Source organism: Onychostoma macrolepis, chromosome 12, assembly GCF_012432095.1.
Source record: "Onychostoma macrolepis isolate SWU-2019 chromosome 12, ASM1243209v1, whole genome shotgun sequence".
Classification (NCBI taxonomy): domain Eukaryota; kingdom Metazoa; phylum Chordata; class Actinopteri; order Cypriniformes; family Cyprinidae; genus Onychostoma; species Onychostoma macrolepis.
In genome coordinates, this window is record NC_081166.1 from 27,551,893 (window position 1) to 27,622,589 (window position 70,697).

Here is a 70,697-nt window from a genome sequence, read left to right on the forward strand (position 1 = left end):
ACTAAATTTGCCAAACCTGGTGCAAATAAGTTTATGGCATGGGAGCAAACACTATTAAGCTGTTAGTACAGTAGGTAATTATCATTTTGTGTTGTAGCCTACATCAGAGAAAAACACAATTACAATTTTTGATTATTTTGTCCACAGCGCCATCTGGTGGTAATATTGGTTCTCATTAGTTCTAGTGCGCCTAATAAACTACGAAAAAAATAAAAATTAAAAAGCGATCATATTTTATAAAATTATACAAAATGCATAACATATATACAGTGTGGTTCAAAAGTGTGATAGCATATTGAGAATACAGGGTTAAACCGATCAATATTGAAATTCTGGTTCTTAACAACTGTTAAGGAAATAACCTGACATGACTCTCTGCGAGCCCCGCAAACTAATGTGACTTCACCAGGAATGGTTTAAAATGTAGCAGTATGGCTGACTAAATTGTATCAAACAGCTGCGTTTCTTCAGGCCGGTGGTTTTATTAGTGTCGTCGTCTGCGATGTGCGTCTGCAGATCTGCGTGTGACGCAGGCGACCAGCAGCCAATGGCGTGACACACAAACGCAGCAGAGTTGCGCAGTTACATTGTGCGGAGCGCAGCCATTACACTTGATCTTAAATCTTTAGAAATCGTCGTTCGGATTGCACTGGCCAATCAATTCTCCCTACAAATTCCGTGATAGTATTCTGAAATTAGCACTGAAATCGGTGCGGGATTTCAGTGATCTCTGCTCAGGAAAGTTGTGAAACTTTATAAACCGTGTTACTTCTCAAGGTGTAGCGCGTCTGCTAGTGTCAGTGTTTCTCAGCTCGCATCTCACGCGCGCTTTGATGCAGCGCAATGATGGGCACACCTCTGAAAAACGAGCCGTCTGCAGCTGGTTGCATGCCGTTATGTGGTGACCTCACGTCTACCGGCGACTCGACTGCACGAGCATCATCACAGCAGGGCGAGCAGATCGAGGCCCCGACTCCTGTTTTACTCTGTGAGTGTTATTATTCACGAGTCTTAATAAATGTTGACTGTTTTTCAGCTGACTGCGTTTCCGCCTCTTTCAGTAAAGTTGGCTACTGTTTGGTCACCAATTGAGTCTCTGTGCTGCCTAGAACTAATTCATTTCTTCACAGAAAAAAATAATTGTTGTGCATAACATAAACCTTTCAAGACAGACCTACCAGTAATCTCTGAGATTGTTAAGGGACAGTATTTCTGCACAAGTCAGCTTCATTAAAAAACCTTTAGAGCACCAATGTTTCACGTTCTGCATTGTATTTGTGCTCACAGATCCAATCAGCGTTAACAGTGCTTTATCATCTTCACCAATTTTTAACAACAGAGACAACAAAGTCGCACATGGTGAGTAGTTATGGAACCTTTTCCTAACTTGTAAAAGACTAAATGAAGTATTGTCCAGTTGTAACATCAGCTGTTTTCAGTGTTGGGGAGTAACTGGTTACATGTAACAGAATTACGTAATTTAATTACAAAATAAATGTAACTGTAATGTGTTACTGTTACTGAGAAAAAAAAAAAAGTGCAATTAAATTAGTTACTTATGAAAATGTTAAGGATTACAAAAGGGGTTACAACTGAATATTATCACACACTTACATATTTAATTGGTTGCTTTTCCAAATTGCATTGACTGCTCTAAAATATGAGATACCAATGTTTCAGGAGTTTAGGCCACAGAATAGGACACATGCTTATTCGATAACTGTCCCCCCACCCCACCCCAAGGCATTGTTAGCATGTTTCCTGTCTATGCAACGATTTGATTTCCAAAACAGTATCATAGCTATTAAACTATTTCTTGATATGCTTTTAAATCTGTATTTAACCTCAGAGTGATCTCAAAGTAAAAATAGGTGCTAAAGTCTAATTTTGTGGTGCCTGTGCTTTAATATATATATATATATATATATATATATATATATTATAATCTTAATTCAAGTGATGAAGGATTTTGAAAGTCTGACAGTAATCAGTGTTGAGTACTACTGAAAGATTAACCCTGCCTGCTTTAAATATTTCAAAGTGATTAACAGTTGAAAACATTTGTTATAAATGTTATAAAGAAAAGTAATCAAGTGTAATCAGTTACACTACTTTAATGAAGTAATTGAAATAGTTACACTACTTACTACATTTTAAATAGGGTAACTTGTAATAACATTTCCAAAGTAACCTTCCCAACACTGGCTGTTTTTCAAAATAACATGCTGATTGTTTGGGGTTTACGTAAAAAAGGAAATGTTTTGAGTTGATTTGATAATGTGTTGCAGCGTCTAAACAATGTCTGCAAAATTGGCAGGTGGTCGAGGGATTGAAGCGGTTTCCACATCTTCTGAGTTCACCCACGGTGCCATCGTGCACCTCATCGAAGCGATGCAGAGGTGCTGGGATGTTTACAGCTCACGCGAGCGCTCGCTTCTCTTCCAGAGCGTTCAGAAAGAACTGGAAAGCCACGGTCACTCCTTACCTGTAGAGAAGATTCGCCGCAAATGGAATAACCTCATTGTTACATACAAGAGAGTTAAAGATCGCAGCTCATTGTGTGGAGGCCAAACAAAGACCTCATGGGAGTACTTCGAAGTAAGAGCTTGTGGGCATATTGTTAATGATGCATGTTTCTTTCTTTCTCATTAAATATGCCTATTCATTTCTTAAAATTTCCAGCATGTTTTTATCATATTGTTTGCTACTCCAGAAAGTTTGAAGAAGCCATATTATAAAAGGACTATTTTTTCACCCAAAAATGAAAATTACCCCTTTTTTTTTTTTTTACCCCAAATTTTCTAGTGTATGTGCGGACAACAGTTAAATAATTTTTACATAATTTTTTTCTGACACAAACGCATTGACTCGCTTCAGAAGGCCCCCTAGAGCCGTGTGGAGCATGTTTATGATGGATAGATGCACTTTTATTGGACTTCAAAATCTTAAACCCCATTCAATGCCATTATAAAGCGTGGAAGAGGCAGGACATTTTTTTAATATAACTCTGATCTTATTTGTCTGAAGAAAAAAAAAAAAAAGCCATACATCTGTGATGGCTTGAGGGTGAGTACATCATGGGGGAATTTTAATTTTTGAGTGAACTATCCCTTTAACACATAGGTATACCCCCTTATAGAAATACTGAAAGGTATTACCTTAAATACTTGAATAACCTTAAATACATGAAAACTAAAATTTAAAAAGTTAAATGCATATAAATACTGATATCAGGAATCTCATGGACATAAAAAAATGGTAGGATGGTGGAATTGCATTGGTGAATGATTGAATAATCGTCCCTGTTCTGTTTTCTTTCTTTTTTTTTCATTACAGATGATGGATAATATATTAGGAAAGACTAAATTTGCTCAGAGAGGCCCTGCTTCAGCCACTCTTGTTGGATTTGCAACCACAGCCAAAGCAGGTGTAAGATCAGAGGATCATGCATCTAACAGCATGCCGGTGGCTGCAATGGCCGCCTCGTGTCTCCTTCCAACTGGAATCATCACAGCCTCTTCCCAGATCCCTACACTGGTGACGTCTCCAGTGCTGTGCAAAGTTACCCCAAAATTAAAGCCCAGCCCCTCTTGTAGCACAGACATGCCTCTGACCTCCCTTTCACCAAAGCCAGTGCCGCTGGTGAACCGTCAGCCGCTGAAGCGGAGGTTACGCCATCTTCGGCTCAACTCCATGGCCTCTCGTGTAGCTCAGCAGCAGGGGCAAGCTGAGGAACGCACCGCACTTCTTCGCAGTTTCCTCACCGCTCAAGAAGAGCGCAACCGTTTAGATGAGCAACACCAGCGCAAGGTAGATGTGCGCGAGAGACGCAAGGAAAAATCAGCACGGGCCATGGCTGATGCGATGGGGAGGATGGCGACAGCACTGGAGTTGATCTCATCCAAGCAGGACACCATTATCGCTCTACTTCAGAGACTGGCTGATAAGCACTAATATTGCTTTTGTAACAAAATTGAATTTTATTAGAAGTATATAAAGTGTGTCCTGTTGTTCATGGTTTAAGTAATTGATTTGGGAACCTGCTTCCAGTAGAAAAAGCTTAAAAGTAAAAAAACAAACAACAACAACAACAAAAAAAAAAAACACATGGACTCTTTAACTTATTAACAATATATACAAAAAGCCTATAAAAACTATTCTCTCCTTGTAAGTTTCTATGTTTCGCAAAGGAAATGTATTGTTTTATGTCAAAAGATTAGTCTGTACAAAACTTACTGCAGTTATGATTAATTAAAAAAACTCTTCTTTTTGAGGATGTGCAGTTTTAAAAGTAAAAATAAGAATACATTTGTTTAAATCACTGTTGCCCTGCCTCAAGTGAACACTCTTATTCAGCAATATCTTATCAGGCCCCAGAACTCATACTCAGTTTTTAATACTGTTTTGGCTATAAACCAGCTTTACTTGCAGTGAGTCGTTCACAAGCTGCACATGTAATAAAGAGTTGCTTCGTCTTTGACAAAATAATGACAGAAGACACTCGTAAGTTATGTTTTCTACTGTGGTTGTTGGTAATATCACCTCATCCAGCGCTCTTTTTGTTTTATACAATACCCTTACTATGCAGACTCATCAACTTGTTCTCGAGGCTAGTGCTGCTTCGTATGGATGTGCAGCTACCAAACAAGGTTTTAGCCGAGTTTATAGAACTCAGAACATGTGAATAAACAGTACGAAAGTGACGTCACCGTAGATACTAATGTAAAAACTGGTAGTGGGAACGACACGTTTACGTCGACCGCGTGGCCTAATGGATAAGGCGTCTGACTTCGGATCAGAAGATTGAGGGTTCGAGTCCCTTCGTGGTCGCATTTTTTAAATTTTCCTGTCACACAAAAACACACCAATGAGAATTAAATTTGAAAACAGCGAATTTGTATTTTAGAACGTCATATAAGTTTATGGATGCAGTAACTCTTGAATGTCAAGCTGTTGAGTCCGCTTAACAGCATTGCTATTAGCAGATCTGGCTAGGAAGTTGAAGTAACAGCAGAGTGGCGCAGCGGAAGCGTGCTGGGCCCATAACCCAGAGGTCGATGGATCGAAACCATCCTCTGCTATCCTTTTTTTTTTTTTATACTATCCCCACCCCTAAACTACTGATCCTTTCCGGCAATGTTCATTTTTTGTGTGTCAAATAATAGTTAGACATATTTTAATCCCTAATAAATTTTCACATTTATGAATGGCAGTTTGGATGAGCAAATTCTAGTGTCAAACACATAGATTAATTATAATTAAATGCACTACAATAGTAATTAATTAATTAATGACTTAATTTCTATGTTGATTAAAGTAATCTGGAAGGTACTTCAGTATATGCTATACACTACATTCAGCAAAAGAACACACCACATTCACAGTGTCATTTTGCAATGTTTATATCACTATTTAATACAGAACTCATGTTTTGGGTTCAGTCAAAGTCAACTCGTCTTGCTTGCTTTGTTGCCGCATGTAATTTCTTCTGTTTGAGTCTTTCCAAATTTCCTTTCTCTAATCTGCACACACACACACAAAACAGATTTTTGTTAAACATTTGTTAAAATTTTTGTTAAATGTTGCATTTGTAAAGCTTTTTAATGACACAGTTTTGCTTCATGCATTCTAACCTATGAGCTCTCAGGGCGATATCCTCGTCAGAAGGCTCTGGTTTCTGCTGACTGGCTTCAGTAATAATTTCTGTGATCTTCTGAAGACAGTCTTCAAGATTTCTCTGTTGGCTTCTGCTAATCTCTGAGGTCACAATTAACTCTCCAGCTTTGTTGACACGCGTTTTATTCTGTTGACAGAAGAATTCATGCCTTGAGCAGTGCATGTTACACACGTGTTTGTTATTATTGGACTCAAGGCCATTGCACACTGCCTCCAAAACGTTTGTCCATCATAAAAAAAAAAATCGGACCGGGTTCGATTTTCTGCGTTTTTGCATCCGTAGCAAGTATTTTGATAGGAAAGGATGACGAATATGAAAAAAAAATGTAAACGCATACGAAAATTTTGGACTAAGTGTGCAAGGACCTTTACTGAAGAGGTTACGCTTACTTTTAAGAGAATCTCTCGCCTCACTTCTTCTGGAATCCACTCTGCTGTTTGCACATGGAAACGGACCTCTGCTTTCGTGCTGACTACAAATGAATATTACAAAACGAAAGTGACAAAACAAAATACTGACTTCATTTAAAATACCTTATTTGATGCTTAATGCTTGCATTGTATAGAATTAATGGATGTATTCAGTTATATTTAGAACTGTTAAACCTTAATAGTTCCAAACCATTGTTATTTGACAAACCCGTTCCCATAATATTCTGAACCACTTTTTCATTACATTACACGCCCTAACCTTACACACAATCAGTTTAGCATGTATAACATTCATAATTTTAACATATTTCATAAAATGTGTGCAGGTTTCATTGTTACTCCAGCAGGTGGGGATGTGTGGCAACTTGGCATGACCGTGCAAAACTTGTGTTGCTGCTGACTGCATTATCCATAGCAGCCATATCAGGATGTCTTTGGTCTAAAAAGTTACTTGTAGGCTAACTAAAAAAAAAAAAGTACTAGTTCTATTTTTTTCTTAAAAGTATAATTAAATAGTAGACACTACTGGAATAAGAACTAGTATCCAGGAGCACCCACACACTATAACGGCGCCCCTGCGAGTATCTAATAAATAAGAACTATCTAATGAATAAGTACTAGTAACTTTACAAAAGACACTAGTACCTAAGGAATAAGCTCTAGTAGCTAATGAATAAGTACTAGATATTAGTATCTAAAAAAAATAAAAAATAAGTAGTAGCATGAAAATAGATACTCCGGCTTAAAGATTAAATATGAAAACCGCTCCATATAGCAGCTGCTGCAGAAAACCTTAAACAACGAAGACGAGATTGTTACAACCGGTCTATAACGCAGTTTACCCTTATTGACATGTTGACCACCGGGTCCGCTGCTCCGACTGTATGTTATCTTCAGTTTATCTAGAACAGACGAGAGTTTCATGAGCTGCGGATTTGAGTCGGTTTATGCTGAATCTGAATCCTGAACTTCTTACCGACTGGGATGCGCGAGAGCCGATCGTCCTGAGATAAAAATAATAATAATAATAATAACAATGTGTTTAAGCAGTGCTATGTTGCACATCAAGGAGAATCATGGAACAAATACACAAATTATGTTTTTGTATTATGGAGAAAAATAAAACATGATCACCTGTGTAAAATGCGATGCCTGTTTCATGTGGGAATAACTATTGCCTGTTAAGCGTTTCGGTCGCGTTTTGTCACTACCGAATAGGCCTACAGTTACTAAATTACGGCATATATTCCTCGAGCATGACCGTTTATGCAGCTGAAAGAAACATAAACTTCTAACCACGGTCGCCGCCATGTTGAAAATTACGAACATGCACGTGTAACGAAAACATCCGGGTGAGATCCACTTTGATTTCAGATGCACGCTTACTTAATATGAAGATTTAACGGTGTGTGTAAAGTGCTTATTAAGGAACAATGGAGTTATTGCATTGTAAATTATTTTCTTTATGCAAAAGGGTAGGTTCCACCGAGATTTGAACTCGGATCGCTGGATTCAGAGTCCAGAGTGCTAACCATTACACCATGGAACCACCTATATTTGAGTCTGAAAATATCTCATATAACATCAGTAGTGTCTCCTTCACACACTCATTGCGATCAGTTGATCTGAATACATACAGCTTTGTAACGTCATACTCCAGAATTATATTCTATATAAAAAAGAGAAAAGCAGTCACCCCAGATGGGACTCGAACCCACAATCCCTGGCTTAGGAGGCCAGTGCCTTATCCATTAGGCCACTGGGGCAGCGACTACATAGCTGTGAAAGAGTTTCATACTTAACCGGTGATCCGTGTGAGACGTTTCAAATGTACATATTTAGGTAGAATTTTTAATGTCGCTTGCAATACCGTTTACGCCCCTGTTTTAATAAACCTTTAGCAAAACCGCGTTTTTATTGCAGCACAGAAAATGCGTATTTAAAAACATCGATAGCGGTTGGTAAATGTCCATGTTAATCATGTACGTTATAGACCGCAGTAAGTTCTATGTTTTTTGCAAAATCTGATTTATATAAATAAACACACCACATAACGTGTGAGCACTGGGATTCCTGCAGCGAGATTACTTTACGATCCGCGGTCGCAGCCTGCGCTTAAACCGGAGAAAGGAGGAACAACAGGCGCTCTGCCAACTTTATTTCCTGGCTGGAGAGAGACAGTCATGATATTAAACCCCATGTACCTAGCATTAGCCTGCCAGCTCTAGCCTTCTTAGAGGAATGCCGTCCTTTAGTTAGGCTTACAGTCTTTTCATTTAGATTAGCCAAATAACGCCAAGCACTATGAATTTATTACCATCGAATCCCCACGGTAATGGATTACTTTATGCTGGATTTAACCAGGATCACGGTAAGATGTTTACTATTAGCTAAAGCAAGCTAACATCACTCTTACCTTTACCTTTAAGAATTACAGAGGCCAGGGAACAGTTATTTATGTTAGACATCAAAAACACATCAGTTTTTGATTAAGATGTTGTAAGTCCAAACGTCTAGTTGAAGTAGCGCACTTCATAAACAAGATTACCGTTTTGCCTAGCAAGCTAACGAACTTGAACAGCTGGTTAGCCATAAAGATGAAGTCACATGAGTATCTTCCTTTTAGGGCTGCTGTCAGCGTTTTTGTAACTTACTGTTTGTATTTTAATTGACCGACAACTGTATATATATTAACATAAACTGTAATGTTCTTAAAAGGGACCACATATCATCAAATAAACATTGACGGCTGGTGTAGGCAGGCTAATGCCAGCGCTAGCTCTACAACTGCTATAGTGTGACTCTCAGGGGATGAATCTGGGCATTTGGATTTCAATGAACTTGATTAACACTGTATTACAATGTAATTTAAGTTTATTTAAATCCGATTCCGCGTGATAACGCGCTGACTTAGAAACTATGCCACAATGTGGGCTCACCTAACTGTATTTTAAAAGCAGCATTTACGGTCGCATAGCCCATGACAATCAAGAAGGTAACGGGTTTCAACTAAGGATTAATGCAGGTTACTTTCTGGCACAGAGTCATTTACACCGAGTCATAGCCGGGTGTCATGAAACCCATCAATAATAAGTGAATAACACTGCTGCTCTTTTGTCATCACAACAGAGTGCTGACATGCTCTCTCGATCTCGCTCTCTCTCAGTACAGCTTTGGAAATTTTAACAGACCACTGCAAAGTTATCAGTTTCTCTGGTTTTACAGTTTATAGGTATGCATTTGAGTAAAATGAACATTTTGTTGTTGTTGCTTTATTCTGTTAAGTACTGCCAAAATTTCCAGGAAATGACAACTGGTCAAAATAACAAAAAAGATTGGTTTTCACACCTCATAATGCAAAGAAAACAAGTTCATATTCATTTTTAAACTGCACAATACTAATGTTTTAACTTAGGAAGAGTTCAGAAATCAATATGTGGTAGAATGACCCTGATTTTCAGTCACAGCTTTCATGTGTCTTGGCATGCTCTCCACCAGTCTGTCACATTACTGTTGGTTGACTTTATGCCACTCCTGACACAACAATTCAAGAAGCTCTGCTTTATGATGGCTTGACCATCCATTTTCCTCTTGATTACATTCCAGAGGTTTTCAATGGAGTTCAGGTCTGGAGGTCGGGCTGGCCATGACAAGGTCTTGATCGGGTGTTCCTCCATCCACACCTCGATTGACCTGGTTGTATGGCCTGGAGCTTTGTCCTGCTGGAAAAAATACAAATAAAAAATCCTCTGAGTTGGGGAACATTGTCTGAGCAGAAGGAAGCAAGTTTTCTTCCAGGACATCCTTGCACTCATGTACCCTTCACAAAAATCAGCCTTGCTGAAGCACCCCCAGATCATCACCGATCCTCCAACAAATTTCACAGTGGATGGCTTGTAGGCATCTCCAGATTTCTGTCTAACCATTAGACAACCAGGTGTTGGGCAAAGCTTAAAATTGGACTCATCAGAGAAGATGACCTTACTCCAGTCCTCTACGGTCCAGTCCTTATGGTCTTTTGCAAACCTTGGACTGGCTCTTCTTTGCTTCTCATTGATGAAGGGCTTTTTTCTAGCTTTGCACGACTTCAGCCCTGCCACTAGGTGACTGTTTTAAACCATCTTCACTGTGTACTTCACTCCAGCTGCCATTCCTTTTGTAGGCTACTTGATGTCATCCTACGGTTGTTGAGTGACATTCAACAACCGTTTTTGAAATTTTAAAGATGGAAGCAACCTGAAGCCTGGCATGGTCCGTGGTTATTATTTGATTTCAATTACTTTTGAGGCACTACTAGCACTGTTTTGCCATCCAGCTGGCCCTGTTTCAAAAGGATAGTGATGGCCACATCAGTGTTTTTAATATTTTTCCTCATTAATTAAGATTTGGTTTAGGTGATCACCTGATCAGTACTTCATTAAGCAGAATTAGGTGTACCTGTGTTGGAATTCAACAGACACTGGAATGGAACGGCTGCCATACATGTAGAGATGCTGATTTAAGAAAAAAAAATTGGAGTGGTCTCTTATTTTATCTATTTATTTTTTCCCCAGAGCTGTATATGTGCCTGAATACATTTTCTGTACATCCTTGGGAGCAAATCACTAGTTGCTTTCCAAGCAGATGCTCACAAATTGTTGTCATAAGCACATGTAGACATACAGGATTGTGGTTCTGATACTGACACCTTCATGTGGATGTTTTGTCCATCTCTAGGATGATCCTCTTAAAGGTGAAACTGTAGAGCAGCAGGAAATCCCAGTATTTCCCTTAAAATGTATTTTTTCCCCACCAGGATGTTTTGCGTGTGGAATGGAAAATGGATTCAGGGTGTATAACACAGATCCTCTCAAAGAAAAGGAAAAACAAGGTGAGTCTGCTGTTTTTTTTTTATGACATGCTTGACATATTAAATGCTGCAGATATTCAATAAACACACACTCACAGATGTTTGGATAAGACATTTATAGCAGGGGTTAACGAATATTAAAACAATACGTGAAAGTTAATAACTTCAGATTTTTGCTTGTGATTTTAAAACTTGCCTTATTACTGCAAATACACACAATTAAATGAAGACATCTGTTTGTCTTTTGTCTTGCAGAAGTTTAGTATAAATGCATGATAACTCAGAAACTATTTTTCCAGAACTGTCACAGACAGATGAGATGACACACACACCTAGTCCACAACTGTCACCATCTCTTTTAGAAACATAAGGATCAACATTTAGCAACAATTATTCATTCCCCATTCACAGTTTATGGGATCTTTGTCAGCGACAGTATCCCTGCTTTATTGTGGTAGCTGCTGACTCTCATTAATTCAATTTGCTCTCAGAGTTTCTTGAGGGAGGAGTTGGTCACGTGGAGATGCTTTTTCGATGCAACTATCTTGCACTTGTTGGTGGCGGAAAAAAACCAAAGTACCCTCCCAATAAAGGTATATTTTTCTTTGAGTTGACAGTTGTTTGATGGATTTTGCATCTGGTTGACACACAAATTATTTCAGCAAGTAAATCTTTCCTGTCTTTGTGTTAGTGATGATTTGGGATGACTTGAAGAAAAAGACTGTGATAGAGATTGAGTTTTCCACAGAGGTCAAAGCTGTTAAGCTTCGCCGTGACAGGTATTGAACTCGTATGTTCTTGTAGTTGCATTCTTCATTTTAAATCATTTGGTGTAATATTTGTTTGACTGATTTAGGATATTTTAAAGATCTTTTTTTTTGGCAAATTATTTTCATGCATTGATATAGAAAAGCTGGAATCATTTTGTCTTTAAAGTTGCAAGAGAACATTCAAAGTTACAATATCACAAATGCAGAAATGACTCTTTGACTGACACATATTGTAGTCAGTAGAATACCAGTAATACTAGTAAAATTTCACGATACTGCACCGATTTCAGTGCCGTAACAAAAACTCTTAAATACGTCAACTTTATTATCTAGCTTTCAAATATTTTTCACGAGTAAACATTGCTTTTAAAAAGTGGCAAGTTGGTAATAAAATGAATAATAAAAACACTTTACAAGTAATAGGACAAAGTGTTATTTTAGGATCTAACTGTAGACGCTTATTAAAACTACTCTTAGATGTTATCACTATGGTGGGTTTTACTGTCAGTTTCATGACTTTTATTCAGCTGCCTTTATAATCACTGAAGATATCAGTCACTTCATGCTGAGTTCTGCACTCTCACATTACAATCAATGAAGATGACCACACTGCATTATGAATCTTATTTACATCATATCTACTCTTTGTTGGTTAAAATGAGAGGATTGGTGTATATGCAACTCTCAGTGAGCTCACACTAAAAGAAAACTAATGAGTGGATTCTGACTAACCTTAACACCTCTGATCGGCCGTTGCATCAGACATGTCTATGATTGTGCAATGCTTTAAAAACACATTAAAATTAGAAGCCTCTGAAGCTCTCCAGAGCGCACGCAAATATGCACGGACCATACGAAAGCAGCCCTCCATCAGATTTGGTACCTTTTGAGAACGCTGGTCCATAGTTTGTGGATTTATTAGGAGAACGATAATGATTAGCTTTAAGCTACTTATGAAGAACAAATGGCTAAGTCTGGTTTGTTTTGTGTTTCAGAATTGTGGTGGTCCTGGACTCGATGATTAAAGTGTTCACATTTACTCATAATCCTCATCAGCTGCATGTCTTTGAAACATGCTATAACCCTAAAGGTAAGTTAGGTCTTAGATATTAAACCACAAGCATTAATACCTGTTAATCTTTACATGACAAATATAAAACTCTGATTGTCTTTGCAGGTTTGTGTGTCTTGTGCCCAAACAGCAACAATTCATTGCTAGCGTTCCCAGCCACTCACTCCGGACACGTTCAGATCGTAGATCTGGCCAATACAGAGAAACCGCCCGTGGATATTCCTGCACATGAAGGAGCTCTGTGCTGCATCGCTCTCAACCTTCAGGGCACACGGATAGCCACGGCATCTGAAAAAGTCAGTTTAGTGCCACTGTTGATTTTGGCATCATTTGTGTTATGTGTGTGACATGCAGAGCAAATCGCAAATCGTTTGATCATGCCACTAGATACACTGGGATTATTCCAGCACTGCTTGTTAATCTAAATGGCCAAGGAATATGTCAGCGATTGGCTAATGGAGAAAATGTTTTCTCTCTAGGGGACCCTGATCAGAATATTCGACACCTCAGCAGGTCATCTTATTCAGGAGCTGAGAAGAGGATCGCAAACTGCCAATATATACTGGTAATCCACTGCACGTGTGCTATCCTATTGTATGACTGTAAATGGGAATATGTGTGTATTTATAACAGAGTGTATTTCTATGTCAGCATCAATTTCAACCAAGATGCCTCTCTTATCTGCGTATCGAGTGACCATGGCACAGTCCACATATTTGCTGCAGAGGATCCCAAAAGGAACAAGCAGTCCAGGTTTGTGTTAGAGCACACTAAATGTTTTAGTGGAAATCATCAACTTTTCATTATCTGGCATTCATGCTACGTATTTCATTGCAAACCTTGTTTACAGTGCTCAAACCCTCTTTTACCACAGCTTGGCATCGGCCAGTTTTCTCCCCAAGTATTTCAGCTCCAAATGGAGTTTCTCCAAGTTCCAGGTCCCGTCCGGTTCGCCTTGCGTCTGTGCCTTTGGAACAGAACCCAATGCTGTTATAGGTAGAGTGAAGCGTATTAAAGGCACACTTTAAACATGAGGTCATATTTTTTTAAAAATACTGTATTCATAGGCCTGTAACATGCATGTGCTGTGACTAATCAATCATTTACTGATATGACTTGCAGAGCTGTTGTGACTAACCTTTCCTCCATCCCTCCTCCAGCTATTTGTGCTGATGGCAGCTACTACAAGTTTCTGTTCAACCAAAAAGGGGAGTGTTCAAGGGATGTTTACGCTCAGTTCCTGGAAATGACTGACGAGAAGATCTGAGCATAGACACTACTTCACTTTACCAGATTGTTTCTTTCTTGAGGATGTCAAAGGACTCGAGTGGCATTCGTAACACAGACTTTTTGGAGATGACCGTGACACAGACATACGGAGGACAGACCAAAAGAAACTCTGAGATACTCTCTTGACTCAAACAACACACGAGAGTTGACTGAAAAACTGTGACCGCAGAAAACACATTCTGTGGAGTGACAAGAGGGAAACTTTTTTTTTTTTTTTTTTTTTTTTTTTTTTTTGAAAGGACAACATTTTTTAAATTGTCTTCCATTGGATTTTTTAAGCTTTGGATGTCCTTGGCTAGGTAGCGAGAGCGAATCTCTTAGTCCACTAACAAAACCTAATCTAATGTAGGAAGCGCCTCTGTAACTAAGAGCAGAGGCGGGTGTAAACATGTACATCATTCACACTATGTATTTGCAAACTATTTGTTAGTGTTAGATATTGTTTTTCTTGCTGTATGAACGCAGGATACCGGATGAAAATGATGTAACTACATAGTATTTAGACAAGTATAACAAAATGGCTATTTTATGGTGTAAATGTGTGCTGCTCATTTCACATATTTGTTGGCTTTAAGAAAATCAAATTAATATAATCAGTGCTCTGTAAAAGTTTTGCTTCATTCACCGTACTATCACCCAAGATACGTGACTGATATACACAACATATTAGGCCGTGGGGAGGATTGAAGAATCGCATTATCATATTTAGTCTACATTTACACTCTAAATGGGTTAAAACAAAATTATCAACTCTAAAATGCTGTTTTCTTCACAAGGTAATTGAGAATAACTACATTGCTACTTTACAAGAGGTTAATTGTAAGGTGAATTGCAAACTATTTAAACCTGGTTGCAGATGAATGCTTTGAACCGCATCTTTTTTTTAAATTAGCTGTAGAATTAGCACTTTATGTAGTATTGCAGTAGCCACTGACACCCTGATCTTTCTCTTTTAAAGACTAATGCACTCAAATTCTGGAAAAGTGCCCAGTCAGTCTTGTCACCTGAAGAACATAGTGTTTTTATGTTTTTGTCTTAATTCTTATAACCGTTCTTTGAAATGTATCTATAAGCTATTTTGTTACTCATTTGATGCTTTTGTCATTGATAACGTGCAAGTGATACGCATAATTTCATGAAGATGATGATGTAAGATGATGGCCACAGAATTCAGTTTCACATGACAAATTAAAGATGATTGTAAAATCAAGAATGGCAATTCTTTCATAATGATAAGAGCAGTTTAGGCCTCTGATGATGGGACAGACAGCTGATGTGTGGGAGAGAGGATTCTTCTCTTGGTGGAAAGATGTGTGTGGAAGTAATTCTAGGATTAATTTATGTGCTTTTTTCCAATGTGTGTTATCGTTGTGTAACGTGATAAACATGGCAAAGTTTACAAAGTAGATTCTGCTTTTATGTTGATTTGTTGTTCACAGTGTATGGTAATGAAAATCTTGAAATGATCCCTAGATTTTGCATTTTATATGATTCATCTTTAATCTGCAATGCAGCATACTAGCATTACAAAAGCACCTTTAACAGAGTTCAAGCTGGGTTCCTATAAGTGTAACATTAATTACGAAACACGATTATATGAAAACATGATTTTTTTATATATACACAAATCTAAGTAGCCTACTTGAAAGTGAAACCAACGTTTTGTGCATTTTATGAGTTTATTTATTATAGCCTATAAAAGCCCTCAAAGTGATGAAAAAGAAAAATGCAATAAATCTTTTGTCCTTTAAAGAAGAATATTATTTATAGGAAAAACCCTAGCCCCTTCTGTATATTCTAATGCAAAAATGTAGGCACGTTGTTTGTAAATGGCTCGCTTTGTAAAAAAAAAAAAAAAAGTCCTCCCTGAACTTCCCGCTGCCCTGTATCTCGCGCTCTCATTGGCTGTAGGTCATCGCCGATGGGTCAGAATTCATTCACACAGCATGATTTTGAATCGCCGACAACTCCAGATATTTAGCATGCCAAATATTTCACGGGCGTCGGCGAAGCATCGGCGATTCCCTCAGATCGCGTCTTTGATCATTCACACTGCGTGATTGTCACTCGCGTGAATGAGCACTGATTTGCCTCCGATTTCGAGCATTTGTCGGCGATTTATCAAAACCTGTCGGCGAGTGAAAAATCGGGCAGTGTGAACTTGGCATAAGCGTGTTATTTTGTGCGTAGGATGCCATGAAACAACAGCATCACTAACCAAACTCTTTAGCATCGCCAATCCGCCTCTTATTAGAACACAACACACCAATTACATGCGTGTCAACCAGCACACGGCGCAACCAACCCTCAGCGCTACACTCTTGTTCGTCTCACTGCTGATTGGTGGGTTCCATTTTTCTCCCCCCCCGAGCCGCAGAGTCATTGGTCGCTACCGCTGTCAATCAGCCCGGCCCCGCCTCCAGGGTTTGTTTGGTAGAGTTGAGCGTTTTCTCATTCTCTCTGTCGCGGCTGTGGGTTGGAGCCGCTGTCCCTGGGCTGGCACGTTCCTTCGTATTTATTTATCATCCTTTGATTCGATCCCCCCACTAAATTCTGCAAGCAGGCCTCCCGACCGAACATCAGCCGTCTGCTGCTTCATTTTGATAGTCTCAAATTCCCGTCAAGAGAAATAATAAAGATGGCGGTGAGCGGGATGTCAGGGTCGGTTGTTGCCCGGCTCGAGGGCCGAGAATTCGAGTATCTGATGAAGAAGCGCTCGGTCACCATCGGTCGGAATTCGTCACAAGGCTCCGTGGACGTAAGCATGGGCCATTCGAGCTTTATTTCACGGAGGCACCTCGAGATTTTCTCCGCCGGCGAGGATGGAACGGGAAGCGGAGATTTCTACCTTCGATGCCTCGGCAAAAACGGGGTGTTCGTGGACGGGGTGTTTCAGAGACGAGGGGCTCCTCCTCTCCAGCTTCCCCGCATGTAAGCTCACGACTGTCGGTGGGAATTAGACCAGCGCCAGCCGCGTGAAGGCGTTTGCGACGATCGCTCGCGGTATTTGTTTTGTTTCGCTAGCAGCACGTGTTGATTATGACAACCGCGACTAACGCACGTCTCGCGCTGCAGCCTTCGATTAGCACAACAGCTAACTCAGTCTGTTTACACAACACTAGTCACAACGCTCGAGGGTTACTTTTGTCGTTATCTTTAGGAGCCGACTCTAAAGGATATGAATGGCATCTTTCATGTAAGATTCCAGCATAACGAACGACCGCAGTACTGTTATCGCCAATATGATAAAACTCCTCTGGTCAGTGTGTTTTGGGTTCATTCAGTTCCTGATGCCCTCAGCTGACCCAAATCTTGCAAGTTAATGAAATATGACGTATGCGGGGCACTAATTAAATGAGAGGATCGGAAATGGTTATCAGAAACAATAGCCTAGTTAATATAATTCACGTTTTATGCACTCTAATGAATGATTATGAGAATATGTCGTTTATGTCTATTGCAGTCACACGTTTTAACGCAGTATTTTGACCTTGCATTCAGTGGCGTTGCGTGCATTATTAAAAAGCTGCATTGTGTACATTAATTTACAATTTGTTGACATTTATAGTGATTCTATTTTTATATGCACATTGGATGGCAAGTTATGACCTTGTGTTTTACTGTACTGTAACCTCAAATCATAGTTACTAATTCCACTTAATTCACAGCTGAGCATTTTTTTTTTTTTTTTACATGCTTTATGTATGATGTTAAATGCGAACGCACTGCAGGGTTATTGTGTTGAATGGGGGTTAGAGGTTCAAATATATTTCTGATGGTAAAATGTCTGTCGTGTAATCGGGTCAAGCTGGTGTCCATATATAAACCGGCTCTACTTTTGTATTCTGTTGCTGGCTGGTTTGTGTATCAGCATGTCTGCTGTATTTTTAATATGCTACTCCATCAATGCATTAAGTGGTTGAAATTCCAATTCTGTTCCTTATTTTGTAGGTGCACTTTCCGATTTCCCAGCACAAATATCAAAATTACATTCACTGCCTTGTCCAGTGACAAGAGAGACCGCAGGAACGCGCCGGAGTCTCCTGTGAAAGCGGTCCAACCCCAGATCTCGCCGCTGACCATCAACATTCCAGACAACATCGCCCACCTGATGAGTCCCCTCCCGTCTCCAACAGGTACAATCAGGTAAGCGCATCTGCTTCAACTTCTTGTCTCATCATCTCATACTGACCTTTATTCCAAAGGCCTTATACTTACATTTAGTCATTTAGCAGACGCTTTTATCCAAAGCGACTTACAAATGAGGACAACAGAAGCAATCAAACTAACAAAAGAGCAATAATATGCAAGTGCAATGACAAGTCTCAGTTAGCTTAACGCAGTACATGCAAGGTATTTTTTTATATAATAAATAAAAAGAAAACAAGTAGATAGAGTAGAAGAATAGGGGATGCTAGTGTTAGAGGGTCTTTTTTTTTATAAGAAATAAAAAGAGATCAATTAGATAGAATAGAGAGAGCTAGTGTTAGAGGTAGAGGTCGACCGATTCATCAGTTTTGCCGATTAATCGGCCCCGATAGTTGATTGCCGCAACTATCGGTTATCGGCAAAAATCCATGCCGATAGTTTTCCGGTTTGCAACCGTTGCTGGAGTGGCTGAGAAGTTGTCCGCTGGCATTTATACAGTACAAGAGGCGGAAATCACTGACAGCACGTGTTGTTTATTTTGACACGTGACAGTGCGCGCTGCACAGAGCGGGAAACTCCAGACGCGCATTTAAATACAGCCTACAGAAAATCCTGCCGGTGGAACAGAGCGCCATTCACATAGTTTTCTATTCAATTACATTATATTTGTTTCAAATCGCTGTGAATGTACATAATGACTTCACCCTCGGCTATAAATTATGTATTGTGCATTTTTCAGCAGAACATTTGTCTTTCTGTGGCTCTAATAAAGTCTTTATGCTTCATAGAAAGCTATAATAGATCGCGATTTCTCTTTTCTCTTGCTCTGTTTTTTTAAACACCGAACTTCAAACTCATTTATGCCACATTGTTCATTTTTGAAACAAACCTATGTCCGTTTGGTGATTAAATAAATAGTTTTAGACCGCCACTTGATCTGAACGCCAAGCGTCTGGTGTGTGTGTGTGTGTGTGATACCTCTGAGTTCTCCTAGACGCAGCGCTGCACTTTTGCCCGGTTTGTGACTAACTTTTTTAGAAGCAAATAAAGTGTGTGAGTACACATACAATATCCATATGTATGTAATTTTAATGCTATGGCCTTGTGTAGATATTTAAAGATGGCCATCTTTAAGCATGACCGTTGAAATTAAATGGTAACACTTAACAATAAGAGTCTATTCGTAGCATTAATGAAAACTGTAGAAGTATTGTTCCTTGTTAGAGTGTTCATTTCAACATTCACTATTAGCTGCTAATAGGCTACATTTTTACATTTTAAAGTTTCTTCTTTTAACAATAGCAAACTATGAAATAACTTTAATGATCAATATAGTAAATAATATTAATATTTTTATTCATTTACAAGGTATGGTTCAGTACTGTTACTGCTTTTTTTTTTTTTTTTTTTTTTAAGTAGTAAAGCACTAGCTTTCTTTCAGTATCCATTTTGAAAACTATCGGTTGATTAATCGGTATCGGCCAGTGTGGTCCAACCTAGCTATCGGTATCGGTAAAATCCACTATCGGTCGACCTCTAGTTTGAGGCCCCTTTTTTTTTTTTATTCTTTTTTTTTTTTTTTAAGAAAACAAATAGAGAGTGCTAGAGTTAGAGGGTCAAAAAAGATGGAAGAGATGTTTTTAGCCTTTTCTTGAAGATGGGTAAGGGCTCAGCTGCTCGGATCGAGTTGGGCAGAGCATTCCACCAGGAGGGACCAGTTAATGTAAAAGTCTGTGAAAGTGATTGTGTGCCTCTTTGGGATGGCACAGTACTTGCGCAGAACACAGGTTTCTAGAGGGCAACTGTAAGTGTCATTAGGAAATTTTTTAAATCTCAGATTTAATTATGCTTTTATTATTTGTCATTTTTCTTCAGCGCTGCCAACTCCTGTCCGTCAAGTCCCCGAGGTGCGGGACTGTCCAGTTATAAAATGGGTCGTGGTCTCACGGCAGATCTCATCAATGAAAACTCCCAATCTGAAAATGACAAGGAAGCGTCTGGAGGAGACAGTCCAAAAGTATGAAACGTTTATTATTCTGCCAAGTAGAATAATGATGTCTTGTTTATCACTGTTCCTGTGGACATTTCTGAAACCGATTGGACAAATTTGAAATGCAGTAACCTGTCGTAACCTCTTTTTCTTGTCTTTAACAGGATGACTCCAAGCCTCCTTACTCGTATGCACAGCTTATTGTTCAGGCCATCACAATGGCACCAGACAAACAACTAACTCTGAATGGAATATATACCCACATTACTAAGAATTATCCATATTACAGGACAGCAGACAAGGGCTGGCAAGTGAGTGTCAATCAGCTCTTCTGTGTGCAGTGTCTTGAGACGGTTTAGTCATTTAATGTAATTAGTCATGGTTTTAGTGCTGTTGTATATCTGTGTGGTTGAGCCGACTCAGACAGACTGATTTATTATTATTATTATTATTATTATTATTATGCTTTTGCTTTTTTTTTTTTTCATTTATTGTTTTGGAAGATCCAAAAAATGTATACAGCGTTGATGGTAAGGTGTGTGTTTTTTTTATTTTTTTTTTTTATTTATTTTTTTTTTAAATGGAGCTGAGAGTAACAAGCACTTGTTAGTTAGTTAGCTTTCTGAATTAGTGAGAATATCTAAAGAGGTCATACCATGAGGAATCTCAATGTTTTCTTTGTGTTTCTGTTATAAAAAAACTAGTTCTGTCAGACTGATGGGTACATCAACGCATGATCATCTGAATTTATAAGTTAAAGAAGATAAAGCTATTGTCCCTTAATGACCAAAGAGTTGAGAAGTACTCCAAACTGACTGTGTAGAGCACCTAAAGCTCTGCAGACCCTTCTGAAGGATCTCAACATTAGAATTTTTTTATTTTTTTGGCAGCATGGTTGTTGCAAGTTTCAGTCTGACTCTTACAGTTTGTTTGGCACATTTCAGTGCATATTACACATGCTGTCAGGATGTAATGCAGACTTTTCAGTGAGGCTGTTATTGAAAGATGGGACAGACACAACGCCAAATTCTCAAGCCACAGAGCCGGAGTAAGGGTGCAAAGCTATTGCTCATTTTGAGAACAAATAAAGAGTGTTCTACTGGAGTGATCATGTGGCAAAACTAACATTAAATTATTTTGACACAAAAAAATACCCGCTCTATATGTGGATTTGCACATAGTGTATTATTATTTGCTTTATTTTTATAAGTGTCAAATGCAATTAAATTTGCACCTTAAGTGGTTGTGAAAAACAAACACTAACCTTTTTGTTGCTTTTTTTCTCTCCCAGAACTCGATTCGTCACAATCTGTCTTTAAACCGCTATTTTATCAAAGTGCCCCGATCTCAAGAGGAGCCGGGCAAAGGCTCTTTCTGGAGAATAGACCCCTCATCTGAGGGAAAGCTCATCGAACAAGCTTTCCGCAAGCGCAGGCCGCGCGGTGTGCCTTGCTTCAGGACCCCACTCGGGCCGCTCTCATCCAGGTAATCATTAGTATTCTTCCCTTGTTACTATAAGACTATTGTCATTTTTAGATGAACTGTTCCTAAATTGATGTAGTCACACTTTGTAACAGACTTAAATTGCTCTTATATGCTTTTATGGTAGTGTGGGACCCTTGAGATTGAATGCTTTCTTTCCATGCTTTTAAACAAACAGGCCTTCATGAACAATGTCACTTGAGTTTATTCACAGTTTTCTTCCCGTTGCATCTCAGGAGCGCTCCAGCGTCTCCTAACCACACGGGGGCACTGTCGGCGCACTCCAGCGGCGTTCAGACTCCAGACAGCTTATCAAGAGAAGGCTCACCTGTTCCTATGGACCCGGAGCCCACGCCTGCTTCCGCTCCTGCTCCAGCCGTTCAGCCCAAATTAGCAGTCATACAAGAGGCTCGCTTTGCACAAAATGCATCAGGTAAGGTCATTCCTCATGCACGAGTTAAAGCTTGACCTCCTCTGAAATTAAGAGTAGTATTGGAATTGTGTATTTAATATAATGTTCACAAATTGGCCTGATTGGTTCACTGGTGAATCAGGCTGAATCAAATCAATTTTGAAGCATCATTACCCATATATCACAAATGCCTGGAAAAGTTATGGAAATTCATTAGTGAGAAGTTATGGAAGCCTTTAATGTGTTTAATGTCATAAACACATGGTCCTTTCATCCCTTTTTTCAGTTATTTAACTTCAAAACAACACATTGGACTTGTAGTATCACATTTACTGATGTTTGCTCACTGTATAAATGAACCTGTAAATATGTAGCGTCCTTTATATTTTAGAGAGATGCTAATCGTCATCTGTGGGACGTTGTTCTAGAGAACATTACAGAGCAACCCAACTGTCAGATTGTGTTTTCCCACTGCTGGTCAGCTGCATTTTAACCAAACTTATATTTGCACACAGGTTCGCCTCTCAACACCCAACCTGTTCTCATCACAGTTCAGCGGCAGCTATCGCAGACCCTCAAACCTGTGACCTACGCCGTCGCCACACCGGTGTCCACTCCCACATCCCAGCAGCCTGTCATGCAGACGGTCCATGTGGTGCATCAGATCCCTGCTGTTTCCGTTGCGACCGTAACTGGCCTGTCTACAGCCAACACACACATGGCAGAGCCTGTGTTTACCCAGTCCAGCATCATTAAAGCAGAACCGTATGAAAACGGAGAGCACCAGGAGCTCAAAGGTGAGCATGCAGAATTTGAGGTCTGCACGGGCTTTAAATGTATTATATTAAACACAAATTATTTTATTTTATTTTTTCAAGTTACAAAAGTTAATCAGCGAGCAAAGCAGCGAGTAACTTTTTTTTTTCATTGATTTACATCAATGGCGGAATGCAGCAGGTTTCAATTTAAAAGCAGTGCTGTCTCTTTAAAACCTGATCACATCGTCGGGCTCACGTCGGCGAGAGTGAAAACTCTGATTGGATGTTCAGTTTAGCGAACGAGTCCGTGCAGGAGAATTAAAGCGAAAGTGAAGAAAACTAGCAAGTAAATGCAGGCGGCGCAGAGAGAAGGCTGTTCTAATGTTACGTGATCTCACCCAAGCATTCCAATATGCAAATATTTTCATAACGTCAATTAAATGAAGAAAGTTATCAACGTAACTGATATTCAAAATGGTAAGCAAGCGCTGCTTTGTTTACATTTCGTATATCTGCGCATATTTCATATATCCTTGTTTCGGTTTCTCCTTTTAAATGACAAATATTTACTGTTGATAGCTGCTGATATAGACAGCTAATTCCTCTCACGCAGGCGCAGAACGCATGTGTTAGTTTGCAGTCGGCTGTAGTCTGTGCGGTGTGTTCAAGTGCAGATTTTTGTCCCACATTGCCGATGGGAGCCGACAACACCATCGACCGTCGCCGCCGCTAGTTCTATGAAGTCGGCTTGGTGTGTCCCGGCCTTTAGATGCTATTTCTTGTCCATGTATCTATGTATTTGGAAATTTGAGTTTGGTGAAAAGTCAGAATTCGAGTTTAACTCAAATCAATATTCCACGTCCAGTTCTTTACTTATGTGGCAAGTAACCGTGTAATGAGCAGGATAATGTATATCATCGTGAAGGGGTTTGGATTAAGACTGGCTGGATGTACATTAATCATTTCAGATGTCAGAGAGGACTGCTGATCTTTAATGCTGTTTTTACATTTTTCTCAGTGAAAGTGGAGCCGGTGCCTGCTATTACAACCACTTCTATAGGTGGGACAAGTCGCATTCTTCAGACGTCCCAGTCCAGCCCGATACAGACAGTTACCATAGTGCAACAGGCTCCAATTGGCCAGCATCAGCTGCCTGTCAAGGCCATCACTCAGAATGGGACGCATGTGGTCACTGCTGTTCAAGGATCTGGCAACACAGGTCAGGAAACAACGTCAGTGTTATCACCCTGTATTTACATTATAATTACAGCCAGCATTTCAGAATTTATTTGGCATAACTTAGCTTGGTGGTTAATTATACATTTTCAACTACAGTTTATTTATTTATTTTTTTTCTTATTTTTGTACTTATTTTCTTATTACAAATGTAATCCATCCTTTTCCATTACATCCACACGTCCCTTAAAGGGGTGGTTGATTGCAATTTCACTTTTTTAACATTATTTAGTGTTTAATGTTGCTGTTTGAGCATAAACAATATCTGCAAAGTTGCAGCGCTGGAAGTTCAATGCAAACAGAGATATCGTCTTTTAAAATTCTGGAAGTTTAATGCCTACAAAAACGGCTGGTAAGGGACTACAACGAGTTACGTCACGAACCCAGATAAACCCTGCCCTCGGGAACATGTAAGGAAGGGGGCGAGGCCATACTGTGCTGCTTTAGAGAAGAGGAAGAGAAAACTAGGGGTGCACGTAAAAATTTATTCATATATGAATCGCGATTCTGTCTTCTAACAATTCTAATGGATTCACAAGTTTCAAAATCATGTTCTAAAACAGCCGTTCTTAATACTGTTCATCGCGTCGCTCTGCATCTTTCTCTCTCTCTCTCTCTCTCTCTCTCTCTCTCATTGAGATCGTCAGATCAGCTCCAACAAACTGTTCCAATTATACATTTTCACATAGCAATGAGAAGTGTTATACATGGACGCGTGTGCGGTTGCCGTACTGTATTAAAGCTTTAATCAGAATAAAACCATATATTAAAAACTAACATACACTGTTATTATGCTACTGCTTATCTAAAAGTATGAAACAACAAACAAACAAACAAACATACCATTAAGAGCTGTGCTTGCACAGGTTCTGCGTGATCCTCTTCACTAATATCTTCTGCATCTCAATCGGGCTCAAATTGATAAGCCAGCACCTGACCAACTACTGCTGCACTCTCGATGGTCTGATTGCTTCTATTGTTCTCATTTGTACGTCGCTTTGGATAAAAGCGTCTGCTAAATGATTAAATGTAAATAAGCAATATAGACGACGCCATTGTTTACAATACAACCGGAGCACATGCCGCTGAGCTGAGGGGCGGGACATTTAGACGCACGCTCTGCGGTTTAGTGAATCACAACACACTGAGCCAACTAACCAATCAGAGCCCAAAATAATGCGTTTTAAAAAAAATTAAGCATGAAAACGTTAGACTGCACCCCATAAACACAATCAAGCCTAGAAAAAAAAAAAAGTCAACCACCCCTTTAATGCTACAGTGCACTGCATCTAGTTTTCTTTCCTATTCAATATATTCGAATGGCGATTAACTGACCTGTACTATAAGCTGTTTAAAACCGTGCATTCTCCTGTTCAATTTCGAGCATCCAGTAATATAATCGCACATGTCTTGTGGAGCGCTTTGAGTATGCGTTTAGGCTATTTGTCATTTTAACTGATTGGAAACACAGCGTAAATGTGGAAGTCCTTCAGAGATTTCTTATACTCTTGTGCCCTCTATAGGACCAGCGATTAGTCGACGTCAAGCTTAAAGCGTCATGGCAGAGCATTAAAGTCGATTAGTCGGTGCAACCCCTATTAGGGGTACTGTCATCAATGACAGTAGCTCATTGGAAAAGGATGGAAAATGCCCTTCATTGTGTTTGCACTAATAAATGCTGCTGCCTGCCAGTCCTTCAACATGGAAAGCAATAGAAATGTAGAAAGTCATGTTTAATTATAATTTCCCTAGTTCATATCTGGCACTGCACTTTGACAGGGCTGCGGGACACAAGCAGGACATAACTTGTTAATTCGTTCCTACGACTTATTAATTTTGTGGGCACGGTCCATGTTTCATTAATTTGTTCCCTTGATAACCCATGATTTAACTAAAATGAGGTAATAAGTCAGTTAGAACAAATTAAAATTAATGGACGCATAATCTTTCATTTCCCACCTGCACGTTTACCACAGTAAGAGATGCAAAAACGGGGATTAAAAATGAATGACAAGAAAATAAACCTGCAAAATTAGAGGGTGAGGATTTGGGGGAAAAAATGATAAATATTAAATTTGTGGAAATTCGTGACCAACCCGCAAGACAACACAAAGCCTTACATGGCTTGATTTAAACTTATGGGCTCGAACGGCATGAATCCAAAAGCATAGTCATGGTGTAACATTTGCCTGTTAACCAATTATTTCTCTTATAAATAAAGCTTTGTACCTCACTTGTCATACTACTCACAGAAAAATGTTCATGTGAGCAACAGTGTTTTGCTGTAGGCTACTGATGGTGGAAGGGTATTGTATTGTATTCAATGACTGCATGGTACAGCGGCAATGCACTGTAGTTACGTTTGGGATAATTTTATTTTAAATGCCGACAATGTCATTTGCAAACATTGCTATTGTGTATTAAAATTAGTGCTGTCAAAGTTAACTCGTTAATGCAAATTCATTTTAATGGCACTAATTTTATTAACGCGTGATTAATGCAGCGCACATTTTCTGTTTGACTCATGTCCTAGCCCATAGTTGGAGAAATGGAGATGCACAGTGTTGCCAACTTAGCGACATTGCAGACCCCTTTAGTGACTTTTTTTTTTTTTTTTTTCCTTCAAAAACGTGCCCAAACCTTATTTAGTTTTTGAGACTCGCTGGTTCTGCCACGCAAGCGCGAGCTCTCTTTCCCAGCGCGTGCACACCTCTCTCTCTTTGTGCGTCTGCTCTGTTCAGTGAGCGGCGGAGAGGAGCAGCGCTTTCAGTTAAACACAGATATTGTTGCTTCTCTAGTTTTTCATGCAAGTATAGCCAAAATCACAGTACAGCTATTGTCTTTATCTTATGTGTCATCAGACGACGGCTCGATTATCAGGATTTTTGTGCAGATTAACATCTTGGAAGGGAGAGCTTTTTATGTAGTCTTAATGGGTCACGTTTCAATCACTATTTCATATTCATTCCGTTCTCAGACAACAGAAACAGTAAAATGTATCAATGAAAACAGTTTTATTGAATTTAGCTGCATCAAAATACAGTATGTGGGCACAGAGAGGCAAACAAATGTAATGATAAATAATAAATGTACATTTTGCATGTTCAGAAGAAGAGCTGCCCTGTCATGCAAAAATGTAAACCGGTTTGTGTAAGAACATTGCTCAGTGCAAAGAAAGAGAAGTAATGGGAGCCTGGTATTTCTTTTTTCATGTGTCTAATAGAGATTAACAAGTTATTTGAAAAACATCTATGACCTTTGAAACAGAGGTGGGTAGTAACGAGTTACATTTACTTGAGTAAATTTTTTGGGTAACTAATACTTTTAGAGTATATTTAAAAATGGGTACTTTTACTCTTACTCAAGTACATTTTTAGTGAAAAAACAGTACTTTTACTTCGTTACTGTGGGCGACGCTCCTCTCGTTACTTTATCTTAATGCAGTACAAGTTAAAAATCCTTCAATTTAGTCCAAGCGCGCCGTCTACTTTTTTTCTGGGCAATGAGCGATGCCCGTTCGCGAAGAGTCAATTCTGTTCGAAGGCTTGATCAAACCAGTTGGCAGACCAGTGAATCGTTTCGCGAATCAGTTTGAATGATTCGTTCAGTTCCCTGCCACGCGCTGAGTCGTCTGAAGCGGTTCTCAGAGTTGTAATAACATCAGGAGCGCTGAAGACGTGGCTTTGGATCTACAGTCAGTTGAAAGCAAAGGCTATGGTTTACTAGCTATGAAGACCTTTATTAGACGAACACCGCGTGTGCTGTCGTTCCACAGGTATAGATTCGATTGCAGTACACGATACCACTATGACATTACCAGTTTTGTTGTACATGTACTTACACATTAAATACAATGTATAATTTATTCATTAAATAAGCAGAGTCACAGAGTATGAAATAAACACCCGATAACCCGCGTTAGTTCCAGGAGGAATGCCTTGCCTGGAGACAATTAATACTGATATTTTCACAATATTTACGCTTCCAGAAATACAGGCTACATTTGTTTACATTTTGCAGAACAGACGGAAGAAGATCTGTCAATGTGCATTTTTTTCGTTATGTTCAGATGTTCTGTAGCGGTCATGTGAGGAGTTTTCACTCTTCTCCGTGTCAGAGGTTATATACATATATACATTTATTATACATAATTAATATACTGTAAAATAATTTTATTTAATTCAGTGATGCAAATCTGAATTTTTATCAGCTGTTACTCCAGTTTTCAGAGTCATATGATCCTTCAGAAATCATTCAAATATATTGATTTATTACCAGTGTTGTTGAAAAAAAAGAAAAACAAAAAAACAGCATATGCTGGTTAGGTATGTTTTGAAGCTGGGATGCTGGTTTATGCTGATCATGTGCTGGTCTTGAGCTGGTCGGACCATCTTAGGACCAGCACATGACCAGCTTAAATCAGCTCAAACCAGCATCTCATGCTTCAAAACATACCATACCAGCATATGCTGGTTTTTTCAACAGGGAACAGATTTGCTGCTTAATATTTTTTGGAACCTGTGACATTTGTTCAGGGTTCTTTTATGAATAGAAAGCTAAAAAAGAACAGCATTGATAATAAATCAGGCTGATAAAAATTCTGATTTGCATCACTGAAATAAATTACATTAAAAAAAACATTAAAAGTATTTTGAACGGCTGTGTGTGTATATGTATGTATGCATGTATGTATATAAAATTGTATCTAAATATCTATTTATCTAAAAAGTATACTATATGCAGTATATGATCCAAAGTAACTAGTAACTAACTACTTGAGTAGTTTTTTTATCTGGTACTTTTTTACTCTTACTCAAGTAACTATTCAGACTATTACTTTTACTTTTACTTGAGTACAGTTTTTGGGTACTCTACCCACCTCTGCTTTGAAACATGTCTTCATGCTCTGTTGACTATGGTTTCAATAATAATAAACATACATTTGCATAAAGCATCCATGTTTGTCCATGCCCATGTTGATTAGAGTATTAAAAACTTAGTATTAATTTAAGGTACATTTAGAACAAATAAAAATGTACAATTGTTGAGGTTAACTCATGACAACCATGTGATTAATCGCAATTAAATATTTTAATCGATTGATAGCCCTAATTAAAATACAACAACCAGCACCATGAAACCATTCCGTGGCGCATTCAGTGGTCTCTGTGACAGAATATGAAACAAAGTAAAATGATCCCAAAAGTAACTACAGCGCGCTTGTGATTTTGATCAAATTATCATTAGGGATGCATATTCGGCCACCGAAAATTTTCGGCCGAAAATGGCCCAAAAGTGCATTTTCGGTTTTCGGCCGAAAGACTTTTAATCACGAAACAATACAGCCGAAATGTTGTGATGGCGCAAACAGAAACCGCGACCTGCGTGCTTGTCTGAAGCAACATGTCTGCGGTGTGGGCGGATGTTTTCAAATGGAGGCATTTAATACACAGAGCCGTGGTTCACTGACAAGCTCGCAATATCACGTTCAATATCGCAGACGATTCATCTGCGATATTGAACGTGATATTGCGTAGCTTGTCAGTGAACTGCTCTGTGTATTAAATGCCGCTCCATTTGAAAACAGGTGATGGAGATTTAGCGCTAATCACGGAACCGGCTTTACTGACGAGATGCGCATGACTATCGCATGCAAAACATTCCGATCGCGACGCTGAATATGAGAGGAACGCGGCACAGAAATGGAAAACGCCTCCGAGCACGCCCACTCCGTCTGTGGCGGACGTTTTTGAAAAGGCAAGGAAGTTTCCCAGTGATGGTGTCAAGGCAAAGGGCATAAACATACACAAAACTTAACATATGGGCTATGGCAGTCTTTGTTTTGATACACTATTATGTTGGAAGGCCTACAGAGAAAATATTACTGTATCTTTAAGCAGTTGCACTTGTTCTGAATGCACTTTCTTGTAGTAGTCCTACAGAGAAAAATTTAAAATGCACTTGACCTAAATGCACTTTGTTTTTATGAGAGAACATTTAATTTTACAACCTTTCAGCAGGCCAGTAGGCCTGTACATTATTATTTAATGTACACATGAGTGGGGTCAAGTTAAACATTTTAGTTAGAATTTTATTTTATACTGTGCATTGTTGCAATGTGCTAAATAAATATTTGCATAATTTGTAATTGACTTATTCTTTGAAACTTTAATATTAATTTATGCAATTGCAATGCCTTGATTTTTAGTAAAGTTAGTACACAGTCATGGCCATAAATGCAATGGTACTAAAAATTGGCAGAATTTCTTTCGGTGTTTCGGTTTTCGGCCTTGGTTTCCTCTTTTTCGGTTTTTGGTTTTGGCCAAGAATTTTCATTTCGGTGCATCCCTAATTATCATAATTGCATCTATTAATTTTACAGTCCTGCCTACTAGCCTTTTAATTAAACTAAAAACCCATTAATTCGGGTGAGGAAGCTGGTGTTTTGAGTGGCATTTGTACATCCTGTTATGCCAGCGACTGTCACTGCAGTAGACGCATTTTGCAGTATTAAGGTTAATGATTAATAGATTAATTGATTGTTAATTTAAACAACAATTGATCTTGGGAATGATCAAATTTTCATCCCTTGTTGAATTATGTATATGTTCAAGCAAATCCACTGTTAAAAAGATAAAAGCTCAATAAATTTGTGATGTTTCCAACATCAGTGAGTAATCTTGCTAAATAATCATGATCTCACTATTAAAATAATTGTAATTCTGATTTTTGCTGCAACTGAGCAGGACTAGTGTTTATGATGCAGACATCTCAGCCTTTAAAGAAATGAAATGCTGCCCCTGGTGGTTGATTTAATGTTAGGTTTAGAGCAGTCAGGACAGTTTGCACATTACAGGAAAAGAGCTACATTTTCACTAGTGCTCTCAGGCTTCTTCTCCACACTCCTTTTATATGGTTATGAATCTATAAAAATCACAGACTTCCCGTGTCAGCACATTTTTGTGTGTTTTTACAAACTGAGGGAATGTGGATTGACTATTTCTAGCTTTGAACCCAGAGCATTGCTTTAGCGCGTCTTGCGCACAGCTAACGCGATCGGTCTGCTGTTTTTCAGCGAGTCCTCTGCACATGCTGGCGACCCACGCCTCGGCCTCGGCGTCTCTACCAACCAAACGGCAGAACGGAGACCGAGCAGAGCAGCCTGACACCAAAAGAGTCAAGACTGAAGACGGAGGGGACGCCATCCCCGTCACAGCAGAGAGAGACAAGCAGAAGGCCACTGACTAGGGCAGCCATGTCACGACCTTTGACCTCAACCCATTTTTTGTTTCTCCCCGCCTGCCACGCACCTGCTGCAGCCACATCACCTGTTAATGAATCCGAGGTGCCAAATAGTGAGGTGAGATGAAAGTCAGTGAAGATTAGAATCGGGGTGAGAGAAATGCAAGGTAGAGGAGAAAAGAGAGAGTTGCTGTTCTGAAGGAGGGACGGTGGGCCTTTTACATGATTAGGTAAATACTCACAGATATATGCACACACATATATTAATATAGCCTACTTGAAATTATAAAATGAAATGTATTGTGGGTGTTACCCAGCAGACAAGGTCTCCATCACTATGAACTCTGGGCTGAACGTGGATGGAGAGCAAATAGACGAACCCCCTTTGTTACTGAACAAACGACCGGCCAATGACCAATATAAATATTAACGTAATGTCACGCACATGTATCAGATGTGTGCTCTAGATTTCCCCTGTTCCCAGTCAGAGGTCTTGAACATTTGCATTCAACTGAAAAGACAGGTCAGATATGGACTTGCCAAACATTGTTTAACACCGATTAGCTCTTAAAATGTGAACCTGCTCCTTATTTCAGCTTCATATTCACAGATGGAAAAATGAGCGTATTTTTTTTTGTTTTTTTTGTTTTTCTTCTTTCTCTTGGGCAAAGGGAAATGTGGGGAGTGTTTTTTTTTTCTCCTGTATCATGGCAGCTAGCTACCATGTCCACTGACCTAATGCAGTCTTTAGTAGATATGCAGTATTTTGTCGTACGTGTACTTTAGGACCTTATTTGTGTGTGTTTCCTGAGACACAAATACTCAACTAAACGGGCAGTGCTGAAGTGAGGTCATTTTTTCTTTTTTTGTATTTTTCTTTTTTAATTTTTAAAGACGTGGACTCGTGGTCATGGAAATGAATGTAGTTTCTTCATTTTTTTTTTTTTTCAGAAAAAAAAAAAACACTATTGAGGGTTTGAGTTATTTGCTATTACATCAAATCAAAATGATGTTACTCGCATCCTCTTTTTCATATTTTAACCAATAACCTATGAGATAAATATATTTCCATTTGTACTTTAAAATATATCAGCTTGCATGAACGTGTTGAGAAAATGTGCTGTATCCTGACTGCAGGAAACTGCAGAAGATGAAAGAAAAAAATGCAAAATAATATTTTATACAATTGGGATCATTACTGCACTTACCTTTTGTTTCTGATATTTCCTTTCCTCCCCATTGTTTTTCCTTTTATATTCAAGATGTCGTTGGCTGTGTTTATCTTTGTGTTGAAGTTGTCTCTCTGCCTGTTAATATTATTTTATTCTGTTCAAACAACTGAAAGAGTCTCACAGATAGTACATGTTCCACAAGGAAAGATAAGTGGTAGATGTTGTTCAGCTTCAGTGGGTATATGCATTTTTTATAAATTAAATTAAAAACTCCATAATTTCTGTTCTGTATTTGTGACTGCTGAAGATGTGAAGATGGTGCTGTACGACACTTCTGTGCAGGATGATATACAAGCCATTGCAACAGTATCCAACTTCTCAAAGAAATCCAAATGAGAGAAACTGCCTTGTGTTTTTACACCAAAGTCTCATGTTATCAATAGTAGGACAACAGTAGCTGGTCCATTATTGCGAAAGGCTTTGTTGACTCTCCTTGTGAAGTTAAAGGACACCCAGAAGGGAAGGTTTGCCACAAATCATTAAGGATATGTATGATTTATTGTGAAATGTACTACATTTTCCTTTCAGGTTGTTTGTGATTACTCATTAGAATCAGGTTAGGAAACAAAGGAAAATGATTTATGTATAAAGATTCAATAGTTAGTTTGTTGACAGAAACTTATTGTTAAGTGGAAGGGAGCGACATGTAATGGTGTGGAAACGTTAATTGTTGCTCAGAGTGTCTTTTAAGTGTTTACTATTTATTGTGACTGTTTATTTAAATAGTGCCTATTTATTTTCGCCTTTACGTTTCTAAAGTGTAAGATTTTTTTTTTCAGGAGTTTCTGATCAGTTATCTCACATCACATGTGATTTTTGTAGTATGTACTGCAGTAGCCAGTATTTCTTCAAAGGTAATATTACCTTGTTAAAGGATAATTAATGTGCATCTTTTCCATGTTCTGCAGCAGGACGGTCACAGTGACAGGAACGAGAGGATGTTGTCTTCTGCCGCAGTCAATGGTTTCTTCAGGGTTGTGTGATTTGGAGGTGTTTGGATCATCCGATATCGCTCACACCTCAGGTGTTGATGAGAAACATGACCCGCTGTCCATCTGGGCCGTCTTGTTCTGCTTGTTGCACAGGTTGTCTGATTTCTTGACAGCGTTAATTAATTAATAGGAGTCGTAATTTGCATTTCCATGGTGGCAGAAACTTGGAAACAGCAGTTAATGCGAGGTAATACTGCTATGAGTTTACATGAGGGGTATTTCTGCATGATAACTCTGTACTGCTGGAGTTTCTATTGCATATCAAAACAAACCCCACGTCTGCAATGTCGCCATCAAACTAGTCCTTCCACATTTTCATGACTTTTCCAGTGCTTACCTTCCTCTCCCTTATTGTCCTTTTACTGTGATTGTGAAAGACTTGAGTGTTTAATGGCTCAAATATCCAGATACACAATAGCAGGGTGTGTCTTTAAACTCTTGTATTTGTTTGGCAGGTTTCTCTGCTTGTAATCATAATGTTAGGTGAAATTTTTTTTTGCAGTCTTTGATAAGAGTACGTGTATAATTCACTCCTAACTTTACTGTTTATAACAGAGCTGTGTTTGTAGTAAACACACGGAACAGGTCTTCGGTCCGTTCCTGTGTCATTGGAGAGCTGCGCGATGGAAAAAGGGTGCGACGCTTCCAGGTGAACGGGTTTCCTGAAACGCTCAGGGTCTGAGCAGAAAATACTTTGATCCCAATAAAAGTTTGCAGAGGAATATTTCTAATGTTTGTTTTAACAGTTCAAATAGTAGTTCATACGCACCTGCATGTGACTGCTAGGACTGTATGACTATGTCATTTTACATAATTATAAAGCCAGAACAAAGGGTTTATATAAAACAATGCAGACATTTCAGAAGAATAAAATCCATTAAGATTTATTAGACATAACGAGAAGCTTCCAGATAGTGTAAAATAAAAACAAGTAACTCGCCAAATAATTTTCGGAAAACTCTTTATTTGATAAAGATGGAAAAGCAAACATCAAATCTGAAATTAAACTTTCATTATAAGTTAAAAGTACAAATTTATTAATCATATGTAAAGTGCTCATTAAGAATCCCTGACTGATGACTTCATTTCTCAGTCAGTCCAAATATGAAGGTTTGGTTAAAACATTCCAGTCTCGCTGCTGCTTTTCCTCGTCTTAGTCAGACTCTGACGAACAGAAGTAAAATGCACCTGAGGAGAGAGAAGAACAGCATCAAGTTTCACAAGTGTACAATATCCTCAAGACACAATCCATACAACAAATACTCATGGAATACACATTAAGGCGTAGTTTTGAAATATAATCAGTGTTTTTCAGTACTGGTCGAAAGAAAAGTCTCAGGTCTACAGCAGCCACCACAGTTGACATTAAAAAAACAATTTATTTGTCCTACAAGAAGTCTGTATACATAGAACTGACAGCTACAAAGAGATTGAACTTGTAAAGTTAAGTAATCAACACCAAACTGCAATATGACCCTGAAGCAAATACTAAGGAGATATACAGGCCATTCCTGTTATGTTTTCCTGTCCCTCTCTCTCTTTCTTTCTGGTTGATTGAATAATGTATAGCCTATATATATATATATATATATATATATATGTGTGTGTGTGTGTGTATATATTGGCTATATATATATATAGGCTATATGTGTGTGTGTATATATATTGGCTATATATATATATATATAGGCTATATGTGTGTGTGTGTGTGTATATATGTGTATATATATTTGAGAAGTTTCTGCAGTGACACTCAAGCCAATATATATATATATATATATATATATATATATATATAGGCTATATGTGTGTGTGTATATGTATATATATATATATATATATATATTAACTTCTCAAATCAAAATAAACATTTTCTCGTAAATACCATTTTAATTGGTAAATGAATTAGATTCACTTTCGTCTTTGATAACATCCCTATTTAAAGCCCCAATGTTCCTGCTGTGTAGTATTCATAAAGATTCATCATGCAACTATGAAGATACGAAACCGGAATGTCTGCACATGAACAGAGATTGCAGATACTTCATAACATCATTTTTGGTGGTTTTATTGGTTTGTCTCCACACTCCATCCAGTTAGATAAAATTACATGAAACAGTAGGCTGTAATAATATCAGAATATCAAAAGATGGTTAAAAATATCGAAATGAGCTGTTGACACTTTAATTTTGGCTAACTCTCGAGCTCTACTTTAGCGATTCATTTCCATCCCGTTTTTCTTGCCTCCGTTTAGTTTTAATAATTAGATGCATAGCCCAGTTATGAAAGTCGTCTATAGGTTTTCGTAATATAAAAATATTTCCATATTCTACGGCACAAGAAAAGTTTTAAAAGTGTAATTGCTCAAGAAGAATGTCCCATATATTAGGTAGCCTAACAAGTGACAACATACTAGTCGCTGTTCAGAGAAACCTCTCATCTTTCCCGCTGCTCTGCAGGAACATCTCCGAGTTCTTCAGGATCTCCAGCTCCACGGTCTTCTCAATCGGTGGCGCGTCGGAGCTTCGGTCGTAAGCTTCATTCTCGCATCCCGCCGTTCCGGGGTTTCCCCACGTTATCCGCGTCGGAGCGTGATGTGGCACATCGTCGTTCATCGGCTTCTTTCCGTTACTGATGCACTTCTCGCTGCTCATCCCGTTTTTGGACAGACGCTCCGAAAGCTTCCGCGCCCAGTGCGCAAAGTTATCAAAAGTCCTCTTCTCCAGATCCTCAGAGGAAACGTTAATATTCCCAGTGTACCACATGACCCACCAGAAAAGACTGAGAAAAACTATTAAAGAGCCAGTATAGATTAAGAAGTCTCCGTAAAATTTGCCATCCAATCGCACATTGGCAAAAATACCGACCAAAAGCAAAGCAAACCCGATTATATCAAATATAATCCCGAGGACAAATATCGCGGCGCAGCCCCCAATACATTTTGGGGCCATTGTTCTACGCGAAACAACGGGACTGAGCGGACTCGTACTTCTCTGGCATTTACTTTTCTTTACACCTGGGAAATACACCTGTTCGGAGCACCGCCCTGTATGTGACGTCACCAGCACGAACCTCAAAATGCGCGTGCGCGCTCTGACACGCGGAGTTGTTTTGAGAAAACTAAATGTGCCATATGGAAATTTGCGAAATCCACACCAAAATGTAATCTATTTTTATCAGAAATGGATGCTTTGGAAAAGTATCTAATGCAAATTAATAACAAAAAGAATGACATATTGTTGGATTTCATGGAGAAATATTTTTCTGGTATAGCTCCCCCGCTGCAATGTTTGAATATGTCCTAAGGAAAAAGGAAGAAAATTTGATTGATTTATTTTTCTCCTCTGAAACATTCTTCTACAGTTTAAGATTGCTATTATATTTTGTGTATCTGGATTTACATTTTTGTAATGTTCAATCATTCTTCTATTAAAAAAACAAAACAAAAAAACGTGCCATATGAACGCTTTTCAAATGTGTAGCTACAGTCAGTGTTTGTTGCATAAAGTCATGAGTTTCAATCCCAGGGAACGCTTAAGTGGATGAGTCCAAACAAAAACAAAAAAAAAAATCAACTAATTTTAAACAACTGTAGTTAGCCTAATTTTTGGTGTGTTGCGATAGAGGCTAATTACACTAAGTGAAAATAGCAGTATTCTTCAGTGATATGCTATTTACACAGTGCAAATAGCTTTAGATTACATTTATTATATTTTAAAATAGCAGGATCTTGCTAATTACCTATTGCAAATATTGAATAAAAGGGTTGCGGCGAAAAACATTATTAGAGAAAAACATTAATTATTGCAAATAGTGGCAATTATCTGCACCTCTGCATTGTAATACATTATAAAATAGTATGCAATAACTTATTGAGTGTAATTTTTTTATTTTATTTCAAATTATTAAATGGATGCCACCTTATTAGGACAAAAGCTCTCCCTACACCTTTATTAAAAAATAAATGCTTTTGTGATGTGATTTGAAATTTAAAAAGGGAGAAAAAAAAGTTCGCCAAAAGGCAGATTCGAACCCCGGTCAATTGTGTCAAAACAACGGCAGCACATGCTTTATCATATGCGCCACTAAATCTGACGATTGATGACCGTCTTTTGCAAATTTGACTATCCCAATCATACGTTTGTGGGTGGACTTAGTGTAAATAGCCTCTGCCAACAACATGGCTATTTGCACTTAAATAGACACTCCGATTTTTTTTTTAATATTCCCAACAATTAAACAGTTGCCCACAGAAAAAAACATTCCCGCGCCCCTGGTCGTTCTAGCTGTATTTTAAAAGCCTGTAAAATATCGCAAGTGTTTACGATACAAACATCCTAGCAATGAAATATTAAAAGAAACGACTAGGTTATTTTATTATTAAAAAAAATAAAGCAGTTGCTGATACAATCTGACCGGCAGATGGCGCTAACGATCTTCGCAAAACGCGAGCAACTGCACACATGCGTTTTGTTAGAATCAAATAATAAAAAGGCACCACAAAGTGAACAAAAACATTCATTTACACCTCCGTTTCTAATGTATGAGTACATACGAGCACGTAATAACAGCCTTTTTTAGTTAAATAAGCAATGTGAGAAGTAAAAGCATGTCTCAGACAGTAATGTTTTATAGATTCCCACCACACTGTGGAGATATTCCTCCAGAAATGAGCATCAGAGTGATGATGCCAGAGGATACAATATTTTGACTAGGGACAAGCATAATAAGGTGTTGGAAATAATTAAGTCCTGGGGGACAAAAGCTAGTGAAAAGCTTGCTTTTTTTCCGAACTGTTCATAGAAGACATTCAAGAATTGTGTGGAACGTTAGGGTGAAAGTGACACACAGTCTTTTCCTGACAGCAATATTAGGATGGCAACAATACATGCAGATGTTAATGTGAGAGTGACAGGATGTAGACGAGCTCTGTGACTGATCATACAGTAAATACAGCAGTAAAACTGTCCCTTGAAGTCTTCACCAGTCGTGTGGAGAAGATGTTCTGTCAATTCTTTACCTGAATTTAGCCTCAACTTGCTGTTTTGTGCTGCAGTTGTTAAACTAAGAGAAGCTAAACTCTCCGGCTTTGTCATAGACTGCATTGCAGGGTCAGAGTGGCCATTTTGTTGGAAGCTGTGAAATTCACAATAGCTATATATTATGTTGTGTATCAAGATAATCATTTATGTGAAGGATAGTAAATCATTCATTACTCAGAGGAAAAGATGTGCCAATGTGCTTTTAATAGTCTGAATCTGCAGCCTGTGGAAATGTTTAAATGAATAATTCTTAAAAAAAACAATCCCGATAGCTTGCAGCAGTAATGTTTCTGTTTCACCGAATCGATAGATGGCATATTTCAGCACTAAAACATCTTGTAAGATCTAAAATCATTGTTGCTCAAAAACCTTCTGTTTTGTGAGCCCCCCACACACTCATCACCGTCAGTCTCCGATTAGCCGGCGTGGCCTCGCGCCCTCAAATTGCTAATAAAAGTTTTTACAAGATCTCCACGGGTCCTAAAGCTTATTGGAAACGATGTCAAATATTTATTTTTCCTAGAACAGCTTTTGCGAAGAACAGATCTGCACTGCATAATTCAGCGTCAGAAGATGAATGAAGACATAGACATCACACAGCGATCGCTCAGAGCTTGATCTCATTACAGGAGAGATTCTCAGCAGAAGAACCAGAGCCGAGCACAAGATGTAACAAGACAAATGAGGGCTTTCACAGCTCTTTCTAATCAGGCCTCAGAATGGACCTCCGTTTACAGCAGGTGGTCCAAAACTTCACATTTCAAAATGTCAGATCTCAGTGCTTAGAGCTGGGGATCTTTCCAGAGCGTCTGCCTTTCTCCAAGTCTTGATTTCCCAAAGGATCTGTAGTCCTGACACGCTTGAGCTTCCCTGAGTATTTAAGCAGACATGCCTGTTCTGCTATCAAAGGCATTGTTGCTCCCCGTTTCGCTTTGTCTACGCCTCTTACCTGCAACTTTCCCAAATCTGGGGATGTTTTATGTAAGAAATGACAGCCTGTGAGAGTAATTTGAGGAATCAGATGGTCCCCGGGACGAGAACTGCATTATATACCAGTGAGTCTGCGGGCCTCATATCAAGCATAGTCAAGCTGCAAGGCTGTAATTTCTGGATCAGACTGTTGATGCTGCAGGCAAAGTGTGGGAGAGCAGTTTTTTTTGTGACTTCCTCGGGGTCAAAGTGCACTGGTTCTTTGCGTCAATCCAAGGTCATTTATCTATGGATGACCACACGGCTCTAAGCTCTCATATTCACTAATCACAGCTGAGTGTTTACATTGGCGTTCACCACCTTCCTGTGAGCGTTCAATATCAGCCGTGCCACAACCGCAGTGCAATAATTCAGAAAAAAGGAGTGGGAAGGAGGCTAATTTGTTTTTTTATTATCCGTCTCAGTGACGGCTTACTGGGTAGGATTTGTGTGGTTGTTGAAGAAATCCTTCGAATAATAGCTAAAGTGTATGCGTGTGTCGTTTTGCTGTACATATGGATGCGTGCCAACAAAGCCATGTATTTCATCTGACAGCGGCGTGATAAACGTCACTTCTTCTCATGTTTTAATCAAGCTGAAAGACAATGCGCCAGCATCCTGTGCATGTTTTCATCTGCAGATCTCAGTTAGACGGGCTCGACTGACTGGATGCAGATCGAATACGTGTGTTTAGTAACAGAATGTATCTTCCCACCCTGCAGCAGCGTCGAGTGCAGATCTGTCCTGTTCAACCCACACACAAAAGTTGATCCCCACGCGTTTGATTTAGCAAAGATAATCACAAGGCCTGCAGCTCGCGGAGAGAAAGAGAGATCAGTCTTATCTCGCCCAACAGATCCTCACACAGCAGGTTTATCTAAACGCACAGTTGATTCATCCATCTGTGATGATTATGATTTTGTCATCATTCCTGGCTATTCTTTTTAAAGCTCTGGGGATATTTGTGAATTGAAGCCCACATGAGGCGCTTGGCTGCATGTACATGATTAAACCCCATTCGTACGACGTGGCTAATGTGTCTTCTGCCTGCTGACAGGTATCCTGAATTGTGTTCCCAACTGAAACTGATGGAGTAAGACTTAAACCGCCGCATTCATCAGGAGCCAACTTCAATTTACAACCTGTTAAAAGAAGAAAAGAGAAATCTTTATCTCGAAGACAAGAGGCATTCTTCAGAGTTAAACAGACAATAAGCTTCAGGTAAACCACAACCATAAAGGTATTTGCTGATTAGCCGCAGAATGTATTCTCGCGTGTGATTGGACAGAAATCTGCGTATTGCAGGATGAATACATTAGCAGAGGTTGTTAAAGGGGTCATGAATTTAACATGCATTTTTTATTATTATTTAATTTTATATGTAAAGTAGTTTTTGGTATTGTTATTATTTGTTGTAGTGTCTGTTTGTGAACCACCCAACACCCTTGCTTCTTTCAGTCTGAAACCCCTGCACATAGATGGTATCAAAGCTGGTAGATGTGGACTAAAAGCCAGAGTCTTTAATGGTTTATAGCCAGCATACATTGTGCCGTTATTAAAAGGCTGTTCAATCATTGCCTTCTCTGAAGTAAAGAACCTTTTACCTGTCTTCCAGCTAATGTTTTGTCAGGCACTCGACGCTGCATGGTTTCTCGTGAGACATTTGCTATTGAAATGGCATTACAATCTTTATTATAATCTTTATAATCTAAAAACATCTTTCCTCAGAGACAAAACAAGTCAAGTGCCTTCGTTTAAGGATTCCAATTTTCAGAAGTGAATTTATCATCTGATGTTTTGTCTTGAGTATTGCAGACACATTCTTTTGCATCATCTTTTATTTCTGTGTTGTGTTTCTCTTTGCAGATCGTACATGAGGCTTTTATCTCTGAATATTGTGTTAAACAGACAGTGCGCTTGTGCTGAGAAATTAAAATAATAATTTAAGGACAAAATGGATTTAGTTCCCTCGTTTCGGGGGGCAGTTATGAAATTGTTTATGTGCTTGGGAATAAATAACATGAGCATTTTGATGTTACAGTTTATGATTTACAGTTACATTTTTCTATTCTTGCTCTGACTTTCATCTTATCATCTATGTTAGGATGTAAATCTCTCTCTCTTAATCAAATTTAAATGACAGGTATTGGACTATATTGGATATTCAATCTTTCATGCTTATTTCAATCATTTTTAAATTTAGGTTACCTTTTCATCATATAACACTTACTTAAAGTTGACCTTAAAAAAAACACTAATAATTTAAAAAGTGTAATTTTTGGTAACACTTTAGAATAGAACACATATAGAACACATATTCAACTATAGTTTTCTCTGAACAAACTCCTAATTTGCTACTTATTAAGGTAGTTGTTAAGTTTAAGTATGGGGTAGGATTAAGGGATCTAAAATACAGTCATGCAGAATAAGGCATTAATATGGGCTTTATAAGTTCTAATACACTGCCAAAATGAACAACTAGTTAAAAGTGAGAATTCATCCTTAAAATAAAGTGTTACTTAATTTTTAATTTAAATTTTTTACACTAGACAATAATATTATGTTGTGATTGCAATTTCTTATTTTTCTTTCTTTATTTTTAAACAAAGCATATCATTTTAAGATGTTTGTCTGTTATCCACCATCAGGTTATTGGTATAATCCAGAATGTTAACATCAGGTGAATTCTTCACACTGGTAACATTTACAGTATAAGGCAGTATAAGGAGGAAGATACGGACCACTTATAGAAAAACGCAATGCATTTGCCGTTAAAACAGCTGGATGTGTTTTTAATCGCTGGACCACTGTGGGGAAAAAAAAAGTTTTTTTAGCACAATTTGAGCTAGAAGCAACATCCAAAGCATTGTTGTCAGATTTTATTGCTGACTTGAAGACATGTGGTATTGGAATGCAGTCCTGACCAAATGTCTTGGCCCAATTCAGATACTTGATAGAGCTACTCGCATAATGAAAGTAGGAAATAGCTGTACAGTAAGATGGCTGCCGAGCACATTGACTTCCCTTAAAGGGACTTTGAGTTTATCCCTGTGCTTCTGCTGAAGTATCGGAGTCTATTTTTAATCAGGTAGATTTGCCTTTGGAGACAGCCTGCCGTAGATAGGACTGGAATTTATGAGATTCTTTGCATTCTGAAAACAAACAATCATATTTTGCCTTGAATGCAGTGTAGATGATAATTTAATTGGACTGAAGTGTGCAATTTGACACTTCACCGCTGCGACTTTCATTTGAAAACATCAGTATGATAAGCTAGTACTTCATTGATCTGTTCTGAGTTGTTTTAGCCGTTGTCTGTTTAATGAGTCTGCAGAGCTAAGCTCTTTTCATTTATTTGGGGACTAAGGGATCTGAGCATGAATAATCACTTCATAAGTGTGATAGTAACAAAAGGCATTTGTTATATATGTGTATTCATATTCGCACATACTTTAGTTTACCCAAGGATCAAGTTGTTTTGAATTAGCGTCATTGTGCTTTGAAGCACAAATCACCCAATGCAATTACGATCCTCACAACGCCTCAGTGAGAAATATCTGCGCCTGTATCTGTGCGTCAAGGACGTGTGGCAAAACCCCCATCAGGAACAGGGCGAAGGTCTGGCATAATGAGATTTCAGGCAACATTTATGAGAGACCTACCTGTCAGATACTCACCCGAGTCTGACGTAAACAGGATTCTCGTCTGAAGGCGAGCCTTCTCTGTTTAGCCACGCCACCTGGAGATGTCTAATTGTAAAATAAACCCACTGACAGCTCAGAAGACGGACCATCTATCACATTTGTCCTCTGACTGTGGGATTTGGCAGGTTCGGTGGATGAGAGCAATTTGTAGTGCTTCCCGCAGCCCGCTGGGCCATGCCAAGACCGATTGGTGGACTTGGCCTCGTTCACAAAGCGTACAGCGTTTTAGGAGCTCCTCTGGCACTCAGTGAATGGATACTGGCATAATCGTGTGAAGGACGACATTCCTGCTCCATTTTTGTGCTGCATTACTGGCTGTAATATCAATAACGGTATCCTACCCTACCTGTTCTCAAGGGAATGAAAATCACTGTGCATATGTTTTTACAAAACCAGCGTAGCATTGCTTCAGTTTCCTGGTGAGATGCGCTGAAAGTGTGATTTTTATTTCCACCGAATCCTAGGGAGCATACAAACTCAACAGAATGTGCCTTCAATGAAGTGTAAATTGCTGTGGACACTTCTGATGTTAAATGTTGTATTTAAAATTTAATAAATCCAAGAAGGTTTAAAGGTTAAATCCACTTAAAAGTTGCATGGATTCAGACCGTGAGCACAAAAACAAAAGCAATTTGTTGCATTTTCAGTAGCTCATACATACATACACAATAAAGTAATATACATGTAGATGGAGTAAGCAGAAGGCTTGTGTACAGATATGCAAATTCTATGAATAGATGAATAGAAATATGTATTTACATTAGTATCTACTTATTATGGCCCAGGTGGCAAAAAAACTATATAAATATTGAACTAGAACATTATTTGGAAATAAATTCAGCTTTTCAAAATGATTAAAGTCTCATATGTATTGGACAAAATGATGTGCTTCAACCACACAAACATTATCGTATAGAAATGTACACAGTTAAACTAGTAAAGCAGCTAAAACATTTGTATGAACGCTCATGAATACTTTGAGATTAATAGAACATTTAATTTAGAGTTAATTCTATCATTATTTAATTATTTCATCATTTAGTTTTTATTTTGTTTGCCATGGGACAGCTGAATAAAAATATCTACATAGCAGTACTGTATGTTTATCTGCATATGGCATTGTTTTAATTGTTGTGGAGTGGTCACATTTGGGTCATGGTGGGATTCTATACTGTATATATCAATAAAATATTAATGGTAAAGAGATCAGGCTGATACAGTGTTTCATCTGGGAATGGCAGCGATTTGTGAACGATAAGAGAAACATATTTTGGGTTCAGTCTATATGTGCTTGTCTTTAAATTAGCTACCACTTATAAACTTGTATTCTTGTGTTTTTTTTATGACAGCGCAACGTTGTTTGTGAGCGTCATGTCTTAGTACGGCCTGTCGGCTGTGGATTACATGAATCATAAATCAGCAAATACAGCAATCAATGAAGCTGAACAACAACAAGCAAAAAATTTCACCTCCAACGCTGACATGCGGCTCCAGCTTGGCAAGAAAAGGTTAGAGCAATTAACTGAGTCATTGTCATCCCAGGACCCATAATTATCAGCACACATTTTCCTGATCCACGCCATCCACCTCGCAGTGTGGAGCAAACAAGCATTATAACCACTGTCTCGGTTTAGAGCCAACAAAATGGATGACTTAAATTATTAAGACGCAGCAGAACACAATCATTTAATGTTTCCAGTGTCTGCGCTGCAGCATGTGTATAATATATAAAGCACTGACACAGATATTGGCAGGCAGACTCGATTGCGAGCGGCTTTGCTTGCTGGTCAGGTTTCGGAAAATTCCTCCAGCATGCACCTTAGTTATCCAGCCCACCCCAGCTTGGCCTTCATGAAAGGGCATCGTAAGACAGGAATATTGATAGGCCTGTACCGTGTTCGGAGACTGAGTCTGAAGGGCCCAACAGGATTGAGGGCTGTGCTGTGTTATAAAAGCCATGTTATTTCCACTTTCTCCAGCCTCTGGGTCCGTGCAACAGACTCTTTCTTGATTTAGATGTATGTTTTCTCCATACATGTCAAAGAAGACCAATGTTGTTTAGACAAAAATGTCACACAGGTTTGTGTGTGAATAAAAGATGACAGAATGATCATTTTTGGGTGAACGATCCTTTTAAATCAGCGTAGTGTAGTGTGGATGGTCTCAGTTGGACTCTGACAGCTCGTCTGATGTGCTGCTGCTAAAAGATCCCACAAACAGAGATGTGTTGTGATTCATTCACAAATTTGAATAGGTTCTGTCCATCAGTCCTCACACATACAGAGCTGTTCATGAGGAGCCACACAACGCAGCACTGCTGATGATGTGGTCATCATGTCAACTATTCTGTGTTCACACAAAATGATCATTTTAGTGCATTTAGTCTTGTGTTTAAGTCTGCTTGAAACCTTAACTTTGCAGTTTATGTGAATAGTATAGTTTGTTAATAATTAGTTTATAATAAGGCCTGCAGAAGCACAGAACTACTGTACTGATGTGAATCAAGCTAGTAAGAATGTCAAGATAATGTGGATATCTAGTTTAAGATAATAGTGACTTGAAATTTGTTGATAAGATCTTAGAACTCTCTGCGGTGTATACATAAATATAAGTGAATTGAATAGCCTTCCATTATTGTGACTTTTGGCGCTGCACGGATCTGTGCCGTGCTTTTGTAGTCATTTAGCATCCATTTTCTCAGTGATGTAATTTGATTTATAAAATGAGACAAACCGCAGATCCAGATCGCTCCACAAATAAGCTCCTCTGTCCCATGCAATTTTCAACCGATTTATAAATAAGAACGGAAAATGACTGCTCCACTTCACGTTATTGTCCAATGAAATTTGAACGTGTGCCAGATCATGATTGGTTGGTGTATTATAGGCCTACATGATAAACGGGCATTGATGAATTATGTAATATTCTAAAATATATAGCGTAATATATGGATTTGTAATTCAGTCGACACACTAGCTTTGATTATTGATGAATTTTTTTTTTTAAATATTGTTTTCTTTTTTTTTTTCCTTCCATGACCCACTCACTGAAAGGACTATATTTGAGAGCCTATAGGTTTCCGAACAGACTGTGGAATATCAGTCATTCAGGCAAAACGCAAGCATCCTATAGCAACCAGATTGACAGATATGTAATTATGCGATTAGTTACATTTTTTTACACAATGCCATGTTAATTATAATTCAAATGCATTTTGTTTTATTGACTACAATAGCATTGCTATTTGTCTTAGAGGGGCACTTTTGAATAATTTTGAAAAAGGGCAGGGGCTTGAGCCCCCAAAGCTCCATAAAATTACGGCTGAACCACTGCTGTCACATCGACTATTTTAACAACATCCTTTCTACCTTTCTGAGACTTGAACGTGGTAGCTATGTTTATGCGGGTTCAGAGAGCTCTCGGATTTCATAAATAATATCTTCATTTGTGTTCCGAAGATGAACGAAGGTCTAACGGGTTTGGATCGTCATTGAATTATCAGTTTCACATCTAAATATCTGTAAGGTTTTTGTTTAGATCTTCACTAAAGGACAGCAACAGAAAGGGTTTTTATCCTCTGGTTTTTGACCATAGTAGGACGAGTGAATAATGAATGAACAGCTACTCGTATAGGTTAAATGGCTGTCATTACAGTTGGATGGGAGAACATAGTTTGAGCTGCCCGAGGTCAGAGTGTTAAACAATTCAAATTCAGATTTTATAATCCATTATAATCCATTATTTAGAACAGTGGCTCACACTCATAGTTTTGATTGTCTACAGCACATCCAGTCAGATGGTTGCATGTAGTCGCACAAGTTAAAATATTTCAGTATATTTGAAGCTCAAATCGGATCGGAATCTCTCTGTGAATCTCCAGTAGAAGTGAACAGCTTGTTGGTCTGTCATCTGAGGTAGTAAAATATTTTAGAACATTGTCAGACATATACTTTAGATGTTTTGCAATATAATATTCAGCATATTTGTTGGTTGTATCTATTTGTGTTCTTCTGAATCTCTGAGACATTATAATGATGTGTCCTCTGCCATCCAGAGGCTCAGCGACCGAGACTTCTCTCAATCTAGCTGGGGAAGGTCCCTGTCCTCCCTCTCCCAGATTAAAGGGAGAAGCTTTTAGATACAGGCGAAGCAGCCATGCATTAACTGCGTGACACGCGGCTCTCTCTGGGCTCAGGCGCATTGTGATTGCCGTGGCTGAGAGGCTGCCTCTCTTTTCAGCCCAGGCCCCTTTTGGCTGCCACTGAGATCAAGGCATCCCAGATTTATGAGCATGGAGAGAAATGGATGGCTAATTCAATCAAGTCTATTATTCCTCAGGCTGAGCTCTGTTATCTGCAGCCCCTGTGCAGGCGTTTTGATGCATTGCTTCTCTTCTCAGCACACCAGCCCTCTGAAATCAAACAGGGCCTAAGTCAGTGAGGCATGGAGGCCTGGCCTCTCTTTCTCAATGACTGACAGCATTCTCACTATTCCTCCGATGACATACTGTTCACTGCCACATGTTTGAGGTACTGATGGGGCGCTTGGAGGACGTTCATAGACCGCAAGGAAAATGAGAAAATGATTGTCAAAGTTATGAGTGTTTCTGCTGCCACTGTCTTCAGGCCAATCACAGACTAAAGTCTTGACCATCAGCATTTGTTTACAATAGAGATATTCATGAACAATATCACATGAAGTGCAATATGACTGTATATAAGGTAATACAACCATATCACACTGCTACGATTGTAATGTTGAATTTTTACAACAGTTTGAATGACCAAGTGTGTGGATAAAATAGAAACAACAACAGAGCGTCTTTAAAAACCCTCTTTTGTGCAGAAATACTTCCTTCCGCCACGGATTTCAATCTCAGTTTGACAGTTTAACAATTTGAAAATGTCACTTTAGTAACAAGGAACGTTGAGTTGCTTCATTAAAAGCTTAGTGTATTACTGTATTAAAAGCTCACTGTACTATGTAGAGTATTATGAGAGAGAGATGGACTGAGTGAGTGTGATTACCTGCATCTGATACAGCATTCATTCTTCAGCTCAATCTCATATTCACAATAAAACATTAGTTTGGATATTCGCTGAGGAAAGCGATATCTTTGTTTTACTATCCTTTCATCTGTCAAGGGGGATTTCCGATGACAGTGCTGCTCTGTGCATTTGTTGGCTGCATCTCACAAGGTGTTGTTGAAAGTAAAAATAATTTATTAACTCTTTCAACGCCATTGACGAGATATCTCGTCAATTAAGAGACAACGCTTCCCCGCCATTGACGAGTTTTTACGGCAATCCGTGTTCTAGGTGTATTACGGTAAGGAAAGCCCTAGCGCATGTCCTGAATGAGTTACGGGACTTCCGGGTCTTTAGGGTGCGAATAGAAGACGATTGGCATAAGGATCAGAGAAAATATAGATCATATATAGATCATAGCCTATGTAGATCATGCTTTGACCATTTTGAATCTGATCGGGACGATGTAGTCAGTGAGAGAGATGCATTTACAGACACAGAAACATCTGTAGTTATAACTGATCCGTCGATCTGAATAGGTGTGTGTGTGTGTGTGTGTGTGTGCACGTGTGTGTGTGCGTGCATGTACAGTATATGTATGCGTATGTATGTATGTAGCCTGTGTGTGTGTGTGTGTGTGTATAATCATATGTATGTATATGTGTGTGTGTGTGTGTGTGTGTGTGTGTGTGCGTGTGCATGTACAGTATTTGTATGCATATGTATGTATGTAGCCTGTGTGTGTGTGTATAATCATATGTATGTATATGTTTGTGTGTGTGTGTGTGTGTGTGTGTGTGTGTCTGTTTGTTCTGTTTATTGAATGCAATTTAAATTATTCATATAATTATTTACAGGTGATATTTTGCATGAAAATGCACTACTTTGATAAAAATGCATTTTTCTCAGTTTTTTGTCCAAAATGTTGTATTTTTGATGGTACCCAGCTGCATTCAAATGGTCATAAAACATTTTGATATATAATATGTTCTTATATTCATAACAGAAAATATTCTGAGGGCCGTCAAATTTAGGTGAAAATCATCAAAAATGCTGGCGGTGGCTGGCAACTTTTTTTAAAAACGCTGGCGGGGAAAGAGTTAACAATCCTGTTTCAGTCTCTTTCAATATAAAAGTCTTTACTGTTGACTCACTCATAAAAACAGTCTCTTGTCGCCATTTAAAGGTGGAATATTGCTACTAAAATCACCATCACACACACACGCGCACACACACACACACAGTTTCTCAATACTAAATACTACACTCTAAAAAATGCTGGGTTAAAAACAACTCAACTTGGGTTATTTGGAAACCCAGCGCTGGGAAAATATTGGACAGAACACATGCTAGGTTATTTTGACACAACCGGTTGGGTTAAATGTTTTTACCCAGCATTCTGGGTTGTTTTATTTAAGTCAACTATTGTTTAAAAATTCTTATATTGCTGGCTTAAAATTGACTGAAAATTAAACACACACACACACACACACACACACACAGAATTACTAGAGGCAACAGCAATAATCAAAAGCATTTATTATAAAGCAAGAACACATGGACAAAATGCAATACAAATTTAATTTATTTGGGTGAATACAGCATAGTTTACAATATTACATAACTTTAACAAGTATTTTAGACATTAAAAAAAAATTGTTACATAAAATATGTAACAAAGTAGCATTTTAACTTAAGTGTATTCAACTGTTCTCTGTAATCGATTTTTCCTAATATTCTATTGGAAATTCTATCGATTGCTAATATTCTATTCTAATGTCACCAAAATCTGAGCCAGTGATGGGCTGAAACGGGGGAACTGCAAACCTCAGACCACCACCTCGCATTTCACTCGTAACTGAAAGAGGTCGTGACTGACTCCATAACCTACCCATAAACAAACAGTACTGGGATTAGAGATTCTCTAATAGAGAACATATTTTGTGGAAAATTCCAGAAGATTTGGCTGAGGTGAAGCTGCTCATGTGTGTAGATTAATAAAAATACATTACCAATTATAATTGTAAATTGTTTTGTTAATAATAATAATAATAATATAGAATCACTTTTTAAAATTAAATAATGCTTATTTCTTTATTCATTTTTCTTAGGGACTTTTAGCCGTCACTCAGGACTGGCATATGTGTGTTTACCGTGTGCTGAAAATGGCTTATGAAAACACCCTGACTCGTTTTTATCAGCAGTTCATCCATCGATTTGCAGTGTGACCTCCATTATATGTATTTGGGTTATCATAATTGCTACAGTGTTCAGCATGAAGTGTACACTTCAGTGCCCATAATTACTGATTATTTCTTTCACAGGAAGGCTCATTAAGGGTAATCTCCTCTTCCAACTGCAATAAATGTGCTCCCAAGATATATGACAACATTTACCAAGTGAAGCTCTACTGAACAGCGAGATCATACAGCTGATTACATGCTGAGCGCTCTGATAACTGAACACAGACGAGAGATAGAAAGGGACAGAGATTTAGAGGGGAACTGAAGGAGATATGGATTTCATAATTGGAGTGGGCGGCAAAAGTATAAATCCCCTCTGCTGAAGTTAGCGAGGAGGTATATGAAAAATCATTCACTTAAACGCAACAGATCCATTTAATTTTCTCCATTAATTAGAATAATAATGAAACACTTACTCTGAGTCCGAGGACTCTCCCTTTGAGTGAAGCAAACAGCAGACCTAAGCATTTTAAAGCTGTAGTCGAGTTCATAAAGCCAGTCTGTAATGGATTTGCGTCTCATGAGAGCCTGAGAGAGAGTGTAAAAGCAACAAGAATACGTCACTCCATTGAATTTTAGTCCCAAAATGTGCTATTATCAGCCCCTTTCACTGTTTTTTTTCTTTCTTTTTTCCAAGACCAAAAATTCTGTTTTTAAATTGGGCGAACCAACACCGTACTAAAATACATGAATTAAAATGTAGGATTGTTACTATGAACTGCACAGTCCTGACTAATATTACCATGACATAGACTGAATAGAAAAATCTGCCTATTGTTTTTTAGCCTGGTAATACCAAACTCTGCTACTTCGCTTTGTTTCGTAGACAGAGTCTGGAAGGGCATAATTGACAAGCATTTACTTTGTCGTGGGTGGGCGCTTGTCTGAAGTTTAAAATCATTGGTGTACCCGTAAGCCAATCACATAACGTTTGGTTATGACGTATGTTATGTGCCGGCTCAGCCGTCCTCAAACTTCCACTGTAAACACAGGTATGCGGCGAAAACAAAACCATCGAGCGAAATACTGGATTGAAGATGGCTGTGAACGACTTTTGCAGATTATGTGAAGTAAATCTACGCATCCACAATTATCACCTTGTCGGACTTTGGCCTCCCCAGTTTCTCGCTGACGATCGGTAACAGTTGATAAATTAAACTTTTCCCAAAACCTGTCGGGAGTAGGGCCACAAAATCACCTCCATTCAAAATGTGAACCAAACACTCTTCTTGTTCGGGCTTCGGTTGGCAAATGCCGGGAATATACTCTACAACAGAGCGAATAGCATCCCGTGTCTCCATGTCCGCTGTCGTTTTAGATTTCCCTCACCTAAACTACAATCTTAAATTCGGCGCTTAGCGTCTACGTCACGGCTCTCAGCCCGTCCTCTGTTCGCTGGTTGGCCCGGCGGCTGCGGAGACGGAGATAATCTGGGAGATGGTTTGCTATATCAGACTGAGTACAGAAGCGAAATGAAATTGAGTGGAAGTACGAAGTCTGACGTAGTCAGGCTAATTGTTTTTGCCACCCAGACTGGAATTTTAAAGTCACTGCAATTTGTATTTAAGAGGAAAATGCAGCAAAGTGCTTGATTATTCCCTCCGAAGTTTGTAGTCAGCAAGGTCAAAGGGGGACCAGTGGGACAGAGACAATTTATTCTGGAATAGATAATGGGAAGGATTTAGAAATGGCCTTTGATATGACCCTTGAGAAATAAAGAAAAAGCTGACTAAATAATTTATCAGCTTTCATTAATATGAATCAGAAAATAAATTTGTAATGAGATGAATGCAAATGTGCTGTGTGTTTGTCTGTGTGTGGCCAGGATTCACAAGCGCAAGGTTATAAGTCTGTCCCTGATCCGTCAGCCGGAGGAGATGAATTCACCAAACAGAGCCGTTTCCACAGCTTGAATAAGAAAAGAGCCTGAAATGAATTTTAAAGCAAAACCATTTGCTGGAAACTGTAAAATCACAACAAACCGATAAGCTACAGTCTGATGAACTGATGAGAGCCTCCGTATTGGCCAGCATGCTCTGAGGAGTGTTGATCTGGAAAATAATTTGACAAAGATCTACGATCATTTTCTTCCCTCAGCAGTGCATTAGCAGTAAAGAGCTGTACTCATTTCCCCATTTGCTTTAGTGTCATAATTATTTTCTCATTCGCCTCTTATTATTGCGTTGAGATAGCCATGATTGTCCTTATCAGCATTATTTTCTTTATATAGGACTGCACCATCTCGTCGTTGTGACACAATGCAATGCTATTTTTTACATTGACTGGCAAGACCTTCTGTATTCAAATAATAATCATCATAATTATAATAATTATTTGTCTTTAAATGGTAAGTGCCCTCTAAGACAGCAGCGTTTAAACTTGTTAATGCCCCTTTTCCCACACTGTAAAAAAAAAAAAAGCTGAGCCAACTTAAAATTTTAAGGCAACCAACTTCAGCAGATTTTTGAGTTTGCTCAACTTGTTTTTGTGGGAGATTCTCAAATGTGTGTTGTATAAACGTAAAACGACAAGTTGAGAAAACTCAAATATCTGCTGAAGCTGGTTGCCTTAAAATTTTAAGTTGGCTCAACTTTTTTTTTTTACAGTGCATATAGCTTTCTTAATGACTTCATCAAGCTAAAAGGGGGAAAAAAAGGTCATCTCTAATAATTTTGCTCTTTATTATTTTATTTTTCATCAAGTATTTTTGATGAATAATGATCCCCTTATGTGGGATTCCCTTCCCAAAATATAATCACAGCCACATTCAGCTATACTCTCTGAAAATAAAAGTGTGGCACTGAAATCAGAATGTTGTTTCCTAAATTAAATAATTAAATATTAAGTATTAAATAGACTTGTTTTCTTTTTATTTATTATAAAAAACTTGAACATCTAACACTAACACTCTCTATGCTATGTCTGTTCTACCCACTTTTTTAAATTGTATTTATTGATAAAATGACACACCTCTAACACACATCTTTTTATTTTCTTTTTATTTATTATAAACAATTCACCTTCTAACACTATAGCATTCTCTATTCTTCTTCTATTCTGCCTACTTGTTTTCTTTTTATTTATTATATGAAGAAAACCTTACATATTATTGCTCTTTTGTTAGTGTAAGAAACGTAAGATAGTATAAGAAATGTTTGTAATTATATTTGGATTTATTTGCGTAGAACTTCTTACTGTAAATATGATTTCTGACTACGGTCTTTAAATGTAGGAAAGAAACAGGGGAAAGAATGAATTCCTAGAAAAGCACTGAATTAGCCTGTGTCGCTTCCTCCAAGGTCTGATCTTTATCGGACTAAAGCGTCTTATCAGCAGGAAGTCGGAAGTGATTAGGTATAAAAGATGATTTCAAACTTCTCTCAGCTGTGTGTAGAAATTAAATGATGAAGATGTCCTGCAGATCGCAGGAGCTTTGATTAGTGCGCTGTACAAACGGAACTCACACTGACACCTTTCTCTGCCGTGGCGAATCACTTTCATACCACAATTCACTGTCTAAACTAACCATGGCAAACAAACATGTCCTTTGCATACAAATGAAGACAATCCCCTGAAGGTTACTGCCAAGCCTGCAGCCTGTGTCTCGGGTGTCCTATGATGTTCTATAAAATGTTTTTATTTTTTTATTATTTTCTTCTTGCGTTTAGCGTGTATACTCCATTAGTGATCTCCAGCAGCTGTGACATCAGAAAGCGATCAGCCCCCTGCTGCAGCGGCGTGACATGCGAGCGCTGGACGCGTGCCAACCTCACCTCTACACCCACCGCAGCCGCTGTTACTATGGCAGCTCTGCGCAGACAAACGCAGGACATCTCCATCCATTCATCCGCTCCTCGTGCTGCTCTGTGTGTTCATGAGAGTGAAACAGAGCTGCCGGTGTCTTCCTCTGCTTTCGTCCCATCAGGCGAAAGTCTGTGCTCTTTAAAGGCTTTGACTGAGTCAAATCCTCTTTTTAAAGGGTTAGTTCACCCACATATGAGAACTCTGTCATTAATTACTCACTTTCATGCCATTCCAAACCTGTAAGACCTTTTTTCATCTTCGGAACACAAATGAAGATATTTTGATGAGTTAATGCCCTCCACAGAGAGCAATGCAGCTGAAATGTTCCCAGACCCAGAAACGTAATAAGGGCAAAATAGTCCACGTTACATCAGTTATATAGGAAACCCATTGCCTTAAAATTATTAAGTAAATAATAATTTAAAAAAATAAGTTAAGTGAATTGTCAAGTTCACTTAACTTTTTTATTATTATTATTATTTACTTAAATATAATTTACTCACTGCTAAATATTGCTTTCTATTGAGGGTCAGAAAGCTCTCGGATTTCCTCAAAAATATCTTAATTTGTGTTCCGGAGATGAACGAAGATTTTACGGGTTTGGAAAGACATGAGGGTGAGTAATTAATGACAAAGTTTTAATTTTTCGGTGAACTAACCCTTTCAATGGATAGTTCACCCATAAATGATTATTTTGTCAACTTGACTTTATTTCTTCTTAAACACTAAAGGAGACATTTGTAATGCTGTGCTGCGTGGTAGCTCTCTTCCATGCCATTACAATGAATAATAAATGCAGTTTTCAAGCTTAAAAAATTATGCAAAAGCACCATAAAGGTTTCATAAGAGTAGCCCATATGACTCACTGTGTTACAAATCTTCTGAATTTAAATAGTAGCATTGGATGAGGAAAACTCTGAAATGTAAGTCATTAATCACTCATCATTTTCAGCACATTGAGCTGGTAGAGGCTGCGAACAAATCACCGGGTCAATGACCTCAAGAAATGAATCAGTTTGTTTTATAAACGAATCATCGTGATCGAATGAATCAGACTTTGTTACTTCTCTCAGGAAAATGCTAAGGAAATCAGTCATACGTCTTACAAAATGTCTTTTGAACATTCAGTTCTTCAATCTCTGTTCATTGTAACTGCATAGAAATGGTTTATTTGTGAGGGTGAGTAAATAGTGACTTAATTTTCATTTCTGGGTGATTTATTCTTTTAAGTGGACAAAATTCTGTTTATAATTTGTGTCTGTGGAGAATGGATCAAATTATCACTTAGAGACTAACCTGTTATCCTGGCTGTTGGATTTATAGATTATATTAGATTAGATTAGAAACCTAATTATCCTCACATTAATGAAGAATGACATATATTGCTCTGGGAAATGCAGCTGCAGATTCTCCTGGTTCCCTACTATTCCTTGATCTTCACACCACATGATTTCCCAGGTCACATACAGCATGTATGCTAGCAGCATGTGCTGGATTAAACTCACTGAATAGAAGCTTCTCCACAGAATGATTATTTTATGTCTGAACTGTCTTTGACTCTTGACCCAGGGCGTGAGTTACTGATGAAAAGCTCACTTCTAATTTCATCTGAAGCGTTGGAAGGCCAGTGCCACATATTAGAATGTCCCAAAGGTCACTTCAGTCATCCAATGGAGGGCATCTCACTGTCAGATATTCCTCCACCCACAGACGAACCTCTGTTACCTCACTCCTCTTACTGAGATATGCAGCTACTCACACTAATGTTCTGAAAGCTGGACGAGAATTAGCATTTCCTAGTCATGGGATGATGCTAATGTTTTTTTTTTTTTTTTTGAAGAACAGTTTAAGATTTTTTAACTTGAACCTTAAAGAAGCTGTGTTTCAGTAGGAGTTTATGGGAGGGCTTATGATGGGTGCTGTTTGCATTGGAAGCATCATCTGATTCAGTGAACATTGGGCTTTCAGTGTATTTTTGTCAAAGAGGTAACGGTGATTTCACTGTTTAGTGAAATACACCACTTTTAAGATGAGCAATGCACAAATAAAAAATAAAACATATTTTGCTAATGGTAGACATCTGTCTTTCTCCGCTCTTGAAAAGCACCGGACCCAGCGGACCTTACTCAGGAATAGAACTTTCAGCTTAAGACAGTGTTAACATTTAATTTTAAGGTATGTGTAATGTTTTTACATGTAATACATGTGAAATGTTTTTAAGGTAATGTAGAACACAGGCCTTATTTTGTGCATAAGTCCCAAGCTGCAGGAAATTCTCAAAGGCGGCTCATGTTGAAGTAGCCCGTCTACTATAATCATGAAACAGCACAACTGTTTTCAGTTCTAATAATAATCAAAAATGTTTATTGAGCAGCAAATCAGCATATTAGAATGATTTCTGAGGGATCATGTGACACTGAAGACTGGAGTGATGATGCTGAAAATTCAGCTTTGAATTACAATATTCACAAAAATATATTCACATAGAAAACAGCTATTTAGATTGTAATAACATTTCACAATTTTGAGTGTATTTTTGATCAAATAAATGCAGCCTTGCTGAGCAGAAGAGACTTCTTTCGAATATGGAAAGGTTGTGTATAACTACACAAATGTATATGTTTCTTTTGCATGTCTTTTACCCTGCTCTAGAGTACATGTAGATGTAAATAAATGTTTGATTCCATTATCAGTAACTCTAAAGCAACCAAACATGCTCTCTGTACTATAATGTAAATGTAAAAAGAGCAGACTGCAAACCAAATGATTGATCTCTCTTTGAATGAGACAGTCATGCAGAAAAACAGCTGTTAAGGCTGAATATGAACATTTCCAGCCCCCCAATGCATTCATCCTAGTGTCTGCACCAGCAAACCCTCCCCATTAGCGTCCTCGAGACGAGCCTTGGCTACGCTTAAATAATGACGCACTTTTACACTCGCCGTGTGTGATTTCATCTCACGTCTCTTTTATCTGTTTCAAGATGTGCCAATGCGTCATTCTCTAGGACACGCCGGCCTATTAACCCTCATTGAAGGACATCTTTTGTATATTACATACCTGTCGCACATTATCTATTAACAGAGCTTTGTTGTGGCTTGTTTTGCGGTTGATTTGTGTCTGTTATGAAATTACTGTCACTGAAAACATGAGTGGATGATCAGTGTTTCTCAGCGCTGGTCCTGGAGACACTCAACGCTGTCCACCTTCTCCATTCATTTCAGCTTCTGGAGTTTCTTCTCTAACTGATGAATCAGATGTGTTTGATTAGAGAGACATACCAAAATGTCCAAAATGCGTTGCCTAATGTAAACTATAACATGGTACTTATTAAGACAGTGAGAGTTCTTGATATCTTGTGTTGTGTTCCGGATTTAAATTTATGTTAATTAATGTTAATTAATTAACGGTGATGTTGTCACATTGGACTAAAACTTACTGACAGGGTAGAAATTCTTTGTACCTTTCCTGGATTTTTTTTGCCCCACTCAGAAGTGACCGGACTACAAAAAACGCTTATCAATTTCTTGTTACGCTATATTATGATGACCAAATATTTATTTAAATCTTTTTGATCATAGACCTCACAGGTTCATAAGCTCATATCAGTGAGGCCTACGATCAGTCAGTTCCAAAAAGAAATACAAAACCTGTGCTAACTGAAAGAAAACAAGTTGACAAGAGTAAATCCAAGATTTGGTGATAATATAGCATAATGAGATATTCACAAGCAATTTTAAATGGCAGGTTGTTTGTTGACCAGGATTGAACACTCTGGGGCAGTTCACCCAAAAATGAACATTCTACCATCATTGATTCTCTCGAATGTCTTTCAAACCTGTATGACTTTACATTTACATGCATGTAATTATCCAAAGAATTCAAGGCACACATTTACATTTGATCAGCTCTTGCTTTCCCTGGGAATCAAGCCCAGGAAACCCAGGCGTTTCAAGTGCTGTGATCTACTGAGCTACAGGAAAGCTTTCTGAAAATCAAAAGAAGAATTCTGAAAACTGTTTTTCTCCATAGAATAAAAGTCACTGGAGCCCAAAATAACATTGTACTCCACTGACCTCCATTGTATGGACAAAAAACACCAAGAGATTTTTCAAAATAAGGTTTGGAACAACATGAGGGTGAGGATAACGATGACAGAATGTTAGTTTTTTTAGTGGAACTATCTCTTATGAGTGAACATATCTACCTTCAAATGCTTTTTCAGCGGCAAGAAATGGACGCAGGCCTAATGAACACATCAGTGGAAAAAGGAAAACATAATCTTGCACAGAGTTTTTTTTTTTTTTCATTTCTGAGGAGGACAAGATGACTGAGCATAAAGTAGTTTTCAGGGCTGATAAAAAGCAGTCTTGACCTTGAGATGAAGGTCTAGCTGAAGTGAACCATGAGTTTTATTCCTCGGTCTGTCAGGAAGCAATGGTTTGTTGAAGATTTAAAGACAATCTTTTGTATGAGAGATCCTGACAAATTGTTTAAAGGATTAAATTATCTTGCAGAATCCTTATGGAGGATTTTCCACTCTTACGGCTTTGTGACAAGCCTGAGGACAGAAATTGTCCTCTTACACGTACTGCAGAAGGAGTGTGTGAAGTTTCTTAAACTTGAACCTGAGGCCAAAGACAAATCTGAGTCGCCGTGAAGGCAGTTTCCTACTTTTAAGAATAGAGTGAAGTACAAGGACTCTTTTAAGCCAGTTCACAACGTTTTTGAATTTGTGAATTAATCCTCCTTTTAAAGAAAAATTGGGAAGTGAGCTGCAGCGCTGATGCAGCTGTAGATGCGCAGCCAGTGGGCTGGAGTCGGGCCTGAGATTTCAAAAGGCCTGTTTTCAGCCGTTCTGCTATCTGTGAGGCGATATCTGTCTGCTTGGCCTTGATAAATGACTGAATCCCTGTAATCTGTTTTCGTTTGTTCTCTTCTTTCCAGCGTTGTTGCTCGTTCCCTGCCTCGCATCCATGCGCCCATGTAAGGCACAGTCTGATGAAAACCTGCGCACTTTAAAACTCTCCAGTGTGTTCGTTGTCTACCCATATATTACCGCAAGACAAGCGGAAATGACTGTTTACTTCTCCAGGGATTTCTGAGAGATTTAGCTTTAACCTGATAGACTTTACAGCTTTGTTCATTTTATTCATATTGACCTTGTTTATCCATCTTCTCATATTTGGGCAATTTCAAGGATGAAATATCACTTGATACTGTCCATCTATCCAGTAATAGTTTTGCTTCTGGCTGCTGCTTTTGTCTTTTAGGACTGTTTCATAAAATCCTCCTTTGTGCGGATTATGTGTTACCCTTTATACTGTTTATGTAAACATAACAGTGCATATTTTATGTGAAGAACCCATTGGTCCAGAAATATGTGCAATAACATGCCATAGGCTGAACAGAAAAAGTGACGATCATGCTTTCTAATTGTCTCAAATTTTTCTTGCTCTTGGCAGCAAATAATTCACAGGGTGCTGTGGCACAAACTGCTTTATTCTTGCAAATTATTTCATGTAGCCTGGGTCATATCCATCTCTCTCTCTCTCTCTCTCTCTCTCTCTCTCTCTCTCTCTGTCTGTCTATCTATCTATTTATCTATCTATCTATCTATCTGTGTGTGTGTGTGTGTGTGTGTGTGTGTGTGTATCAGTGGTGTGCGGTGGTGTTTTTAATTTTTTTATTTATAAAAAAAAAAATCAAATGTAAATTCATGTTCCAGTCAACATTTTATTGGTTAAATAAACATTACTTACACTATCAGATATATATAATACATTAACAATGTAATCAATATTCTATCTATTATCTAAGAATCTAATCAAGTTAGTGTTTTTAATCATTTTACATTTATTCCCAAATAATTCCTATTTCCACCATCAGAGCAACAATTAAGAAGTTCCAATCAACATTTTCTGTAACAATTTAAACAATATATTTTATTTGTGAGTTTGTGTTCAGTTATTCTTTTTAATAATTCACTTTTAAGTTTTTTTTTTTTCAAGTCATCATTCATCAAAGCTCAGTAAATATTGGTCACAGTGACAGAGATTTACTTTAAATTTCAACAAGCTGATTACTCATTAAAAATTCCCACATGCCATGCTTTCAGGCAACTGAAGTCTTATTTTGACAGAAAAAAAAAAGTGTTTATAAATACTGTAAGTGTGCGAGTTGTTTGCTTTTTAAATTAGTCTTCCCATTAACTCCATTGTATTGTTCATTTAGACTCACGAACGCACACAAACACAAGAGGTGGAATTTATCGCATGAACCAATCACAGCTGAATCATATCGCGATGGAGGCATTGCCTCCTCTCACGTGACTTTACCCTATTAATTCTCAATTACCCCCCACCACACGCACTTCACGCTTTAGGGGGTCTGTTTAAACTCAGTGGGCTCTGGGGAGGCAAGAGAGACGCAGACTCGCGCTGTAACTTTACCTGCTGGAGTCGCTGTTGAACAAAGTTTATTTAGAAAAATGTGTCATTTATATATTTTTAATGTTATATTACGTAATATTGGTTTGTAACGTTTCTGCTGTTCATTACTGCAAATAAGCAAGTGATCATCTGCCAGAGATTACATATAAATATTTGACTTCAGGATGCTGGAATTGACCAATCTAAGTCAAGTATTCCAGAGAGCCAGTAATAAACAATGTTATCTGCCCTTTTCTTTCAGCTGAATATCTCTCTGAACTGATATCTCTGAAAGTCCATTTCATGCAGAGGGTTCCTGTAAGCCAATTTCATCACATTTGTTCAGCAGGAAAAACGAGATACAAAAGTGCTTTTTGATGGAATTTTCTCATAGGCCACAAAGTGTGACCAGAGATGGGTAATAGATTTTTTATTTTTTATTTTATCATTATTTTTTTTTTAAACAAGCAAAATTGAAGTTGAAATTGACTGCAACTTGACTTTGTCTGTTGAAAACAGTCACCTGCCATGTTAGTAATATTCCTTGCTGTGTTCAGCAATAAAAAAAAAAATCATTATGTTGTTTCAATAATAAGGAATTAATTTATTCAAAATCCACTTGGCTTAATTAAGACTTCATATATTTAAACTATATAAAGATGACAATTATTACCACACGATGTGATTACTGTATAATTGCTTTGAAGAGGCCTATAGTTTTGTATTTACGCCATCGACAATTACCGAATCCTAAACTAGGAATGTATAATGAGGAACTATCACTGAATGACTGGGGTTTTCGGCAGATGGATGTTTGAAGACCACAGTTTGCCTTGAATGCTTCAGAAGAATTTTAAAGCACTGCTGAACTGCTTTAATTAATAAGCTTCATTGCTATGGAAATAAGCTCTGCTACGTGCTGATTATTGACACTGAAAAAACTTGACTTTCAGGAGTCGAGGCTTGGCAGCCGACCAGATTCATGCCCGGGCCGTGTAACTTAGCTTCCTTGAGAAATTACCCATAGCTTGGCACAAGGTCAAAATTGAAAATGATCTGCCGTTCGTATTTCATCAGCGATCTCTGCTAGTCACCTCAGGCTAGGAAGCTCTTCAGTGCCCCCCTAAAGTCATTACAATGCAACTAAAGCAAAGAACATCTCTGTAAATAACCACAGAACACCTGATACACAATCAAATGAGCCCATGATGGCTCCCCTGAATAGCTCTGAATTACTTTGCACTCGCTCACATCTCAGAAGCTTCACCGTACAGCAGGGTGTAACGCGTCGTTCCTAATACTCATTCAGCACTGTCTTTTAAAGCACGTGTGTGACAGTGAGATCAGATTAAACCAAGACGGCTCTGCACTAACGGCGCTCTTTCCACACTCTGCAAATGTAATGTTTCCACTCCAAACCTGCCTGTTTCATACTCCTGTCTGTAATCCTGGAGCTGATATAGGAACATACTTGTGAGGATTCTGTGGAAGAAGAAATGGCACATAAATTTTGTTCCTGCATGCTATAATAAGTTAAAGTATGAGGTAGCACATTACGCTTCTTATGTCAACGGCTGTGTCCGAAAGCTTAGCTGCTGACTTGTTGCCTCGCTGCCTTATCAGACGATGACTTTGCAGGCAGCGGTTGCACACAAAGACATGTCACGTAACTTGTTTGTAGGCTTCTGAGGCAGCGCAACAGTTTTATGATCTACATCAAAATAGAGCGAGATTTGGTCATACAGTAACTAAGCTAGTATTTAAGTACTATAATACCGATTTCTTGCTAGAAGTAACATCAAAAGTGGAAAATGTTGGCCAGAAAAATACATTTACACACTGGGTAGATTACGTGCAAATTGTAGTCTGTTACTGATTCCAAATTACATGCCAAATATTGTAGTTAGTAATGTAATCCATTGCATTACACATTTTAAGTAATATAATCAGACTACTTTTACTTGTGACCTTACTCATGTATAACATTAATTTAAATAGGATAATCGTGTACCACATTGATATAAAAATGCAAAGAGAAAGAAAATATATTCCATTTGTTGTTATTAACAACATGAAGTGCATTAAACACTTCTGGAACTGGAGGGAACTGCAGGGGGTTCGTGAGTTTAATTAAAAGCTAATAATTAATATTAATTAAATCATAAAAATGTGAAAAATTAAGTAATAACAATCAAAACACTTGTCATGTCATGTGACCATTAACCAATGTCAGAGAACCGTGAACATGCAAATTTGTTTCTAAATAATCTCATTACCTTAAAATATCATTGATAATTAAATTAAAAATAAATGTGTTCGTCAGTAGTTGATGCAATGTTGAAATGTTGATAAAGCACTTCTTAAAATCAAACTGATTTTTGTAAATCCAGTGGTCAAATGCTGTTTGGCCTCTCATTTTTCTGTGTAATTATATCCATCTGACTAGTGACTGGTCTTTGTGCAATGTAAAAAAAAAAAAAAAGAAAAAAAAAAAGTTGAGCCAATTTAAAGTTTTTAAGGCAACCAGCTTCAGCAGATTTTTGAGTTTTCTCAACTTGTTTATACAACAAAAATGTGAGAATCTCCCACAAAAATAAGTTGAGCAAACTCAAAAAATCTGGTTGCCTTAACATTTTAAGTTGGCTCAACTTTTTTTCTTTTTTTTTTACAGTGTGTGAATGTCCACAAAACTGGAAGAAGTTTACAAAGGAAAATTTAAAGATGAAAGAGAAGAATTAGGGAGAATTTATGAAATTAGGAATAAATTATTGCTGTTGTGTGATTAATATGTAGTCATGTAATCTATAAAAAGTAACTGTAATCTGATTACGGGTATTTTAAAATGTAATTTAATTAATTACAAGTTCTTCATGTTTGGAATGTGATTATATTATCCAGATTAAATGTAACCAGTTACTACCCAGCACTGCATACAAACTATCCACCAAACAATATTTTTATTTATTTATTTATTTATTTTAGCTCAACCGTCACGGAATGGAACACATGGGATTGTGGGATATCAAAGGCAGCGAAGGATGTATCTGTGCTGCCTTCAGAAATCCATGATCAGATGAAAGTATCTCAAGAGATAGGAAATGAAGCTGACATTGGATTCGGATATGATGCCTTCCTACCTTGGAATGCATCCACCGAAGGCCGCATTTTTCAGCTTTCGTACACAGCCAACAAGTTTTTTCTGAAAGAAAAATGTCTTTCTTTCCAAAACCTAACCCTATTTTTATTATTTATTTGTCTTTCTCAGAAAAGTAAATGTGAATCATTACCCAAGTAAACCATGATGAATTAGATTGGGGATGATTGGGGTGACATTTGTGTTATTTATTTATTTATTCATTCATTCTATTTTTTTGTTTGTTTGTTTTTTGCTAACTATTTTGTGCTTCTCAATGCCCAGGGTAATTTATTATAGTTTATTTGAGCACTCTTTGGTAATGATTCTTGTTTATTTTTCTAAGAAAAGCCTCATCTGTCATCATCAGACATCCAGCGCTCCGTACACTGTTAAAGAAACGCTCTGTGCTTTTTCACAAGGGGAACATCAGTCATTGTGTTATTTGACAGAATTGTTCTCAGATTTAAGAATAAAAGCAAATTGCTGTTTTAAGTTAGTGTTTTTAAGAAAACAATATAGTTCAGTATGTTGCTTCAGAAAGTTCCAATATTGTTATGAATCATAAAAATGTGTCACAGTATTCTTGCACAAATTCATTAAAGCAGTGTCTTTGTTTTTTTTTCTCCTTTTCTACACACACACCACATGTATTTCTTTAAATGGTGACATACAGTTTCTGTGACAGCTGATGTAACTTAAATAAGGCTTGAGACTGATTACCATAAACATTTAAATAAACGAACCTGCATGCCTTTCTCTGTCAAAGTACTTTGTCATTAAATTCGCCTAACGCAATCTTCTCAAAGAGTAAAGTTGACCAGTTTAAGTAGCAGATTTAGCTTTATTTTTCTACATACAACAGAGGTCCCATTACACACACGCAAATACTTTAGCACACTTGATTTAATCGAGTAGGGTAAGATGCGGCAAGATGACACACTACTTAACTACTTTTTTTCTGTTGATCATTGATGACGACACAAAATCTAAAGCTGTGCCATTATACCCCAGTGCTGTGAGCTATAACAACTAAATTAGCAAACGTTTTTTATTTGTTTCCTGTAAAAACACATTAGCTGATGGATCGTTATTCTGTACAGGCTGAACTTACATCTAAATGTGTTGCTGTAAATGCAGATTGTTCTTAATCTTCAGCAATCTTACTCTACCTGTCTTAACGTGAGTTCCTAAATGGACTCTCAGCATGAAAGTGATTTATTAAATGCCATGGGCATGGCCCAGAGTCGCTTTGACATTTCACAGATTTTATTCGAAGCTGAGGTTTGTTTAGGAATATGTTGTAATGCATTTTAAGAAATCATATTTGGTAAAACCAATGGGAGGGATTCTCTAGAGGGCGACTACGTTAGTAATGAGAAGAAAAGCCAATCAGCCATAGAACATTGAAGCTCCAGTCAGGAGCCAGAAATTAAAGAGCTAAACGATGCGTGCACTAAATTTCCCCCGAATCTCCAGGGCTCTCCGCTGTTGACTGGAATCAAACTTCTCTCCGAGAGCCCCATCTGCCTGAGACGTGCGTAACGTTCGTCTCGGCTACTAGAGGAAACTTTCTTCCTGACTCCAGTGTTGTCGGACAGCTCGAGCTGTCTGGTCTCATCTGTGAGAGTGAGAACAGGGAGAAATTATCCTGAACGCTTGTACCATGCTCACCGTCTGACAGCCCAGTAAAGCTCCTACACCACATCCCGGGTGTGGGTGTTGAGAAAACTAGTGGTGTATTATGTTTGTAATAGAGAGAGAATGAGGTTTTAAATGTTGTTAGTATGTATATTCTTTAGAACAGCAGAGATAGAGAGATTTACACATCACAGCCAATTAAATTGTTTATCATATCACCACCTGTTTATAGGCGCCGTGTGTGTAGGCAGTGTTTGCACTTCCTCCACTGAATAAAAGGCAAGATCTGCATAAGTTAAAAAGGTTTCATCATTTCTGAGTTAAGTGTCAGTTCACGTTATGTAAAATGTGTCAGTTGCATCATGCTTCTTTTTGAAAGCAAAAAAACCCCAAGGCCTTTACGTTATAAATCTTATTTTATTGCTGCTGGGGCTCGACCGAATCCCATGCTTAACTTTGCCAGAAGGTGCCATAGTGAACACTAAAAGAATGAATTATTCTGAATGAACTTTATACTATAATTAAAATGTTTTATGCATTTTTTTTCCAACGTAGAATGTTTACAGAAAATGACATTCAATTCATTCAATAATGAAGAGTGTAACCTTTAATTCAATAAAACAATGAAAACTGAAGGAATATATGCAGTTTTTATTGTGTTTCTCTTCAAGTTTTCTATAATGAAAAAAATTTACAAGTATAACTTTACTAACATTTTTGGCACCTTTATTAGACAAAAGCATCTGCTAGTACTACCAGTAAATGTTTTTCTGTGCCATTTTTAACATTATTAAGTGCCAACATTTGGCAACAATACTGATAAACTTTCACATTATATAGTTGGGGTGGATTTCTGGTTTTAAATAAAAAATAAGTACAAAAGTATAAAAAAAAAAAAACAGTGCAGTACTGACTCTCTAAGCAAACAAAACATTGGCTAAATTCAGAATGCTAGCATACTACTCTGTTACATATGATGGTGTTGTGAATTCATCCATTGTGAGTTTTTTTTTTTTTCCCCCAGTACACTGCAGGATTAAAGTACATATTTGCATGTAGTGTGCATATTTACCTTTATTCATCAGTCTGATAACTGCAGTTAACTGAACCAGTGCTGATGTTGCTATCGCCTGTACAGCCTAGATAAATGTAATATTAAAAAGTGCTATGATTCAGAGTTCATGAATAATACAGCGTTGAGAGCTCTGCTAACTCTCCTGAACGCTTTAACAAACATCCAATTGTATTAGCATACTTGGCGCCAGTCAGCGTGAGAACTTTGCAGAAGGAAAATAAAAATATGTCACAGTTGCACAGAGCAAAGCCATCTTTGGAAAGGAACTTTCATGTATATATTTTTATTTTTCACATAGAAACAAACCACAGATATAAACTGTGCGGGATTTGTGCAAGTTAAGATTTCTTTTTTTTTTTTTTTTTTGTTAACTGTTTATTTAATTTTCTTCTGGGAACAATAGTATAAAACAAAAAACAGTTTTCACATTAGATCCATGTATACGAGAAGTTGAGAGTTCCATCGAGATAATGTCCAACAAATACACAGTCCAGGTTCATCTGTCCATTGTGTGAGGAGGATTCCAATCACAGGTCCTGAGAGCTGAGTCCAAAAAGGTGAGAGAGGGGGGCAATCCCAAAAAAATGCAAAAACGTGTCTAAAGATCATTGCGAACAGAGACTACACTGTGTGCAGAATTATTAGGCAAGTTGATATTCTGGTCATATTTTTTTTCCAAGAACATTTTACCAATTCCAAACCACATCAATCTTAGTAACTACTATCAATTTTGTATTTAATTATTTATAAGTGATATATAATTGCCCATGAAGGCTGAAAGTTAAAAACTCCTTATTTCAGGTGTGCAGAATTATTAGGCAGGTTTTCTTTTACAGATAAAATGAGCCAAAAATGAGATTGAACTCAAGAATAAAAGTAAAACAATTATTAAATGCCCATGAGAAGGATGCAATACTAATGCAATAATAGAATTAGCAAAGTTAAGGCATGACCACTGGGCAGCGAAATGCTCATTGTCAGCACGGTCAGAAAAACAGGTGGAGAAGAAAGACACCTTAACTGCAAAGAATTAGAATTAATGTCAAGAATTGGGTGAGAAACCATCAGGAACCATTTAGTCTCCAGCACCATCATTTTCCAGAACTGCAACCTTCCTGGAGTTTCCAGAAGAGCAATGTGTCAGGTTCTCAGAGACTTTGCTTGGGTAAAAAATTATTTTAAATGACTCTCACTTAATAAGAATAACATGCTGAAGTGTTGTGAAATACACAAAGACTGATTTTTAGGCTTTATGGACAGATAAGTTGAGAGTGACTCTTGAAGGACCAGCATCACATCCTCTTGTGCCACAGTTTGAAGAATTTATCTTCCAGAATCTGGCAGTAAGTTTTAGGAGCTCATTTTTAATCAATCCTGCAAGACAGACTTTTCAGGATAGGAGATGAACTAAAATGAGCTCCCAAAACTTACTGCCAGATTCTGGAAGACAAATTCTTAAAACAGTGGTACAAGAGGATGTGATGTTGGTCCTTCAAGAGTAACTTATCTGTCCATAAATCCTATACAAAATCAGTCTTCATGTATTTCACAACACTTCAGCATGTTATTCTTATTAAGTGAGGGCCATTTTAAATCATTTTTTACCCAAGCAAAGTCTCTGAGAACCTGACACCTTGTAATTCTGGAGACTCCAGGAAGGTTGCAATTCTGGAAAATGATGGTGCTGGAGACTAAATGGTTCCTGATGGTTTCTCACCTAATTCTTCACCTTAATTCTTAATTCTTTTGCAGTTAAGGTGTCTTTTCTTCTCCAACTGTTTTTTCTGACCTTGCTGACCCAATGAGCATTTCGCTGCCCAATGGTCATGCCTTAACTTTGCTAATTTTATTATTGCATTAGTACTGCATCCTTCTCATGGGCATTTAATAATTTCTTTAACTTTTATTCTTGAGTTCAATCTCTTTTTTGGCTCATTTTATCTGTAAAGGAAAACCTGCCTAATAATTCTGCACACCTGAAATAAGAAGTTTCTGACTATCAGCCTTCATGGACAATTATATATCACTTATAAATTATTAAATACAAAATCAATAGTAGTTATTAAGATTGATGTGGTTTGGAATTGGTAAAATGTTCTTGGAAAAACAATATGACCAGAATATCAACTTGCCTAATAATTCTGCACACAGTGTACACTTAGGAGAAGATGACAGATTCATATAAACACGTTTCATTGGAGTCAAGTAAACCCTATGCAGTAATTTCCAATGAATCATTTGGTGATTAGGGTTTTTAGAAGACAATTTAAACATACCCGATCCGAAAATAAAACATGCACATCCTCATTAAGATCCTTAGCCCAAACAGTTGTAATAGATAAAGGTTTGTAAGAATGCACAAGAAGAAAGAGATAGATGACTGAAGCAGAGGAGGGAGAATCCAGGGTGAACAGGCAGTTGAGAGTTCCAAGGTGCCCCATACGCCCATAGGGCAGATCTAATGCGCAAATACATAAAAAAGGAGGTGCCTGGCAGATTATATTGAGTTTTGAGATTCTGGAAGGATTTTAAACCACTATCAACATAGATATCTCCCATAGTGTCTACTTTATTATGAGTCCATTGCGGACAATGAAATGGAATACTGCCTGACAAAAGATTATTATTGTGGAAAATAGGCGAATGCCTATGCCGTATTGTAACTAGTTGTGAACGTCTTTCAACATCCCTCCATGTGGAGAGGAGGTGGGTTACAATGGGACCAAACCGGGATTTACACTGCCTAAGCGGAACCCCCGAAAAAGATTTCTTCGTTTTTTTCTAGGTTTCTGATGACTCGTGTTTGTCAATCTTTAGCTTCATTAAAGTTTTCTGGAACAAGCAAGGTGACCGACACCATGAGCGCTTTGAAACGCATCAGCGAGAAAAGCAATAAGCAACTCTGCTGTCTAACAAAAGAAAAAAACACAACAGCATTCCCGTGCCAACACATTAAACCGAAGCATTGGATTTCTGTGTTTTGTCCAATAAAAACAGATGGTCGGATTTGGCAGTCTAAGTAAGGTGGCTAATAAATTCCTCCTCGATTGATTCGACCATTTTTCACATATTGTCGGAGAAGCATACGAAGGGGAACCAAGACGTATGGAGAAAATGCCAAAGCGAGCGTTACGCTGGTAATTTGTTTGGAGCCATCTGTTTTCATTGGAGGTGTTGCAGTCATGAGTTCAACTGAACCTGGAAGGAAATTCCAAAGTAAGAAAAGTGTTATTTAAATCACACCACAGCTCATGAAGTACTAAACCTAAATTCCTACAGCCCACTTCATATGCCAACCATATGTGCCATACTCTGAAAGCAGACGTTTGTCTTGAAGTTGTGATCAGAGTGCACAAAACAAAAATTAAAAAATAGGGCTGGACTTGAACTGGAACTGATGGATTGTTGGCTCATTGTCGTTTGTTAATTGCTGTGATCTCTTGCAAGCGACAAGTTATTGGATGGGAAGAGTATTGTTCCGTCCTCGCACCGGTGCAAACGTCATCAGTAGTTGCGAAGGGAAGTTAATTATGAGGGCATGTGATTGTTTTTTTTTGTGTTTTTTATAATTATGCACACAGATATGATTTATAATAAACACTGCAACATTCCATAATTTTGAGTTCATGGTGACAAAGGTGATGTTGTTGGCTATTTTTAGTTTATTATTGGTCTTTTAAAAGTTGTATTGTGAGGTCTGAAGATGAAGAGGTCTTATATTAATGAGGTTACAGCGATCAGTTTATGTCAAACCTAACGAGGCACCTGGTAAAGCAGCCCTTACTTAAACCATTAGCTTTTTGATTAAAAGTGACAGTGCAGACACGCTTTGACTCATTTGGTCTCTGACTTGTCTGGGTGCAATTGCAAAGTAATTGTACCACAGTGGATTCTGTTTCAATGAGTCACTCCAAAGGATGAGCATGAGAAGTGAAGCGAATGTGTCACATGAGCAGGACTTATGTGCTTAATATCAGTGATTCGGCTGAGATTTGAGGCCGTGGCTCACAGACGTACCGATATTCAGCTCTCAGTGGTTGCCAGCA

The 70,697-nt window shown here is 38.1% G+C and overlaps 5 protein-coding genes and 4 non-coding genes across 12 annotated transcripts; 5 read left to right on the forward strand and 4 right to left on the reverse strand.

Moving 5' to 3' along the window:
- Nucleotides 1-498: 498 nt before the first annotated feature.
- si:ch1073-357b18.4 (uncharacterized protein LOC797129 homolog) lies at nucleotides 499-4,701 on the forward strand. Its single transcript, XM_058793936.1, has 4 exons — nucleotides 499-988; nucleotides 1,288-1,359; nucleotides 2,318-2,598; nucleotides 3,337-4,701. The coding sequence occupies exons 1-4, from the start codon at nucleotides 844-846 to the stop codon at nucleotides 3,952-3,954; spliced, it is 1,116 nt and encodes a 371-aa protein (XP_058649919.1). The 5' UTR covers nucleotides 499-843; the 3' UTR covers nucleotides 3,955-4,701.
- Nucleotides 4,702-4,757: 56 nt separating this feature from the next.
- On the forward strand, nucleotides 4,758-4,830 carry trnar-ucg (transfer RNA arginine (anticodon UCG)). The gene has a single exon. It is a non-coding gene; the product is annotated as a tRNA-Arg (tRNA).
- A 179-nt stretch (nucleotides 4,831-5,009) lies between these two features.
- On the forward strand, nucleotides 5,010-5,081 carry trnam-cau (transfer RNA methionine (anticodon CAU)). The gene has a single exon. It is a non-coding gene; the product is annotated as a tRNA-Met (tRNA).
- A 189-nt stretch (nucleotides 5,082-5,270) lies between these two features.
- Nucleotides 5,271-7,559, reverse strand: mrpl58 (mitochondrial ribosomal protein L58). Its single transcript, XM_058794029.1, has 6 exons — nucleotides 7,243-7,559; nucleotides 7,085-7,112; nucleotides 6,951-7,010; nucleotides 6,067-6,149; nucleotides 5,634-5,803; nucleotides 5,271-5,522 (listed from the first exon to the last, which is right to left on the reverse strand). Exons 1-6 carry the CDS (start codon nucleotides 7,435-7,437, stop codon nucleotides 5,438-5,440), a joined length of 621 nt encoding a protein of 206 aa, XP_058650012.1. The 5' UTR covers nucleotides 7,438-7,559; the 3' UTR covers nucleotides 5,271-5,437.
- A 26-nt stretch (nucleotides 7,560-7,585) lies between these two features.
- Nucleotides 7,586-7,657, reverse strand: trnaq-cug (transfer RNA glutamine (anticodon CUG)). The gene has a single exon. It is a non-coding gene; the product is annotated as a tRNA-Gln (tRNA).
- A 144-nt stretch (nucleotides 7,658-7,801) lies between these two features.
- On the reverse strand, nucleotides 7,802-7,874 carry trnar-ccu (transfer RNA arginine (anticodon CCU)). The gene has a single exon. It is a non-coding gene; the product is annotated as a tRNA-Arg (tRNA).
- A 105-nt stretch (nucleotides 7,875-7,979) lies between these two features.
- wdr45b (WD repeat domain 45B) lies at nucleotides 7,980-15,840 on the forward strand. Its single transcript, XM_058793290.1, has 10 exons — nucleotides 7,980-8,479; nucleotides 10,904-10,978; nucleotides 11,449-11,550; nucleotides 11,649-11,736; nucleotides 12,723-12,817; nucleotides 12,905-13,095; nucleotides 13,279-13,364; nucleotides 13,451-13,552; nucleotides 13,674-13,795; nucleotides 13,960-15,840. The coding sequence occupies exons 1-10, from the start codon at nucleotides 8,413-8,415 to the stop codon at nucleotides 14,064-14,066; spliced, it is 1,035 nt and encodes a 344-aa protein (XP_058649273.1). The 5' UTR covers nucleotides 7,980-8,412; the 3' UTR covers nucleotides 14,067-15,840.
- A 707-nt stretch (nucleotides 15,841-16,547) lies between these two features.
- Nucleotides 16,548-34,316, forward strand: foxk2a (forkhead box K2a). Of its 4 annotated transcripts, XR_009273642.1 has the most exons (11): nucleotides 16,548-17,020; nucleotides 18,041-18,235; nucleotides 20,114-20,255; nucleotides 20,393-20,539; nucleotides 21,520-21,713; nucleotides 21,947-22,143; nucleotides 22,638-22,919; nucleotides 23,899-24,099; nucleotides 31,192-31,588; nucleotides 33,499-33,675; nucleotides 34,138-34,316. XR_009273642.1 is itself a non-coding variant. In XM_058793289.1 (9 exons), exons 1-9 carry the CDS (start codon nucleotides 16,728-16,730, stop codon nucleotides 31,362-31,364), a joined length of 1,824 nt encoding a protein of 607 aa, XP_058649272.1. In that variant the 5' UTR covers nucleotides 16,548-16,727; the 3' UTR covers nucleotides 31,365-32,808. The 4 variants fall into 4 exon arrangements, 1 of the variants encoding a protein (XP_058649272.1); XR_009273641.1 differs by lacking the exon at nucleotides 34,138-34,316 and having other exon boundaries at nucleotides 33,499-34,126; XR_009273643.1 differs by lacking the exon at nucleotides 34,138-34,316 and having other exon boundaries at nucleotides 31,192-31,476; nucleotides 33,499-34,126.
- Nucleotides 34,317-34,526: 210 nt separating this feature from the next.
- LOC131550847 (transmembrane protein 238-like) lies at nucleotides 34,527-36,870 on the reverse strand. The gene is made up of 2 exons (XM_058793291.1): nucleotides 35,996-36,870; nucleotides 34,527-34,770 (listed from the first exon to the last, which is right to left on the reverse strand). Exon 1 carries the CDS (start codon nucleotides 36,531-36,533, stop codon nucleotides 36,006-36,008), a length of 528 nt encoding a protein of 175 aa, XP_058649274.1. The 5' UTR covers nucleotides 36,534-36,870; the 3' UTR covers nucleotides 34,527-34,770; nucleotides 35,996-36,005.
- Nucleotides 36,871-70,697: the final 33,827 nt, after the last annotated feature.

What these genes read in the sequence shown, in the direction of transcription:
- si:ch1073-357b18.4 (XM_058793936.1), top strand. Translation starts at nt 844, where the DNA reads ATGATGGGCACACCTCTGAAAAACGAGCCGTCTGCAGCTGGTTGCATG. An exon ending in AGACAACAAAGTCGCACATG is followed by an intron (nt 1,360 to 2,317) that starts GTGAGTAGTTAT and finishes CAAAATTGGCAG; the next exon opens with GTGGTCGAGGGATTGAAGCG. An exon ending in CCTCATGGGAGTACTTCGAA is followed by an intron (nt 2,599 to 3,336) that starts GTAAGAGCTTGT and finishes TTTTCATTACAG; the next exon opens with ATGATGGATAATATATTAGG.
- mrpl58 (XM_058794029.1), bottom strand. Translation starts at nt 7,437, where the DNA reads ATGTTCGTAATTTTCAACATGGCGGCGACCGTGGTTAGAAGTTTATGT. An exon ending in AGGCATCGCATTTTACACAG is followed by an intron (nt 7,113 to 7,242) that starts GTGATCATGTTT and finishes TTTTTATCTCAG; the next exon opens with GACGATCGGCTCTCGCGCAT. An exon ending in TGGTCAACATGTCAATAAGG is followed by an intron (nt 6,150 to 6,950) that starts GTAAACTGCGTT and finishes ATTCATTTGTAG; the next exon opens with TCAGCACGAAAGCAGAGGTC.
- wdr45b (XM_058793290.1), top strand. Translation starts at nt 8,413, where the DNA reads ATGAATTTATTACCATCGAATCCCCACGGTAATGGATTACTTTATGCT. An exon ending in AAAGTACCCTCCCAATAAAG is followed by an intron (nt 11,551 to 11,648) that starts GTATATTTTTCT and finishes TCTTTGTGTTAG; the next exon opens with TGATGATTTGGGATGACTTG. An exon ending in CAAACTGCCAATATATACTG is followed by an intron (nt 13,365 to 13,450) that starts GTAATCCACTGC and finishes TTTCTATGTCAG; the next exon opens with CATCAATTTCAACCAAGATG.
- foxk2a (XM_058793289.1), top strand. Translation starts at nt 16,728, where the DNA reads ATGGCGGTGAGCGGGATGTCAGGGTCGGTTGTTGCCCGGCTCGAGGGC. An exon ending in CTGGAGGAGACAGTCCAAAA is followed by an intron (nt 20,256 to 20,392) that starts GTATGAAACGTT and finishes TGTCTTTAACAG; the next exon opens with GATGACTCCAAGCCTCCTTA. An exon ending in CAGCAGACAAGGGCTGGCAA is followed by an intron (nt 20,540 to 21,519) that starts GTGAGTGTCAAT and finishes TTTCTCTCCCAG; the next exon opens with AACTCGATTCGTCACAATCT.
- LOC131550847 (XM_058793291.1), bottom strand. Translation starts at nt 36,533, where the DNA reads ATGGCCCCAAAATGTATTGGGGGCTGCGCCGCGATATTTGTCCTCGGG.